Genomic DNA, 71,399 nt, shown 5'->3' on the forward strand with positions numbered 1-71,399 from the left:
ATAAAACTCAGCGTGTTTACAACACTAGCTTTTAGTCACTCTATTATGAAACTTAAAACTTTGGTACCGATTCGGTACCGACGGTACCAAATCGGTACCGATTTTGCTCATCTCTAGCCCCAAACAATCATAAAGCAGCATGTTGTTGACTAGTCAGCATATGGCGATACAACATGAAAGGAGTACTAGACTATATATAGTTTGGCATCAGCCTAAAGACTAGAGTATTCCAAGCCAACGTGACACTGACATTAATTCACATAAGAACCCGAAATCCAATTTAGCTTTCGCATATAAACATCAAAAAACGTAGTCTGGTCACATTGTTAGAATCTTTCATTTTTGTTCATCTCATATCGTGCATTACGTACCCGCTTATGTCAGTTTTCCAAAAAATTAGCTTAGTTATGAAATCTAATTTCATATGTTCTTTCAACTTTTTCTAAAGAGATCTTATGAATAGACATTAGACAAAGAGTACATCATGATGCATCTTTATTTTAACAAATATCTTAAGTTGTTCAAAACGGGTAACACAGTTCCAAATACAAACCAACCAATAGTATCACTTTAAAATAAACAATCATGATCAGTCATATGTATCAAAATATATGAATACGAAACTAGCAAACTATCCAATAGTATTACCACACATGCATGCATCATATTCTACTTAATTACCAGCGTTTACTGAAAAACAGCATACGGAAGGAACCCATGAGCTTCTAACCATAAATCAGCTTTGGTGGCGACGCCGCCTTATCATTGACAGAAGGATTGACTGCAGCTTCATCTTGTTGAACCACAGGCTCGTTTGATTGCTTTTCCAAACAGGGTCCACCAAGATTCTTTCTTTCACTCGAAACTGCAACAGATTCCTTTACAACTTCCTGAATCTGTTCATTTGGTTCAGTAAGATCTGAAAAGGTTTCAGCGGTTTCGGGTTCTTTAGAAACTTCTGAAACGTGTGGAGATACAAGGCTCTGCAAAAATTTAGGGTCAACCGTATATCCCCAACATCGATGTTCCGAAATACGGTAAGGATCTGCATCATCAAGAAAGGGAAACCAATATCTCAAAGTGTATACAACATCATATTTCATATCATCATATGGGATTTCTTCTAGTTCCCACGACTCTTTTACATGGTACATTTTCATCAACCATGTACAGCGAGAATATCCAACTATGCACAAACATTCTTTCACAATCCCCAGGTGGCTACATTTATATCTTGCATCATAAACAGGTTGGGGCATCTCTTTAAATTCCTCTTTACATAGATCATAAGAAATAATTAACATCCTTTTATTTTGATCTCCTACAATCCAGTGAAGTGCACCATTGTATAAGACACCAACCTCATTAATAAAACAATTATAGTTCTCTTCTCCAACATCTCTCCACACATTCGATTTCAAACTCAATATCCGAAAACATGTTTGATTCTCGCCTTTCCAAACCCCTACAATAACCTTGTAATCTTCTGTGAACGAATCATAACCAAAACCACAATATAACGGTTCACCGGTGGGATATGTCAGTTGTCTTACCTCTCTTGTCAAAGGATTGCCTACTATAAGATTATAGCCAGAAGAAAAGATGCAAACAAGGCCATTGGAAGAACCAACAAGATCAGGACTACCGAAAATAGAATGTTTAAACATACTAACTCTTCTATGGCCAAGATTATTGTTGTAGCGATCTTTGTTGTAACTAAGGTTCAGATGTCTATTAATGAAACCAGAACTAGTGATCAAAGAATACCATGACTTACACACGCTCTTGCAACGGATAAGCTCCTTCACGTCTAATTCGATCAGTATCTGCTCAACCACATCGTCATGAACAACGTCTGCCATTGGCGTGGTAATGGTAATGGTTGATTCAGTCGATATCACGCAAGTTCTGAACTTGTAACCCTAATTTTGCTGATTTCGTTCCGTTTATATGTTTACTTAAATAGGCCCCATTTTAATGTAGTTGAAGTTATCCATTACAATTATTAAACTTTTATTAATTGTTTTAGGCCCAATAAGGCTGATATTGATGTTCATCTGACTTTTAGTTGGTGTTTTCTTTAGTGATGTTCGTTGATTTATGTGCAATTATGTTCAATCATTTATGTTTGTGATCCGTACTTTATAAATCAAACGTTTAAGGGTTAAACAGCCTAACTTAACTGTTTTGTTTGCACTTGTTAGGGGTGTGGGGTAGTCCAAAATTCATCACTTGCAACATCTAATGGAGTTACCACTTTCCATCACTAGTGTGGGAATTTTAGTGGGGGTGGTGGTATGATGGTTTGTTTTTTTTTTTTTAATTCTATAAAAAATAAAACAAGATTGAATAAATGTTACAAAAATAAATTAATTAAAAAAACCGAAAAAAAACCTACGGCGCTGCCCAACCCTACTTGTCGCATATCTTGTGTTTGCGTTGAAGTAGGATCGATCTAAAGGGTTCGTCAAGATATTCGTGCGGTTGTAAGAAAAATGTTAAATCGGCGTTTTTTTTCATTCAAATGGTTTATATACGCCTCGTCATGTTTTAATTTTGAATTAAGAGCTAGTTTTTTTCGCTCCTTCGCCTCGGCCATTTCCGCCAACTTAGCCGACTTGTATTCGTTGAAGTCTTCGGCCACTGCTTCCTTTCTTAATCTTGACGATTCCCCATTTTTCTTGCGATGTGGCCGTGTGGGTGTGGGTGTGGGTGTGTCTTCGTCGGGATCATCTCCGGGTTGCTCGTTCAAGTTCATGTCCGGCATGTTGCTTGACAAGCCGTTGGTAGACGTTGTGTAGTTCCCGGACTCGGAAGTTTTTATTTTTTTCGAAGAAGATCCTTTCTTCCTTGGAACCTTCGGTCTGTTCATGTCGACCACGGGAATCGGTTCCCACTTTGGGTGATGTCTCGCGACCTCCCACACGTCCAAGTGGGGAAAGGATTTATGTCGGAAAATCTTGACATAATCACTCAACGCGTTCTTTATGATAGTCGTCTCGCTCGCTCCGCTTTGTGGAGCTCGGGCCTACAAAACATTTAGAAAAATATATATCTTAAAATTGTAAAAATAAAGTAATAAATTATAAAAAAAATTAAACTAATAAATTTTAAAAAATAGTTACCAATTGCATGTATCAAGCATTAAATTTTGACATTTTTCGATTCAAATCTCCCCACTTGGAAGTCATTTGATCCATGTTTCGTTCAGTTGACCCGAGAAGTTTGTCGAAATGTGCAATAACACGTCTCCTTAACATTTCTTTTTTTTTTTGGTTTCCATATTTTTTTGTTTCGAAGGCGTGTAAACAAGCCTTGGTCAAGGCGACCTCCTCCGCGGACGACCAAGGCTTCTTCACGACGGTGCCATCCTCCTCTGCGGGTTCCTTTTCATCCACATTGTCGTCTTCTTCACGAAAAGCACGTTCAAATTGATGAATAACATCGTTATCCTCTAGGGGATCGGCGAACGTTTGAGACGGTTGAGATTGAAACATTTGAAAAACATTATTTGGATAATTTTGGCTAGAAAAAGGTGGAATAAACGGTTGATTTTGATACGGTTGAAAAGGTTGCGATTGAAAAAGTTGGTTTTGGAACGGTTGAAAAAGTTGTGGTTGAAAAGGTTGTTGTTGGGATGGTTGGGTTGTGTCAGGTTCATCTTGTAACCGGAATCTCACCGGCTCGCTAAGATTTTGTCGAACCTTTGGTCGGGATTGGGTTTTCTTTGAACCCGAGCCACGTTTCCTAGAACGCTCCATTAGTGTGATGTTAGAATGTTGTTTGTAGTAGAGGATTTGAGTTATATTTGAGTTACATTTGAGTTTCATTTGAGTTGGATTTGAAGATGGATTTGAGTTATATTTATATAGGTTAAATAAATTTTTTTTAATAGCCCCAACGGTCACCCAAACGTTCAACTCCTCGGGCTCCACCACGTGATGGTCATCACGGCCGCACCCCATCACGAGTGTTGGGGACCGGCGGCACTGTTCCAATGCCCATCACGTGTGATGGGTTGGCCATCACAGACCACCCCGCCCCCTGATGATAAATAATTTTACAAGCTTAAGTCGTTATTTTCATACATGTATTTAACTATATTATGAAAGACATACAATTTTTTTAATAGAGAACTCAATCGACAAAAGTCGAACCACCACAACGAAGGTTACACCGACACGTCCCCATAGGTAAACCTCGTACATCATAGGTAAACCTCGTACATCAGTGCATTGATCACCACCGCGTCACCTAGTTCCCAAGGAAACCCACATAAGTTGTGGTAAAAACCCCGGAGTCGGGATCAAACCTGTGACCTCAAATGCCCCAATTTCTACATTTTATTCTCCATGCCGATGAACCAAAATGTCAACGGCAAATATAATTATAATTATTTATACAACATACCGTTTAGCTTTCTATATGTAACTATAAATTATATTATATGACAAAATTATAATTATTATATTTGTATATATAGATAACATGTTGTTTAGGTTCGTGTGTCTAATTCGGATCGATATGGGATTCGTTTCTCTTCACTCTCTTCGAACATTGATCACCTCCCCAACCTTTGCGGGGCCAACTAAAGGGTAGTACATTCAAAAACGATTTATCTAATAAAGAGAATTCTCTCTAACAGATTTGATCTTGCATAAAACGATTTATTAATAAAACCAACTAAAGGGTAGTACATTCAAAAGATTTAAGTTAGGAAAATCATAATGGGCGTGTGGATTTTGAATTCAAAAGAAGTCATGTATATATTAATACATAAATTAATATAAGTTTAAGAAACCAAACATTAAGCCCAAAATCCAATCCCAGACCCCTATAAATTAAAAAAAAATAGAAAAAAGAAAGAAACCTAGCATTAAGCCCAAAATCCAAATTCTTATATGTTCAATCGATGTTCGAGCACATCAAACGAAGTTTCCATTCTGCGATGCCCTAGGATAATTCGTGAAATCAATTGGGTGTGAAATTGATTAATCGAGACAGAAGCAAGTAGTCAAGCATAGACAAAGTTCGCATTTCACCATTTTATATTTTGTTTCAATTTGGTACTTGGTAGGTTAGGGTTCGGATGATTTATCTCGCAATAAGATATTAGATACACTACTAGAAAATTGTTCAAGTTCCTACATCACTTTCCGTTGGAAATTCGTAGAAAATCACTGTTTCCAACACATTTCCAACAAAAGCGGGTATGTGGGAAAAAGCCTCGTGGGAAATGTTTTTCTACGCATTTCCAACACACTTTCCAACACATTACCTACAAAAATATGTCGTTGGAAGTTTCCAACGCATTTCTAACACAAATAACAAAAACTTTGGTTTTCACTTTCCTACTCATTTCCTACACATATTGAATTATTTTCTTACACATTTCCTACGAAAGTAAATATTGTTTTTTTATTTCTTACACGCATTTCCAACACATTTAATTGTTTTTTTTATTTTTTATTTCGCATTTTCAATGCAGTTTTACATATTTCTTTTGCTGCACATTTCAAAAAGAAATTTGAAAAAAAAACAACAAAAATCTATTATGCTACAAAAACAGAACAAGTTAAATATAAATCAAAACATGTTTTACAAATCAACCACAAAAACGATTACTTAAATTAAAAGGTTCACATAGCATTAGTCTTGTCTTAAGAAGGTTTGTTTGCAAAATAATAATAACTAATTGGCAGGAGAGTGAAATTTGCTTATAAACTCTTCAAATTTTTGAATCCTTTCTTCATTTTCCATATGCTCATTTTCCATTTCTTTCACTCTTTGTTCCAAGTCTTCTCTTGCCTTTCCGTTCAATTTCCAATTGGGCTCGAATTTTTTGTACCTAAATTTTGTTAAAACATTTATAATAGTTAGTAAACAATCAGTACATAATCAGCAAACATACTTTATTAAAGTGGTAGGAATGCAAAAGGGTATTTCTAGAATTAAGAATTATGGTCAACATTTTTATTTGTCCGTCTTACTGGTCAAAAGGGTACTTCAGTTTCAGCCCTAAATTCACACCAACTAATCAATCATAATTCATAAAAATTGATCTAAAGAAAAACATGCTTTACTCAACAAAAATGTAACAAATTCTTCAAATTAAAATCCAATACTAATTATATAATAATCAGAGCATGATGACAATTATATAATAATTAGAGCTAGTTAGGTCTGAAAGTGAAAGTCAGTTTGATTACCCAACTAATATAAACATTGACTGGCCGAATGGTCAACGAATTAAGACCTAACTAGTTCCACCCATGGATCAGGTATCATTGTATCCAATGTTTTCACAACTATATATAACGATCATAGAACAAGTTGGCTTGCTGGCCCTACTAGTAAGATCAGTTTAAAAAGCCGGATGCGTGATAATTAATTTAAAAACTATATAAAATATATAACTAACTAAATATTTACAATGTCAACAAAATAGAGATCTAAGTAAAATAGTATACGAAGGTTGAAATGGACAAATGGTAACTGAATCAATAAATAAGATTTACAGTAAATCTGACTCGATCCTATCAAAAATCCCCCCGGTATATTTAAAAACAGCTATAATTTAAACAAACCGGGCTACTGTGGACATTGATTCCCGATCCAAACACATATACTAATATACCCAATAATGATGATGATAATAACAACAACAACGATACAAAAACAATACCTCTTTTTGCGACCTTCGAGCATCAAAATATGGTCCAGACTCACAAGCTCTAGCTGGTGTCTCGATCACCACGACATGGGGATCCAAAGATCCTATCTCGAATATCCAACTCCTACTTCCTCCTAGTGCCTGCACCTTTGCCCACACATCAGGATCACCCGTTGGATGCTGAGTGAGGTCAGAACCGTACAACTCAATCATACTCCTCATATACTCTGCCTACAGTTCATCAAAGCATTGCAATCGTTACTCAACTAAAATTATATACAATAACTATATGTGTATGATAAAGATAATTAATTTACATATGTTTCTTTTGATTGTTCTGAGCAAAACTCGAACCGTTCCCACTCGTTAATGTCAAGTTCTCCTGCCCATAATCTTGTTTTACATTCATTGGTAAGGTTGGTATCAAAGAACATATCCATCCAGCTGATTTTGCGACCATGTTTTTTTTCCTACACACAAATGAGTAATATAATAAGTGTTAAAAGTACAAAAATCAAAATATTCCATCCCAATTTTACTAAAATTAAGAAATATAATTTGTTTACTAAGTGGATACGACGCTCATCAAATCCCATAGATCCAGCTGTGTGTCAAGATATATGTTCCATCCTAATTGATGCACCCTGCATTTTGTGGAACAAGTTGTGTATTCAGATATGTAATATATAATTATAATGCATATAAAGTAAATTGACCATCCAGAGTTCTATATCCTTTAAATTATAAAAATATCGTCACATAAAACTTAATTACATAATTAAACTGAGCATTCGGATGGTTCAAAAGACGACGAAAAAAAGAAAGACGGGTAACTAATTAAGTGGTGGCTCTAATGATATAAGAACCTTGAGATTAAGACTACAATATTGAATCTACTGTTTTTATTCACATTCAAAATCATAGATTCATAGCCTTTTGAAAAAGCTATTGGCTAAATTCATTGAAGCATATTAACAAACACCTGGCGAGCTTACATGTTAACTAATATAAGAAACATATTCTAAAAACCAATGGATTAACAACTCATTGAGAAATACTAACAAACACTTAGCGGGCATATGTTGTTAACTCATATATGAAGTAGATCTGTTCATATGAGCTTGATTCAAAAAAGAATTAGAACCCATTACCTGAGATAGAAGCCTGTCAACTCGAAACAAACTGAAGCAGGAACTACAAAAATTAACAACAAATATATGATGTTGGAGGTTGATTTAGCGATTTATTGGAACGTGGTTAGGAAGTTCCATCCCGATGAACTGCTGGAAATCTAACCTAATAATATGTTAAAACTTTAAACATACACAAAAAAAAATAAGTTAATACTTTTGACTTGATTTTTAGTATTGTCATTGTCAAAATAAAAATATACGTTTGACAAAACCTCAACGTTGAAACCCGGGCGTTGGTTAAACCCAAACGTTACTACGATGAGTTAACACAGATACGGCCAGTACCAGCTGCGTTCGTTACCAGATAGACACTATTGGTAAAACTTGAGCATTAAACCCAAAAAATTAATTCGTCAAATTAACATATAAGAAAACAAAATATTGAAAATGATGTTTATTTGGTTGGCAAATTTTGTTTTTATTTTAAATATAAATATCGCATATGTTAATTACGTATTTTGAACTTAATATATATGTGTTTATTATCTTATCGGTGCAATTTAGTCGAGCCATTCACGAGCTACTTGAGCCTATATCAATAAAGATACTGAAAGGAGCCAAGCTGCTCACGAGCAACTTTAGCTCAGACCCATAAAAATCTTAAAACGAGCAGAGTCGCTCACTAGCTACTTGAGCTCAGATAAATAAAAAGCTCGAATCAATAAAAAAATATAAACGAGCCAAGTCATTAGTGAGTTATATGAGAACGGATTACTAAGAAGCTTTAAGAGGGTCTATCCTTTGAGTGTGAATGGCGTGAGCCTCAAATATAGCTTCTTTAGTTATTGAGCCCAAGATCAAGCCTTGTATATGATACACATTTAGACTCGTCGAGCCATACTAAGCATCTACGGCGGACTAGCGTTCAGTGACCAGTATCATTTTCAAAAAATAAAAAATCGAAGAAACATTTTGAAAAGAGGAGAAAAACTCCCCCAATTAATTAACTTTCAAACCTCAGAAATAATTAAAAAAACGACTAAGGTATCACTCGAGCCGATCTTAGGCTCATTCAAGGTTCATCTCAACATATATAAAAATAATTAAAAAAATATATGTAAATTAATTAATAAATTCTTAATTAGCTGAGTACAAGCTTAAAAACAACTCACAAGATGGACTCGAACTTTAGAAAATAGCTTAAAATGAGTTGAGCTTGAGTTCGACCTCTGGTATGTTCAAACGAGTTGAGATTGGCTCATCCCTATATAATATTGGGATAATGGGTTTTAATAATCCAAATTTTGTCTCATTGGTCGGTGTTAAGCCAAACTTTAAAGGGATATTGGTTTTTAATACTCTTAACTTTCACCCGTTGGATGATAACACTCCCAACTTTCGATTACAATGGTGATCTTTGTTCTTGGTCGATGATTTCTTTCCCCACCAAGCAGCCATGTTTAAAAACAGTTGAAAAAGAAACGAAAATAGGGATTATCGTGACCTGAATAAGAAGAGTAGCCGGAGGATGAGGAGGAAGCTGTCGATTCTTGTGTGGGAGACAGCGACGGAGGATCGGCTGAACGAGGCGTATTTGAAGCCGGCAGTGGATTGCTGGTTCTTGATCTAATGTGCGGTAGAGGCAAATATGGTGAAAGTTGAGACTGGTGGGTAACAAATCAAAAGTTAGGAGTGTTATCATTCAACGAGTGATGTGGATGGATTATGTGGTAAAAAGATATTTTTTTAATTAAAATTAATATTTCTAATCATATAAACGAACGGAACCATTTTCAACAAAAATAAATGAACTGAACTACTTTACTAACCAAAATAAACGAACCAAACTGTAACCCTGTTAGTGAAAAAACTCGTTGGTAGCCAATAGGTCGAAACTTGGGACACTTGTGGTACATTTATAAAGTGTACGACAAAATGCGAGAGAAACAACGATAAGTTGATGGTAGGGCGCGAGTTTCATCGACGGTTAACCAGAACCTGAACAAAATAGAGAGGGAATTAAGAACAAATTGCTTAGATGAACCTTAAACTTATAAATAAAAATAAATGTTTTGGAAAAAATAAACTAAATACATTCAAAGACCGGCACACGTTAAGCTTAGTTCCTCTATTTAGGGGTGCAAACTAGCCGAGCTCGGGCTTAGCTCGTTGAACTTACACGAAGCTCGAGCTCGGCTCGTTTCGAGCTTTATTTTCAAAGCACGAGCACGAGCTTGGCTCGTAAGTAGATTTTTAAACTCAAGCTCGGCTCGACCTTGGTTTGTTCACTGCACTGTCGTGCCTTCGGACGAGTTTTCACGGGCATTACCCTTAGGTGAGGGTTTTCTCCTGATCGAAAGGTGAGTGTATAATGATATAGTGAGTTTAGTCAGTAACTCATTTGGAAGATTCTTTGGCCGTTAAAAAAAGGGCTCGCGAGCTGGCTCGAGCTCAATAAGTGAAGCTCGGGCTCGGGCTCGATCGAGCTTTTTAACGAGTCGATCTCAAATAGCTGAGCATCTCGACTTGTTTACATCCGGACGTATGGTTCGGATGTTTGATCCCGCGCCTTGACTTTTTTTACCTGTTTGCACGTTGTTGGAATTCAATTGCAAGGTCCGATACGTATATGTATATTATGTGTATATTAATTAATATTAATAAATTCATAATATTGTCATCAACAACTTTTATAGAAAAAATAAATACAAAATTAATACTATTAAAATAAACGTAACCATAAACAATATAATAATAATAACTTATATATAACAAAATGTTGTAATTAACCGTTCCTTAAAATTGCTTGGATAGTTCCAACGCAATTAACAATATTTATTACTTATTATATTTTTTTGTGTTTTTTGTTACGCATTTCTCACGAAAGGTTACATAAAAGCGTACACCTAATTTTTTTGTTGGAAATGGGTTGGAATACTTGTTACACATTTCCAACACAATTTTTTTTTTGTCACTATCTTCCTTTTGTGTAGGAATTTCGTTGGAAAGTGTTGGAAATAACGTTTGTAAGAATTGCGTTGGAAAGTTTTGTAGGAAACATTACTTTTTTCTAGTAGTGATAATTATCTCGCGAATAACTTGGTGATTTATATAAAAAAAAAGTACTTGCTAAAAGTTTAAAGGTCACTAGGCTAAGTTGTGATTCTTTTAAGGTATTCATTATTCCCCTCATATCTTATATATATTTGTTTGTTTAATGAATTGATTTTATGTGTAAGAACAATAATTTGAAAAACTGAATTTAGAGATTATTGAATTGATGTTTAGTTGAATGACTAAATGTAGATCTTTTATTATTTGACACGACCCGAATCAGATCGCCGATCGAAAACTTAGAAGTAGGAAAAAAATTGGGTATCGTGACTTTCGGTCCATTCATACCAAATGTTCAAAATCCGCCATTGGTTACGGGGTTGGCTTGAACAGTTCGAGCCCAAATTGGTTTTGTGAAAAAATATATATATTATTTATTAAATACAAACTAAACAAAAATAATAGAATCTCATATTTTTGCATAATACTTTAAACTTAAATAACGCGATAAAATCGCAATATAATGAAAAAAATTTACAACTCGATCGTGATTTAATTTTTGAGGTTTAACATTTTATGGCTTACCCAAAAGGTCCGCACGGCTCGCAAGAATTCTACGTGTTAAACTTTCTTTTTGTTGTATAGCCTTTTCAAACATGTTGGTTTCCATCTTATATGTAGGTCCCAGTTTGGACCTAGTCAAATGGAATTTGCTCCTTTACAAAATTCGCGATATCTATTGTATCTTTTATTCGAGTTAGAAATGTCACGTATCATGTGTTTAAAAGTCTCTTTTGTTGATTCAATCGTTTTTAGACCGTTTTGTACGGTCAAGTTTAAGATGTGTGCAACACATCGACTATGAAAAAAATACTTTTAAAGATTGGTTTCTATTTTAATTGTAAAGCAACATGTTGTTGACCAATCAACATCTACAATTTGAAAGGAGTCAACAATAAACATCAATGAACGTCATTTTGTCATGTTCATCGGATTGTTGAATCTTTCAATTTTCGTATTCACTCGTTTGTTCATGTAATATAGTTAAATACAAGTTCATCGAATTACTGTTCTTATTCCTTTGTTAATCTCATATGGTTAAAGACAGCCATCCCTAAGCGTTTGGTTTTCATCTAACCTAACACATCATGTCTGAATAATAGTCACGTTTTCAAGATCATAGTTTGATTCTCTAGTTTTGGAAATTAATGTTTGTATTCAAATATTTGAAAAACTATTGAATTGTGACATCTTGGTTCGGTGTTTTAAAAACCGGTTCAAACCGGCCGGTTGAACCGGATTTCGCCCAACATGCCGGTATTTTGAGTCCGGTATTTTTGTCCGGTTTGCTAGAACATCGTACCGGCGGTTTTTGTCTAAAATACCGGTTTTTACCGGCAAAACGGTTTTAGGTCCGATAAATTTTTGATATTTGCGGCCCATATTTTTTCAAAACTACTTTTAACCCAACAATTAACATTCAAACGTGTAAACTTTAAGACTATTTTTTAAAGATTGAATGCTTTTACATTATTTTTTATAATATGGATTAACTTTTGGATTATTTTTTGTTATAAAATCATTTAGTTTTGGGTTATTTTTGGATTAAAGTTACATTTATAGAAAACTATAAGGTAAATTATTCAACCGGTTGAACCTCCCGATATAACCTGGTTCAACCCGTTGTACCATTTTTTAACTCAATCAGGTACAAGTAAAATACCGGTTTTTAAAACATGACTTGGTTTTGTACTTAATTCTTTTCTTATGCCAAATTTCCAACAGTTAGCTTGGTTATGATATCTATTTCATGTTTTCTTTAAACTTTTTCTAAGGATCTTCAAAAGAGTACATGAAGATATATCTTATATTAACAAATAACAACCATTCAATCAGGGCCGTCTTTGAGGCATGGCAGGGTAGTCGACGCTACAGGCCCGACACTCTGCTAGGCCCGAATTTTTTTTTTTTCAAAAGAAAATTATATGTATTTTTATAAAAAAAATATTTATAATCAATGTTTCAACACAATTACATAATCATTAGCTTGGTCTAGTGGTAAAGGGCTATGACATCTAACCAAAAGGTTGTGAGTTCTAGTCTTATAGACAATTTTAAGATTATTTTTATACAAAAGTTTTTTACACAACTCAAATCATAATCAAATAAGCTCATTTAAAATTAAATTGTTTAAATCCAACACAATGTTTCTTTTACTTAAGGGCCAAAAAAAATTTCGCCTTTAGCCCAAAACAATTTTCGCCTTCTCGGAGCCGACCCTGCATTCAATATCACTTAAAAAGAAACAATCTTGTATCAATCTTTTGTATAGAAATACATAAATATGATACTAGCAAACTATCAAATAGTGTTAGTGTGTTACTGCATATGCATCATATTCTACTTAACAGAATTTACCGAAAAACAACATACGAAAGGAACCCATGAGCTTCTACGCATCTTCGTCCCTTTCTTGCCATCCTCAATCAGCTTTGGCGGCCACGCTGCCTCATCATTAACCGAAGGGTTGACTGCAGCTTCATCATTCTGAACCACGGGCTCGCTTGATTGTTTTCCAAGTTAGGTCCATCAAGATCCTCTTTTCCAATCACAATTGCAACGAGTTCGTTAACAGCTTCTTGAATCTGTTCTATTAAGCTCTTTTCCAATTCGGGTGCTCCAAGAAACTTTCTTTCCACAACCTCCTGAATCTGTTCATTTGATTCACCAAGATCCAACTTTTCTTTTAGAACCGAAACGATTAGATCAAATTTGGATTCTATAGCTACTTCAAGAGCATGGGGAGATACAAGGCTCTTTATAAATACAGGGGCAGCCGGATATTCCCAACATCGATGTTCCAAAGTACGGTCAGGCTTTGGATCATTAACAAAGGGATATCCCAATCTCAAAATATCATATTTCATATCATCATACGGGATTTCTACCAGTTCCCACGACTCTTTTACATGGTACTTTTTCATTAACCATACTCCACAACAAAATCCAAAAACGCACAAACATTCTTTCATAATCCCTGGGTAGCTACTCCAAGTACATTTATATCTTGCGTCATTATCAGGTTGTGGGATTTCTTTAAATTCCTCTCTAGATAAAGCGAAAGAAACAATTAACGTCTTCTGATTTCGATCCACTACAATCCAGTGAAGCGCGCCGTTGTATAAGACACCAACCTCATTAATAAAACAATTATAGTTCTCATCTCCAACATCTCTCCACACATTAGATTTCAAACTCAATAACCGAAAACATGTTTGCTTGTCGTCTCTCCGAGCCCCTACAATGACCTTGTAATCATCTCTTAACGAATCATAACCAAAACCCCAACATAACGGTCTACAAATATACGGGAGATATGGCAGCTGCCGCACCTCTCTAGTCATCGGATTATGAACTATAAGATTAGACCTTAACGAGCATATGCAAACGAGGCCGTTCGAAGAACCAACAAGACGATGATGATTACCGAAAACCGAAACTCTTCTATGACCAAGTTTATTACTGTAGCGGTCTTTGTTGTAACTATGGTTGAGGTGACGGCTAACGAAACGAGTACTTGTGATTAAAGAAAGCCATGACTTGCACACTCGCTTGTAACGATTCAAATCCTTAGCATCCAATCGTATAAGTATCTGCTCAGCTACATCGTCATCAACAACATGAGCTGCCAATGAAATCAATAGATATCAGGGTTTATCAAAATCGCCGTGGATTTTGAACTGGTAAACCCTAATTAATTAGTTGATGTTTGAGGTATACGTGTGTTTAAATATCCCGCGTGTTTTTCTTCATCAGGTCGGTGTTGCTGTGGCCCACATGATGGTAATTATTCAGGCCCAGGATATGGCCCAAACCGACTGGGTTAGAAACCGGTTTCAAGTATGTATAGTCTAGCCCTATATAAATCGGTTAGAGTCGGGTTGAAAACAGTTTGGGGTTAAACAGGCAAACCGAATCAGGTTAGAAACCGGTTTCCAGTATGTATAGTCGAACTCTATATAAATCGGTTAGAGTCAGGTTGAAAACAGTTTGGGGCCAAACAGGTTTTGTAAAAAACTTGTATCGCAGAAGTGGTGTACTATTAACTTTCGTACGAATGTAACCCCTATGCCACATAATGGTTGTAGGGATTATATTTCGCGCTGAGGATTTGTGCTTGTGGGCCGGGGTGAATATTGTAGACCAGCGGCAACCCACATAGAAAAAGGATATGTAGATGCAATCAGTATAAAAAAATAATTAAATCAAACCAGCTATCATAATTATAAACAGCTCGTCTCGTCGTAACTTTCTCTTGAATTCTCAAAACTTCTGTCGCACCATCCTTACAAAAGAGTTATTATCTTAAATTTTAAATAAAGTAAAAAAACTAATTAAGCAAAATAATATAAGTTCATGATTCTATTTAATATTTTAAAACTTAGATAACACCATAAAATCGGATTAAATTGAAGAAAAATATGACTTCTAATTAGGGGTTGTTTGGTTCATTCAGATCTGAATGAGTTTGATCTGAATGAGCATATGTCCCATTCAGCAACAACAGTAAGTCTGAATAATTCAGACTTAATTTTAACAATTCATATATTTTTCTGTTTGGAACCAAACAGTCTGAAATCGGAATGAATCAAATGTAAACATCTGAATGGTTCCATTAAGATGTAAACAAACAACCCATTAGTTGTTTGAGGTTTAACTTTTTATGATGTGATCGAACAATCCACGCGGCTCGCAAGAATACTGTGATACGTGATTAAACTTTCATTTTCTTGTATAGCCTTTTTCAAACATGTTACGTGCTGAATTCCATCTTATAGGTACGCTCTAACTACCAAAACAATTTGAATTCACTTCTTTAAAAACCGATTAATCGGTTTCAAAAAGGGATGGGTCCCAAACTGGTTTCGATAAATAAGGGTGGAATTTGTATGCAACCCGAGTGAAAGGGTCGAGTCAAAAATCGATTGGGTCAAACCGGTTCCGCTATGGTTTCGGGTCGGGTCAAGAACCGGTTGGACCAAATTGGTTTTTATGCCCATCTCTAACTTGTGCTCATTTTAATACTTGGGTTGAGGAGAATTCTACAACTCATTTTTGCCTTTTCGCGAATTATTTTGATCTTTATTGGGGATTCGTGAGATACAATAGCACCTGGATAATCGGAGAGTCGTAAAAAACTTATAGTGGTGGCCACTCTCTGAATTCTCAATTGGATATATCTCATACTAGGACAAGAACCTAGTATGCTTTTGTCTAAATTACGAGAACCATAAGAAACAAGCATAATTACCAATTGATTCGGAAATCGTATTATTTGGATGGGGTTAGAAACTGCTGATGACAATTTTCAGTTGACCTTTGAGGGTTGCCATTGGAATTGCGTCCATTTTGAGAAATCAAAAAGTTAAAGTTTTACTCGACCCCAACTAGGGACTCTGCCCCTTGGACTTTGCTATCCATAACACTACTAGAAAATGTCTAATTTCCCACGTTAGAGTGCATCAAAAGTGTGTAGGAAATGGTGGGTGTGACAATTCCTAACCTGAAACCGCAACAAAATAATATAGGTTGTGGTCGGCTGACACAACTTGTTTTAAAAACGTGTCGGGTTTGGGTTGACCTGCTTTTAAAACCGTTTGGGTTAACCAACATAAAATTGGGTTGATCCATTAACCCATTTAAGTTTAAATATTGTAAAATGTCAAGTCTCGGATCGATAATCACACACGAACTAAACAAATAACTCTTGTTTATTAATCAGGAAATCTTACTCAAAAAACTGATTACAACTCTGAAACTCTAACTCGGTTTGACTCTTGCTGAATCCTAACTCGGTTACAGCTGCTCATCATCTATAATGTCTAACCATAACTCGATTTATATAGACTAACCTAATTAACTTGCTAGTCAATACATTACCAAATATAATAAAACCCAAATTGCAACCTCATAAACCCATTACATATTAATGAATCCCACGGGCCCAATAGGTACAGCCCGGTCACCTACATATTAAGTTGGAAATTACTTCCAACAAAATGTTATTTTACTTTTCCCTCTTAAAGTGTAAAACGTAACTTCCAAAATTACTTCCAATAAAAGTCTACTCTTCAACTAGCCATGAACAAATCAACAAATAAATCGATTAATATTACATCCAGAATTGTACTACTGTACTAGAAGAAGTCAACCACTTTAAGACTAAAGACAAGATAGAAAGTAGCAAAATAAAACAATAAAACTATAAGCAATCATTATTATCATTAACATGCAACTGGCTTTTGGTCTGGTATCTTCCCTCATTGACTGAAACATTAAAACACGGAAGTTAGTGAAAATCAAATATTATTTACAAGAACTTTCATATAATGATAAGAATTCCTTAAATAATCATCATTCACAAGTTACTTGAAGATAGATTCATGCCAGAGCATGAGGTAACGTCATCGAACTAAGGACACGAGAAGATAAGTAACTTATGTGATCCAAGAAAATAAGAATATGAAATAGAACCGATGTTAGCACTCCTCTTGCATTATGGGGAGATACAGGGCTCTTCACATATATAGGAGCATCGATGTATTCCCAACAGAGATGTTGGGAAACACGGCAAAACCATGATGCATCATCATCCTTGGGTCTCAAACTCAACCAGTGTACAATATCATATTTCATCTCATGGTCATGAGGGATTTCTACCCGTTCCCACGACTCTTTTACATTATACTTTTTCATCAACCACACATCGGAAGAATTTGCAACTATGCATAAACATTCTTTTATAATTCCCAAGTGGCTACCATAATTATATTTATAACTTGCATCATTAGGCTGAGGGATTTCTTTAAATTCCTCTTTGGATAAATCAAAAGAAATTATAATCTTCTTGTTTTCATCGAGATTGTTAATAATCCAATGAAGTGCACCATTGCATAAGATACCAACCTTATTATTATTAAAAAAACCACACCTCCTTTCACCAATATCTCTCCACACATTTGATTTCAAACTCAGTAACTGAAAACATGTAGTATCCGAGCCTTCCCGAGTCCCTATAATGACCTTGTAATCATCTGTGGATGAATCATAACCGAAACCCCAACACAATGGTAGACCGATATACGGGGGATATGAGAGTTGTCTTACCTCTTTAGTCAACGGATTGCCTACTATAAGCTTATAGCTAAAAGTACATATGCAAACAAGGCCATTGGAAGAACCAACAAGAATATGAGGATTCAAGAAAACAGAATTTTTGAATAAAGTAACTCTTCTATGGCCAAGTTCATTGTTGTAGCGATCTTTGTTATAACTAAGGTTCATATGGCGTTTAACGAAAAGATGACTTGTGATTAAAGAACGCCATGACTTACAGCGCTTGTAACGGTTCAGATCCTTCGAATTGTATCAGTATCTCCTCAAGTACATCGTCATGAACAGCATCTGCCATTGAAACTAACAGGAACCGAATTTGTTGTGGCCCAACTGATGTGAATTAATTGCTCAGGCCGATATCAGCTTCGTATAAGTTCACCCCAATGTATTTTGAGTTCAAGCCCAACATCACAGCCTAATCCACTTACGTTTATGGACTTTGATGAAGTTTGGCATGAACACAAAAAATATCCAGATCATAAGCTCAATAATTGTAATTCTCGTTAGCTTGAAAATTATAATACTCAATTCTTCATGATATAAGTCTATAACAACAAGCTTGGGTATATATACTAATTTAGATTTGAAAACCCAACATGACTAGAATACAAAAACCATAATCATATTCAAATACTAATTAGTAAATAAATATAAATAATAATTAATAAATAAATTCCTTGTTTATCCAAGTTATTGGCTCGACTTGATCAACAAGACACCAGCCCATCATAAGCTCGATGAGTAAAAATTAATATGTAATACAATGTGATATGGACAAAAATTATATATAAATATTATAACTATTTCCTACACTTTCAAATAACTTGAATGTTGTTTTTATTAAATAATTTGTCTAATTGGTTGATATTTGGTTTTTAAAAACTTATAAAGATCACAAGTTAAAATGGGTTATTTACACTAAGTTTTCAAATAAATTTAAGTAACCAAAAAAAAATAATAATAACAATAAATGTGTCATGCAATTAACTTTAATGATTGGATGAAGAAGAATATATGGATTTGGACTCTATACGTGAATTAAAGAAAAAAAAACCTACATCTTTTGCTTTGTATTTTAATATGATATATTTAGGTTACATTTATTTGTTTTGTGTACAACAGTAAACGAAAGATGGACTAGGTGGGCCATCTTTTAAATTAAACAAAGTGATGCACCATGAGGCCCAAGATGAAGAGTTAAAAAGAAACCCTTTGCTATGTATGAAGTGGTCGGCTGCTTTGATAGAAAAAGGAACCTTCTGTCTTGCGACAGAAGGTGACAACAACTGGTAAGGGTAGAGATGTTCAATGAAACCGGTTCCTGGAACCGAACTGGTGGACCCGAACCGGAACCGAACCGGTTCCTACCCTTTTTTTGTAGGAACCGGACTCTATCTGATTCAACCCGATGATCCGTGACCGGTTCTTGCATTTCTGAGTGGGGGTGGGTAGGAACCGGAACCGAACCGGAACCGGTTCTGGAACCGAACCATCCGGAACCGGTTCCTAACCGGTTCTAGCCTTTGGATCGAATATAGCCGTTGGAAATCGTTTTTTTGGCCGTTTTTTGACCGTTGGGGTCAAAAATAGCCGTTTTTTGGCTCCCCCAAGCATCCCACTACTAGTATAAATAGGTATTTGGTGTCATGGGTTCATCACAACACTCAAAACGCAAACCCGAACGCAAAAAAATACAAAAAAAACGCTATTACAACGTTTTGAGTTCTCTAATCTCTTGTTTTCTCTTCTTCTATATTCATATTTGTTGTTATGGATGCCTCACAATCATCGGTTGGTCAAGGTTCCAACGCCGAACCAAGTTTCGTTCGTATTGTACCTCATAATCGTAATCAAGAGATTTGGTGCAATTGGGATTTGGTTGAATTGAGTGACCATTCATTGAAGGCTCGGTGCAAGTTTTGTGGGATTTATTTAAACCCACTTTCGAATTCAAAGTTGAAGAAACACATCGAAAAACCGTATTGCAAGGCGTTGAAAAAGAACGTCGATTCGCAACAAACGCAAATGGATAGTGAAGGCGGAAAATATACATACCAAATTGATCGAGTTCAAGATCGTATGGCGAAGTTTGTGATTCAAGAAGCTTTGCCGTTTAGCCACTTCGACAACCCTCGCTTAACCGCCATGATTCGAGATACGCTTCAACCACAATACACTCACATAAGTCGTCATACTCTTAAACGTTATTGTTTAAAATTGTTGAAGAAGGCCAAAGAGGTACTAATTGCATATTTGAAAATATAAATACGGGAATAAACTTAACTAGTGATGTTTGGTCGGCTCCACATGGTCTACCCGAATCTTATCTTTGTGTCACCGCTCATTGGGTAGACCAGTCATCGTGGGAAATGATGAAACGCACCATTGCTTTCGAACTCTTTGAGTATCCACATACGGGAGATAATTTGTTTGAAATTTTAGATTATGTTATAAAAACTTATAAACTAGAAAATAAAATATTTTCAATGGCATTTGATAACGCGTCGAATAATACATCGGCGGTTGATAAATTAAAATTAAAATATACGCCGATTTGCAATGGTTTATTTTTTCACTCAAGGTGTGTTGCACATATCATTAATTTAATCGTGCAAGACGGACTTGCTTCGGATGAGGTTACATCGGTTATAAACGATTTTAGACTAATGATACATGAAGTTTTTAAGAAAGGTAAAAAAAGACAAATGGAATATAGAAAATTTTGTAAAGATACGGGAAGAAAAGCTTTGGGAGCTAATTGGGATGTACCTCATCGATGGAATTCCACTTGCATAATGTTTCAAAGTGCTTTGAAACAAAGAGAAACTTTACAAATGTTTCATTCTAGTCTTGCCGAGAATGATTTGGCAATCCCCTTTTCAAATGAGAAATGGGAAATTATCAATGACTTATCGACTTTTCTTGAAGTTTTTGAAACATCAACTACGAAACTATCGGGAACGTATTATCCGACAAGTCCCTTGGTTCTTTCGGAGTTATTTTTAATCGTTAACAATCTTAAAGAATTTGAAAATAAAAGTCCAATGTTTTCAAACATCATATTACCAATGAAGTTTAAATTAAAAAAATACTTTCTTGAATTGCCACCGGTTTTTACTTGCGCCGCCGCTTTAAACCCAATGTTAAATGTTACGGGGGTTGAATGTGTGATAGACGAAATTTTTTCAGCCTTAGATATGCATGAAGTTGACCCAAACTTTTCAGAGGCAAAAAATGATTTTAACTTGAATTTTAAATTTATGTATGACTTTTATTTAAATAAATATGGGTCAAACATACACATGCCTATGCCGGGGGGGTCTTCATCAAGTTCAAGTGCTACTAGAGTACGAAATCCCATGATTTGCAATCTTAAAGAATTTGAAAATAAAACGTAACGGCTAAAAAACAAAGGGGTAACACCCCTTCAAGCGAACTAGGAAGGTATAGTGCAAATGATTACTCTACCGGTTTATCCGAAGAGGAATATGGCACTTTTGATGTTTTGGCTTGGTGGAAGGTAAAGAGACCGAGTTTCCGATTCTTGCCACCATGGCCCGTGATTTACTAACCGTCCAAGCTTCTACGGTAGCTTCGGAATCCGCTTTTTCTCTTAGTGGCAGGGTAATATCGGTGAGAAGAACAAGACTAAATTCGGAGTCGGTGGAGATGTGCATTTGCTTAAAGGATCACTTGGACTCAATCGATCGTATTCAACACGTGACCACTCTCGAAGATGAAACACCACTTGATGTTCGAGTGCACGACGAACAAGAAGGCATTTCTACAAGTAATTCCGAGGAAGAAGTCGCAACCTTCAGTAGCTGTCTTCAGTGGCAAACATCTTCAGTAGTTGTCTTTTCTTCATCAGTTAATTGTTTATTTTTATGTTAATTGTTTTTTTTTATTTTTCATGTTATACAAATACGAATCGTAGTTTAGAATCAAAATCGCAAACGAAAAACGAAAAAAAAAAATTTGACACTGTAACCAGTTGGAACCGGTTACGGTACAGGAACCGGTTTAGGAACCGGTAAGAACCGGTTAGATAGGTTAGGGGTCCGAGGGTGGGAGAACCGGTTCGGTTCCCTAACCGGTTCGAGCCTGGAACCGGTTTAAAAGGGGGTTTTGAATATAGGAACCGGTTAAGAACCGGTTCCGGTTCCTAGTCCCAAACCGTTTTGTACATGCCTAGGTACGGGTGTTTGATTGGTGGAGGTTTTAGATGCAAGAGTGGAGTTGGAAATTAAAGGGGTTTGAGTTTTTATTTAGAGTTTGGTCAAAGCAAAGAATTCAAGAAAGCAACCAGGTCAACTTTATTATTGGATGAACCATATTATCTATTTTATCTTTGATTCATCATTTATTATGATTGACTAAACTATTAGACTTCCCGGGTTCGGATGAATACTTTTTAGACTCGTTTTACTTTTGGTTTTTGGATTAGTTATTGATTGGTTCATGTTTGGTAAAGTTTTTATTTTAATTGGTTGTGATGCATATGCGTATTTGATATTAATTTATTATCAATTTATTGTTCCATATGCGTCTTTGTGAATGTCTTTCATGTATGGATGCATATTAGGTTGCTTACTGTGTGTTTGTAACTAGTTTATGGTATATAGTTAACGTATTCCATAGGAGCGGTAATTGAGAGTTTAGAGATACCTTATATTCTGTCACTTGAGAGACCGGGAGGTAATTAAGTGTCTTCTGTTTTGGTCATTTGTGGGTTTGGGTAGTGATCGCACGGGAGTGAGTTACCCTAGATTCCCTTAGATTCTTGCAGATACGAATTATAACCGAATTCAATAAGAATACCCCTTTACGCCTTAGGGTGTTTTGTGATTAGAGAGACCGGGAGGTAATTTAGTCTTTGGGTGCCCTAGCATAGTTAGGTAAGGTGAGACTGGGAGGTGATCCGAACCATTAAACCGTTGAGTTTACATGATACTTAGGGTTCTTAGGTATTGTTGGTGAGACCGGGAGGTGATCTAGCGTACTTTAGTTATTCCCTAAGTTTCATATTTTTAGAACACGATACCAATCATAAATCCAATTCCGAGAGTTTAAGAGTTGACTAGTAGGATTCCGTACCTAGGTAGTTGTTCCCCATATTTGAGTTCCAGTCCGATTTGTCTGTGTCTAGTTTTCGTGTCAGTTTTAGTTTAAATATTATTTAATTTATAGTTAATAATTAAAAAAACACAAAAATCAATTAAATATATTATTTAAGTTATTAGTCAGAGTCTAGGTTAGGTGTCGCTAGTGTCCTGTGGGTTCGATATCCGGACTTCATTAGGCTTTACTACAGTTGATAGGTACACTTGCCTGTCTAGTGGTCTAGCATTAGGATAGTCTAGATTTATAAATTTAAAATTAGAGTGTCTAGGTTAGGTTATATTTTTATAGACCGCGTTTCGCACATCACAATGCTAAGTACAAATCTACCATTCTATATCACTTAATGACACAATCTTCATATCGGATTTTTTTTGTATAAAAAATGTACAAATACAAAACTAGCAACAATTTCACCATCCTAATTCAGTAAAATCAATTAAACTATCCAATAGTATTACTGCTCCAGCTTAGAAGAACTTGATTCGTTGTATAACAAAGGGAAACCACGAAACATCATTAACCGAAATGTCTTTCTGACCCATGGTATCGTGTTTGTTGGTTGGATCAGAGTTTGGAAACAGAGAAATAACAAAGACAGAAACTTGCAGAATGCCTTTTTGTATTATAACTTCAACGATTACAAAAGCAGAAAACAATTGAATACTTGCATAAAAAACTTAAACAGAACAACTACTTAAATAGGCTAAAAGCTAGACTTGTTCTTCCTAGAAAGGTGGCACTCCTCCTTCCTTTTCTGAACGACTCCAACGTTCACACGAACGTTTATTCATTGCTGCTTTCTCGGTCAGCACTACTCCACTTTACTTGTTCAATGCCATATCATCAATCTTAGTCAGCATTATCCAACATTCTCCCCGTTAATGCTGACTTGGTTAAGGTCCTCCACTCCGATCAAGCTCCTCATTTCTTTGAACTTTATACGTGGCAACGGCTTTGTTAAAATGTCTGCTTTCTGCAGCTCTCCCCGTACATGTTCAACATGTATTTGATCCCGATCCACACACTCTCGTATGAAGTGAAACTTCGTATCAATATGCTTGCTTCGTTTGTGAAATACGGGGTTCTTCATCAAAGCTATTGCAGACTCGTTATCAACCAAGAGTTTTACCTTCTGCGCCTCACTTCCAGTCAATTCACTAAGCAAATTTCGCAGCCACAACGCTTGGCAAGCTGCTGCTGTTGCAGCCATGAATTCAGCCTCACAGGAGCTCAACGCAACAGTCTGTTGTTTTTGTGAGGTCCAAGTGATTAAATTGTTTGAATAATAGAACGCCATACCCGTGGTGCTCCTTCTATCTTCAATATCCAGCCCGTGACTGCTATCGCTGTACCCGCACAGTTTTCCATCTCCAGCCTTTCTATACCACAAGCCAAACCCGGTTGTACCCTTGATGTAACGTAAAATCTGCTTTACTGCTACATGATGGCTCGCTTTAGGTTCTTGCATGAACTTGCTCACCACCCCAACCGAATAGCTTAGATCAGGTCGAGTATGAGTCAAGTACCGTAGACTGCCAATGATTCTCCTGAACTCAGTGGCTTCCACTGATCTGCCATTCTCATCTTTTGTCAGCTTCAATTTTGCTTCCATAGGAAATTGTGTATCATTGCACGTTGCCATTCCAGTACTTTCAAGTATCTTCTTTGCATAACCTTCCTGTTTAATGAAGATACCTTGGTCACCTTGCTGAACTTCGATTCCCAAATAGTAACTTAGAAGACCCAAGTCACTCATATCGAAAGCTTGCTTCATTTTTTTCTTGAACTCTTCAATTTCCCTTTCATTAGACCCTGTTACAATTAAATCATCAACATACACACCCACAATTAAAGTTGACCTGTTGTTTTGCAACTTGTATACTGCTTGATCTTGTGCACACTTGATGAAACCAACTTCTTTTAAGGACATATCAAGCTTTGTGTTCCAAGCTCTTGGAGCTTGTCGAAGCCCATAGAGTGCTTTGTGTAACCTGTACACCCAACCTACTTTCCCTTTAATCTCGAAGCCCAACGGTTGCGTTACATACACCTCCTCTTTAAGCTCTCCATTTAAGAAGGCTGACTTGACATCTAAGTGATGAACAAGCCAGTTTCTTTCAGCTGCAATTGATAGTATCAAACGAATGGTCTCCAACCGTGCCACCGGTGCAAACACTTCCTCAAAATCAACACCTTTTCGCTGCACATACCCCTTTGCTACCAAACGAGCTTTGTACTTAGTTACCGAACCTTTCGCATCCTTCTTTACTTTATACACCCATTTTAACCCAATAGCTTTGTTTCCTTGTGGCAGTTGGGTTAAGGACCAGGTGTTATTTCTTTCAATTGAGTCTAGTTCAACCAGCATTGCTTTTCTCCAAGACTCCTCCTTTGAAGCTTCCTTAAACGAAACAGGTTCGTCATCAGCCAGAAGAAGTTCGTTGTCCTCATACAACTTACGTACTTCTTCATCGGTCATTGCAGAAGCCTGTTGATAAACATCTTGAATTTTCTTGAAGCCCTTTGGTGGTGTATGATCAAAAAATCCATCATGGTCTTCCTCATCTTGCATGGGAAATTGAGGATTTTCTTGCAAATTTCTTGTGGGACCAGCAGATGTAGGTGAACTTTGGTCTGCTGGACATGGGGTATTTTGGTTTGAATTCCCATGCAAGTTCTCCATGTGGTTGATATCTTCATTGGGATTTGGCTGTAAAAAAATTCCTGTTGACATGGACCTTTCACTTTGTACCTCCTTCCAATCCCATCCTTTTGTTTCATAGAAGGACACATCACGTGATACAACTACCCTTTTCTCCTTTGGATTGTACATTCTGTATGCCTTACTTCCAGGCTCAACTCCCAAGTAAATCATAGGTCTGCTCCTGTCTTCCAACTTTTGGAAGTTACCTGTTAATTTCATTGCGTACCCAACACACCCAAATACTTTCAAGTATTTTAAGTTTGGTTTCTTCTTCATCCATGCTTCATATGGGGTTCTATTCTTTACAGCCTTTGTAACAATTCTGTTGAGTAAATACACAGAATGGCGCACAGCTTCTCCCCACAATGGTTCTGGCACTTTAAATGATTTTAACATAGAACGAGTCATGCCCATAACCGTTCTATTCCTACGTTCCACAACACCATTTTGTTGTGGAGTGTAGGGGGCTGTGGTTTGCCTTTTGATCCCCATTTGATTACAATAGTTTGTAAAAGCTTGGGAATTAAATTCCCCACCCCGGTCTGTTCTCAACATACTGACCCCATGTTTAGATTGTTTTTCAACTCTTTTCATAAAGATTTGAAACTTCTCTAAAGCCTCATTCTTCGTTTTTAACAAATACACCCACATGAACCGACTAAAATCATCGACTATGAGGAGGAAGTAACGGTTACCTCCCCATGTTTGGGGCGTGATCGGGCCACAAAGATCGGCATGTAGCAACTCCAATGGCTTAGAAGCTCTCCAATTGACTTCTTTTGGAAAACTTTTCCGAGTTTGTTTGGCTACCAAACATGCTTCACAAAGTTGTTCAGGGTGTGAGATACACGGTAGACCTCTTACCAGCTTTCTCTTGGCCATCGATTCTAGCACATGGAAATTGGCATGTCCCAACCTTGCATGCCATATCCAAGCTTCATCGTCCATGCTAGCTTTCAAGCACACTGGTTTTGCAATTTTTAAAGTTATTCTATATAACCTGTTTGCTGATCTTGGAATCTTCATCACCAACCGCTTGTGACTATCGAATACCCTCAGGAATTCATCATGCATCCAAGCATCATACCCGACTTCAGTTAACTGTCCGAGGCTCAAGATGTTACTTTTCAAGGCTGGTATGAAGTATACTTCAGGAATCATTAGTTGATCCCCATTCTTGCATTGAAAGAGTATTGTACCCTTCCCTTTGATCTCTACTCTTGAGTTATCACCAAACCGTACATGGCCCGTTATGCTTTCATTCAATTCTGCAAAGGAGCTTTTCATGCTTGTCATGTGATTACTTGCACCGTTGTCAAGATACCACAAATCTTCACTCTCTCCATTCCGGGTGGCATGACTCTTAGGAAACACCTTTTCCTCATGCAATAACACCATTGAAGGTATTTCTTCTTCACCAACACACAACATTAACGTCGGTCCATCCTCCGGTTCCTTTGTCAAGTGCACTTCTTGCTCTTGTTTGTTCTTGCACTCAGACGCATAATGCCCAAGTTGTTGGCATTCAAAGCATCTAATGTGACTCTTCTTGTCACATGGTTTTCGGTTTGTGTTGTTGGTATCTTTGTATGACTTTCCTGCATACCGGTCACCCCGACCTCGACTGGATCCACGACCACCTCGTGTGTTGCTTCTGCCTCCTCTTTCTCCATTAGTGTGCCCACGTCCACGCCCGGACCCTTGCTTATTGTAAGTCTTGGCACTTGATGATCCTTCTGCTTTAGTGAAAAGCAAAGCATTTTCACTTGAAGATCCACCTTGCCTCAGTTTTACTCGATCCTCATAGGCCTTTAACCGCCCAATTGCCTCCTCGAAAGGCATGCGTTCCAAATCAGAATACTGCTCCATGGTCGCAACCAGATGAATGTATTTTTCAGTTACAGTATCGAACAATTTACGTACCAGTTCCTCATTCTCCAACACGGCACCCACACTGTTGTATTTAGTGATCATACCGGATAGTTTTCCGGCATACTCGTCAATCGATTCACTGTCTTTCATGCGCATTGCTTCAAATTCACTTTTGAGTGTGTGTAATCGAGCCTTTTGAACCCGATCTACACCCACGAATCTTGTCTTCAAAGATTCCCACACTTCACGGGCCGTCTTTTTCTTGGCAACTTGCAGCAATATCTCCTCCGGAATTGCTTGGAAAAAGAAGGCTCGAGCCATCTTGCTCTTCTTTTCATCCGCAACCACCCCAGTCTGCGGTTCGATAGCCTCCCATAAGCCTTGAGCGTCCATTATGGCCTCCATCTTGATGGCCCATGTGGTGTAGTTTGAAGAGGTAAGAGAGGGACAGTAAAACGGGAACGAGTTTTCTTTTGGTTGGTTTAGATTGGTAGCTAGTGCACTCATGGTTGCTGAGTTTATGTATTTGGGCATATGATAGGATCGAAATCTTGCTCTGATACCAAAATGTTGGTTGGATCAGAGTTTGGAAACAGAGAAATAACAAAGACAGAAACTTGCAGAATGCCTTTTTGTATTATAACTTCAACGATTACAAAAGCAGAAAACAATTGAATACTTGCATAAAAAACTTAAACAGAACAACTACTTAAATAGGCTAAAAGCTAGACTTGTTCTTCCTAGAAAGGTGGCACTCCTCCTTCCTTTTCTGAACGACTCCAACGTTCACACGAACGTTTATTCATTGCTGCTTTCTCGGTCAGCACTACTCCACTTTACTTGTTCAATGCCATATCATCAATCTTAGTCAGCATTATCCAACAGTGTTGTTTGCCACTTGGTGATCTGGCTTCACCGAGCAGGTTCTTTAGAGGTGTAGAGTCTTTCCAAGTGCTCTCCAGTACGTAACATTTACCGCGGCTTCTACATATCTCTTTCTTCCTTCATATTCATTGTTGACATCCTTCAAATTGGGAACCGCCCGGCTTGTGAAGCTTCTCGATCCAAGTTTTCCTAATCAAAATGTAAATGCTAGTTTGATGTTAAAAATGTTAGTGTAAATGGGGTGTTTGGCAATGCTTTTTGCAAACATATTCAACCCAAAAAAAACTGTAGTTCGATAAGAATTATCAAGTGAAAACAAATGCTCACCGACATCTTTAAACGAAAAAAAAAACACAGTTTCTCTATCAGAATTTTGTTTGCATATCCGGTATTGTTTACGAATCCAACAGTTTGTGAAACCACATTGTCGGTATTGCCACGATATGAAAATTCCCACAACACCGTTTTGAGACAAAAAGTTATTCTTGACACGAAGAGGAGTTTTTCCGTTTGCTTTTACATCTTACCATGATGTGTCCTCCTTGTATGCAAAACTCAAAAAACGTAATGCGGACGAGGACATCTCAACAAGATGGCTCCTATGCATTTTGGTTTCATCTTACCAACACATCATGACTAAATAAAAAGTCACATGTTCGGAATCATTAACTTGATTCTCTAGTTTTGATAATTGATGTTTTTATTCAAATATTTATTTAAAAAATTGTTGAATTGTGACATATTGGTTTGTATTTATTCTTTTCTTGTGTGGTTGTTTGGTTATGCAGTCGTTACACGTGGTGCTATCGTGCATTACCTATTAATGCCAATTTTCCAACAGTTAGCTTAATATCTAATTTCATGTCCTATTTCAGTTATTTTGAAGATCTTATAAGTTATAAGCACATGAAGATATATCATATTTTAACAACAAATATCTTAACTTGGTCAAAACAGGTAAAACGCTTGTAAGTACAAACCAACCATTATCCCTAAAATCAGAGGCGGATCCAGAAATTTTTACTACGAGGGGCACAAAATAAACCGGGTAAAAAAAATAGGTCGGGTCAAAGAGAAAAGGACATACCAACCATTAAGAAGGCCTAGGGCCATAACAAAATGAACTTTCGAGTATTTAGTGTACCTTGGTTTTGTTTTTGGGCAGCTTTTGAAACCACCCCAATATATGAGTGTGTCCTTTTGAGACGAAATATTTATCGTCCATACTTTAGACGCTCCGTGTTTGATTTACCCAAGAACACCACCAAAGATGAAGCCAATCACTATAAGAAAACCCTCTTGAATCAAGTTTCAAATTTAAGATTATAAGATCCCAACCCTAATAGTCATCTCATGTTATTGAACCAGAAGACCAACTGCATTATACTGCACCTAATAATTAAAATTTTATTGAACTGACTATTGAATATTATTTTTACTAGTATTTAGTAGTTACTGCTTTAATGAAAGTTAGGTCTAATAAATAAAGTACTTTATTCTATTATAGTATAATCAATAAAAGAACCTTACAAAATAAAGATAAGCTAAGTTTACTAAAAATTTTAAATATAAATTAACAAACAAAACAAAATAAACCGTAAATTAAATTAAAGAATAGACATCTAGTAAAACACAATAAGTAAACAATAATAAATAAATAATATAGTAATATAACTTTAGCCTTTGACTTGGACTCCTATAAAGTTGTCAATACATTCTTTAGTAAATAAAAAATAATATAATAAATTGTCTTCTTCCTCAACAAACAATTTTGCAGTCCATCGGATAATAAAGGACATGCTCTGCTCTTTTCTCTATTCACTTAAATTCTTATTTAAACTCTTTTCTTCTCTCTTAGGACATACGTAATGGGGGAAATGAAGGGGCGAATTCCGGCGATTTGGGGCGCGAACACCGCCCGTGTGGGCGAATTGTGGATGGGGCGAGGACTGCTTGTCGCCTTGCTTCACTTTGATTATATTATTATTATTATATTAGTATGTGTGGGGGTGATACACACACATATATATATATATATTAGGCTACAACACCATTACACCCCAAAAACAAAAACTCACCCTTTGTTGACTGGGCGTCACATGGGGCAAAACGCCCCATTTTGTAGCCCCTCTACTACGCATAACCTTATAATAATCGACGGTGGGCACTAACTTATTCTTGACTCATAAAGTCATAATACACTAGTGCAAAACTATCAAACATGGCACTCTAGCAGGCAGACGGTGGGCATCGGCCCACCCTTCCCAAACCATAAATCCGCCAGTGCCTCAAATGAAACAATCTTGATCAATATTCTGTATAAAAAATTACAAATATAACTAGCAACAATTTCATCACCAAAATTCAACAAATTAAAGATCAATCAAACTATTCAAAAGTAATAAAAGTAATACTGCATGTTCATCATATTCTAGTTAATAACATTTACCGAAGAACAACATGCAAAACGAAGCCATGAGCTTCTACCCTTCTTCCTCCCTTTCTTACCATCCTCAAATCAGCTTTGGGTCTCATCTTGCAATATCATGCGTAGATACAAGACTCTCCACAAATACAGGGGCAGCCATATATTCCAAACAGAGACATTTCGAAGCACTATAATACCACGATGCATCATCACCCTTGGCCAATCCCAACCTCAAAGTGTGTACAATATCATAATTTATCTCATCATCATGCCGAATCTTTACCAGCTCCCACGACTCTTTTACATTGTACTTATTCATCAACCATACGTCTTCAGGAGAAGAAGAATATCCAAACATGCACAGACATTCTTTAAAAAATCCCAGGTTGTTACCTATATATCTTTCATCATTAGGTAGGTGGGTTTCTTTAAATTCCTCTTTAGTTAAATTATAAGAAATAATTGATTTCTTTGTGTTTCCATCATAGTTGTTAATCATCTAGTGAAGTGTGCCATTGCATAAGACACCGGCCTGATCATCAAACCACTTAAACTTGGCTTCTCCAACAAGTCTCCACTCATTTGATTTCAAACTCAATAACTGAAAACTTGTTTTATCCTGGGTGTTCCAGGTCCCTATCTTGTAATCATCTGTGGATGAATCATAACCAAAAACCCAACATGATGTGAAATCGAACAAAGGGTGAGACGCCAGTTGTCTTACCTCTCTAGACAACGGATTGCATAATATAAGCTTAGACGTAGACTCAATGCCAACGATGCCATTGGAAGAACCAACAAGACGAGGATCATTAAAGTAATATAAACTTTTGAACAAACTAACTCTTCTATGACCAAATTCATTGTTGCAGTGCTCTTTGTTACAACTATGGTTTATATGACGTCTAACAAAACTACGACTTGTGATTAAAGAAAGTGCATCCATTTGCGTTTTGCAACAAATTCATTGTTTGTGACGTCTAACACATAAACATTGTCTTGCATCATATCTTAATACAGGGTTCAAATAACACACTAGATAATCAACTAGTAAAAAGAAGAATAAAATACAACAAACACCTATGAATGTGCACCCATTTGCTATTTTGCAACAAATACAGCCACTTTTACATAAATCCAGTTTTCCAAGTTATCCATAGTGCGGAAAAAGGAATCTCTCCCACGACGGCTAACAAGTAAAGCACAACACACCAACCAAAATCCAATAGCAAAACCAGTGGCCCCACCAATATAAAACCATCTTTTGAGATCATCTATGATTTTACCATCGTCCTGATCACTTTCACCAATGAGGGGTGGAGCTTCAATTTCTTTATCCCCAGGACACGATTTGGACATGGGAAGTCCACATAGTCCCGCATTTCCCATCTATCGTGAAGGTGCGAAGGATTGGAGTTGAGTGTTATATGGAATTCTTCCGGACAAGTTATTAAACGACACATCTAGATAATTTAATAAAGTCATTATAGACATGCTTGATGGTATTCCTCCTGACAGATTGTTTCTAGATAGATCCAAAATTTGAAGTTTTTTCATCTGGCCAATTTTCCATGGAATCTCTCCTACTAAAGAGTTCATTGACAAGTTTAGTGTAATCAATTCATGGAGATCGGTTAGTTAGCATGGAATTTCTCCTGTTAAATTATTGCTTGAAAAATCAATGCTCTTCACAAATCCTAGAGTTTTGCTAAATTCACGCACATTTCCTTGCCAGTTGATCATCGCATGGTCAACATATTCGCTCCTGCCGGTAAAGTTAAATTCAAGATCATGTACATTTTCGTTTAGTGAGGATCCACCTTGTACCATAGCAGTGAGATTGCTGAGACATGAAGGGATGGTTCCATAGAGATCGTTCACTGACAAGTCTAAAATTTGTAGATTTACTAATTGACATAATTGCAAAGGAATGATTCCAGAGAACTTATTTGATGTTAGGCTAAGAGCATACAGTTGTGAAAGCTTTTCTCCGATCCAAAGAGGGACGCAACCAGAAAACTTGTTGGCTCCTAAATCCAAGAAGGTTAACTCGGTGCAATTCTTTAAAGATGAAGGCAAGTCTCCATTGAAGTTGTTGTTGTATAGAATCAAAACCTTGAGATTAATCAAATAGTTGATAGAAGCAGGAAGCCTTCCAGATTGTTATATCTAAGATTAAGAACTTCTAGTTTTTGGAACTGCCACAAACAGTCAGGAATTTGTCCCGTGAACAAATTGTTCGATAGATCAAGAAAGGATAAAGATCCGTCAACAATTTGGCACAAAAAGGCTATTTCTCCATAAAATTTGTTTTTGGAAAGGTCTAACCTTTCCAAAGAAGAAGAAATATTCAATACATGGCCAAAAAAGTTGTTCGAACTCAAATCTACTAATGAATATTTAGGATCAAAATTTGACAACAAATCTGTTACTTTCCCTGTGATGTTGTTTAAAGAGAGATTCAAATATGTCAATTGTGAAGGCCATGCATTCCAAAACTCATCCGCAATTGTGTCTGAAATTCTGGTATTGGCCATATTAAGACCTTTGAGATTTTTTGAGGTTTGGATCCATTGTGGGAAGTGAGGCCCTAGCTTGCAAGAGCTCAAGTCAATTATTTCTACTTTAGAAAGGTTTAGCATGTGAGCATCGATTGAGTTGTTTGAAAGATTTATTTGCCAAAGCTTTGAATACTGAATGTTTTTAGATATGGCACCTTTAAGAGAGTTAGATGAAACATCCAGATACCGAAGCTCGGGTAGGTGCCACACTATTTCTCTTATAGTGCCATCTAACTGATTATTAGATAAATCCAAATCTCATCAGACAATGATCCTGTAAATTGGCTACTTGAAGCATCCAAATTTTCTAATGCATCCGATGTGCATCCCGACAAGTTGTTCAAAAGATCAGGAAACTTGAAAGGCATTGAGTTGTTTTTAACAAATAAATTGGTCAAACTACACAGATTTCCAAGAAATCTGGGAATCCCATCCAACTTGTTTCCAGATAGATAAAGATCTATAAGTCTATTGCTAGTTAATGGGAACAACCAATTAGAAATTGACGAGTTGAGATTGTTGTTTTGGAGATATAGGCTAGTAATAGATGAAGATGAAGAAGAAGAATTGACAGAATAAGAGTATGGAGCATTACTTGCGAAAGCTCACACCCATCTAAATTTAAAGTTGATAGCTTTTGAAGACTTGAAATAGAATTTACCCAGTTATCTGCTTTAGCTAGAGAATCCATACGAAGTTCCTTCAAGTGCGAGAGATGAGACAACCAATCTAGATTTTCAATTGTACAACTATAAAGGAATCTAAGTGTAAGCTCTTGTAAGTTTGTGAGGTTTCCAAATTCTGGGGGAATGGTTCCAGTAAAATCATTCCAATCAAGGTAAAGATACCTTAACCGAGTCATGGAACCAATGAACTTAGGAATAGGTCCATTAAAAGAATTCTTGTAAAGATCAAGACCATTCAAGTAACTTAAGTTAAGTAAAGAAGGGCTAATCTTACCTTCAAGGTCTCCTCCAAATAAGAAAAGATATGTGACATGACCCGTCTGGTTGTTGCACGTGACTCCAAACCGTTTACAACAATCATTGGTTGCTTCATTTTTTGTTGTCCATGTAGAGAGATAGCCATAAGGGTCTTGATAAATGTAAGCTTTGAAATCAAGAAGAGCACGCCTCTCCTTATCGATACACTTGTAGTTACCATATTCTCCTCCTGTTGTTGCTGCTACGAGTTGGTTTCCAAGTGACGGAAAAAAGAAAATTATAAGGCGCATACCGTGTTGCATCAACGTATATGCCGGTCATGCTTTATATAAACTCAAGTTTTAGGTAGATGGTCTCAAATTGGAGGTACAGTTGGCGCGAGTTGTTCCTACATGATGATTAACGGTTAAGATCATTTTTAATATCAAACAACTCGAAATTGGCTCTAAATTCCACGGGTTGGTCATATGAAAAGACAACCTAAGGGTCCAAAGAAAGCAATGGGCTCATTATAAGTCAAATTCACATTTACTTTTTTCTTCTTTTAATTGTAATTAAATTTTGAGGGTCTTTGTCAGAACAAGTTCAAGTTATGACTTGGTCAATTTCTATGTATTAGAGGACTTTTCCTACGCATTAGCTAGATCCTCCCAGTAACTTCGATAATATAAGCAACCCACGAGTCAAAAATGTACATACATTTTTACTTAATATGGTTATCAAGTAAAACTTCAGGTTGAAACATTTAAACCCGATCAAGAATTTTGTACACTTAAACTAAACGTAATGGGCGACAATATAGGGCCAATTGGGGTGATTTGAAGGAGGAACACCGCCCCGGGCGATTTTCAGGCGATAAGGGGCGGGGGCAAGTTGTTCTCGTCGCCTGGAAGAAGGGAAAGGAATAATATAATATTTAATATGTGTGTTATATACATATATATATATATATATGTATTATATTTCAATTTGTAGCCCTACACCATTACACCCCAAAAACAAATTCTCATCCATGCTGACTGGCGTCACATGGCGCAAAACGCCCCATTTTGTAGCCTCATTTTATACACTCCACTACACATAGCCTTAAAGGCTTGCCAATAAATGCGGTCGGGCACTGAATTTTAAAAATCTATCGTTTCCAACCATTTTATTTAAATTAATAGTTATAAAAACACACATTTTTGGATCAACAGGAACAACTTGTCAACTTTATTTTCAACAATATGGTTCAAACCATTGACCACATTATGGTCAATTGATGTCTAACTCAAGAGTAGCAGTTCTGCTTTCAGCTTTACAGTTTACTCCACTCGTTAGAACAAACTGTATGTCAAAGAATCATTCCTTTGTTCATCCCATATGGTTAAAGACGCTCCTATGCATTTTGGTTTCATCTAACCAACACATCATGTCTAAATAAAAAGTCACGTGTTCGTAATTATTAACGTGATTCTCTAGTTTTGATAGTTGATGTTTCTATTCCAATATTTAAAAAAAAATTTGAATTGTGACATATTGGTTTGTATTTATTCTTTTCTTGTGTGGTTGTTCGGTTATGCAGTCGTTAGACATGGTGCTATCGTGCATTACCTATTAATGCCAATTTTCCAACAGTTAGCTTAGTTATGATATCTAATTTCATGTCCTATTTGAATTATTTTTGAAGATCTTATAAGTTATAAGCACATGATGATATATCATATTTTAACAACATATATCTTAAGTTGGTCAAAACAGGTAAAACGAAAATTCAACAAATTAAAGTAGCAACAATTTCATCACCAAAATTCAAAAAATTAAAGATCAATCAAACTATCCAAAAGTAATACTGCATGTTCATCATATTCTAGTTAATAACATTTACCGAAGAACAGCATGCAAAACGAAGCCATGAGCTTCTACCCTTCTTCCTCCCTTTCGTACCATCCTCAAATCAGCTTTGGGTCTCATCTTGCAATATCATGCGGAGATACAAGACTCTCTACAAATACAGGGGCAGCCATATATTCCAAACAGAGACGTTTCGAAGCACTATAATGCCACGATGCATCATCACCCTTGGGCAATCCTCCAAAAGTGTGTACAATATCATATATTGTCTCATCATCATGCCGAATCTTTACCAGCTCCCACGACTCTTTTACATTGTAATTTTTCATCAACCATACAGAAAAAGAATAATTTCCAAACATGCTCAGACATTCTTTAAAAACTCCGAGCTTGCAATGTATGTATCTTTCATCATTAGGTAGGTGAATTTCTTTAAATTCCTCTTTAGATAAATCATAAGAAATAATTTATGTCTTCGTGTTTCCATCATCGTCGCTAATCATCCAGTGAAGTGCGCCATTGCATAAGATACCGGCTGGACCATCAAACCACTTAAACTTGGCTTCTCCAACAAGTCTCCACTCATTTGATTTCAAACTCAATAAATTAAAATATCTTTTATCATGGCCGTTCCAGGTCCCTATAATAACCTTGTAATCATCTACGGATGAATCATAACCAAAACCCCAACATGATGTTAAATCGAAAATAGGGAAAATAGGGTGAGACGGCAGTTGCCTTACTTCTCTAGTCACCGGATTGCATAACATAAGCTTAGACTTAGACGCGATGCAAACGAGGCCATTGGAAGAACCAACAAGACGAGAATAATGAAAGAAATCTATATAACATTCGAACAAACAAACTCTTCTATTGGCAAATTCATTGTTGTAGTGATCTTTGTTACAACTATGGTTCAAATGACGTCTAACGAAACGAGGACTTGTGATTAAAGAAAACCATGACTTACACATGCACTTGTAACGCTTCAGATCCTTGACATCCAACCGTATCAGTATCTCCTCAACTATATCGTCATGAACATCAATCTCTGCCATTGAATGATTCAATTTGAATTCTTAACAGGAATCGTAACCCTAGTTTGCTCGCTGATTTTTAAATGTCCCGCGTGCTTTTGGGGTTCAAGCCCAACACCACAGCCTAATCCAGTTACGTTTATGGGCTTTGGTCCAGGAGGTTTGAACCCCTGTGCTTAGAGGTGCACAAAAAACCCAAACCCGGAACCGGATCCGAAATAAAAACCTGGAGCTGGTTTTTAATACCCGGGTTTTTAATGCCCGACCCTACCCATAGGGTACGGATAGGGTATGCATTTCGGTACTAAAACCCGAACCGAACCCGATTTGTACCCGGCAATACCCGAAAACCCGAACCGGTTCCCTACCCGGAACCGGGTTTTTCCAATACCCGAAACCGGGTATTTCAAATACCCGATGTATACCCGAAAAATACCTTAAAAATATCCCCTAAAAAGTGCAACCTTTTAAAAAAACCAATTTATATCCGAAAAATGCCCAGAAAAAACCCACAAATAGGGTTTTTTAAATACCCGAAAATAGGGTATTCAAATACCCGGTTTTAAAATACCCGGTTCTATACCCGACCAGAACCCGATGCATAAGGTATGGTTTTTAGAGGCAACACCCGGACCCGAACCCAACCCGGTTATTACCAATAACCGATTTTCCAATACACGGTCATACCCGAACCCGGGTATTTGAAAAACCCGATTTGTGCACCTCTATTACCGTGTATAAATCATGTCCGGGTGCGGGTTTTGGTACTTAAATGCATACCCTATCTGTACCCTACAGTAGGGTCAGGTATTAAAAACCCGGGTATTTTTTTCGGGTCCAGTTCCGGGTTCGGGTTTTTTGTGCACCTCTACGTGTCACCACAATCGCCGCCATAGGCACGCATAAAATTTTCCATGGGGTAACTTGCACCCATAAAATTTTATTTTTTCTGTATATACGAAATTTAATCCCGAGAGCACCTCATAAGGTTTTGACACCGCATCCATGAAGTTTAAGTGAAAAGGGAATATTGAAGAGGGAAGCATCTAGAGTGATTGGAGTGAATTAGATGAATTTAAATGAAGGCTTGAGTTCGACTTAAGCTGGTTTAAGCTCGATGTGATTGGAACTTTTAGTGAATTGTTTCAAGCTGGTTTAAGCCCTTGTATATATCCTTCTTAGTTCATGGGCCATACACACACGCTCTTAGCTAGCTGTTTTGTCAATTTTTAACATATGTTGATTGGGAGTTGATTAAGAGTTAGATTTTGGCATTCACACATGAACAAACTGAATACATACAATGTTATATTTATAAGTGTCATTTTTATACTTTTTAACTAATTAAAAAGGCTGTGAGAAATGGACTAAAACGTCTCACACTGTCACACATGAAGAATGTGCAACCTCACAAGGGTATATATACAAGTTTTGCTTTATAATTTTGAAGGTGTTGATGATTCGGTTAAGAGGCTCCTATTCAAAGCTTGGTCCGGAGGTTGGATCAGAAAGCTTGTTCGTTGTTCTAAGACTGTTTGTTGTGGTCACACGCCACTGGCGTGAAGAGGCCACATCAGATGCTTTAGCGCCCAACACCACACCATGTGATTAAAAAGGGGCGCCATAGGGTGGACGCCACCACTCTTTCCCCTTTCTCGTTAACATATTAGCGCCCCAAGCGTCTGTTGAAGGGTGGGGTCCACCCATGTGTATAAACCAACCATTCTGTATCACTTAAAAAGAAACAATCTTGATCAATCTTTTGTATAAAAATATACAAATACGAGACTATCAACAATTTCATCACCCAAATTAAACAAATCAAATGATCCAATAGTGTTACTGCATGTGCATCATATTCTACTTAACAGCATTTACCGAAGAACAACATACGAAACGAGCCCATGAGCTTGTACCCTTCTTCCTCCCTTTCTTACCATCCTCAATCAGCTTTGGTGTCGAGTGCGGCTCATCATTGACTGCATCTTCATCTTTCTGAACAGGGGGTTCATTTGAATGATTTTCCAAGTGGGGTTCACCAAGATCCTCTTTTTCAGTCATAACCTTGTCGGATTCCTTCAACGGCATCAAACTAGGGCATTTGGTCCAGAAGCTGATGAACATACCAAAAAGTAAGTGAATTATGATAATAAATAATAAGTCAAGGCAAACCTCTAATATTATATAATCAAAGAAAAAAAATTACCTTGGCACTCCTCTAACATTATTATGGGGAGACACAAGACTCTCCACAAATAAAGGTGCAGCAGTATACATCACATAGTGATATTTCAAAGCAGAATAAAAGCCTAATGCATCATTCTTGGGCGATCCGAATCTCAACAAGTGTAAAATATCATATTTCTTATCATCATACGGGATTTCAACTGGTTCCCACGACTCTTTTACATTGTACTTTTTCATCAACCATGTATAGCGAGAAGATCCAACTATGCACAAACATTCTTTCATAATCCCCACGTGTCTAACCCAAGTACATTTATATCTTGCATCATAATCAGGTTGGGGTATCTCTTTAAATTCCTCTTTACATAGATCATAAGAAATTATTAACATCTTTTTATTTTGATCTTCTACAAGCCAGTGAAGTGCACCATTGTATAAGATGCCAACACGTCCCATAAACGAATTATACTTCTCTTCTCCAACATCTCTCCACACATTTGATTTCAAACTCAATATCCGAAAACGTATTTGTAACACGCCTTTCCGAACCCCTACAATGACCTTGTAATCATCTGTGGATGAATCATAACCAAAACCCCAACATAATGGTACACCGATGGTGGGATATGTCAGTTGCCTTACCTCTCTAGTCAACGGGTTGCCTACTATGAGCTTCAAATTAACATCATAGAAGATGCAAACGAGGCCATTAGAAGAACCAACAAGAACATAACGATCAACTAAACCAGGATGATGGAACACAGTAATTCTTCTATGGCCAAGTTCATTGTTGTGGCGATCTTTGTCATAACTAAGATTCAGATGACGACTAACAAAACGTGGACTTGTGATTAAAGAAAGCCATGACTTACACACGCACTTGTAACGCTTCAGATCCTTAACATCCAATCGTATCAGTATCTCCTCAAGCACATCGTCATCAACAACCTCTGACATTGAAACTAATTAACTAGCAGAATAACAACTATATGGACCGAATAAAAATTCAAAGGTTATATTCTTCCAAAAACAATTTTGAACCAGTAACCCTAAATTCGCTCCTTATATAGGTTTGGAGCAAGTTATCATTGGGAATGGAATGAATCTACGTTGGGCTTGTGAAGCCCAGTTTCAAGTTTTATTTCATTTTAAAATTTACTTGTTTCTATTTCATTGGACCATAAACCAAACGAAACTTACAACGAAAACGAAAACATACGTCAATCTTTCCAAGACAAACTCCTTAACAGAGACCTATTTATTTTTAATCCAAAGATAGCTTAAAGACTTTAATTATGTATTCCATTTATTTTTCGGTTAAATTCACAGGATGGTTGTTAAAGATTGTTTCACTTTTCTTCTTACAAATACTCCAGCAAGCCGTGATAATAATCCCTTGAAAAGCCTAACTTGAGCAAGATTTCACACCCAAATAGCAAAACTTAGGGTCGGCCGGTCGTTTATTTAAACCAAAGCTAGGGCTTTGGGCCTCATATGCTGAGGCCCCCACTTAAAATAACTTTTAATCTATAATATATATAAACGAAAACATAAAAATCTTATGTGTCGCGATGTGGTCGCTCCCCTTTTTTTTGGAGTCACCAGATTTGCTTGATTTTTAAATGGAGACTTCTCATGCATTTGACCCGAATTCATGGGTATGGGTCTTACCAAACCCAAATATTTCTTAAACGAGTTATAACATCTCATTAAATCAAAAATTATTCTAACCAAATTATTGATGTAAAAATCCTATAAAATAGGATATACTAAAAACTAATATATTATTTACTTTAAAAAAGATATATATATATTATTTAAATTAAAAAAATCAATTTTATAGTAAAAAAATAAACGGGTGTTGGGTCTCATCAAACCATAAGTATATTATTAACTTTCATATATATTATTTATAATTAAAAAATCAATTTTATAGTAAAAGAAATAAACGGGTCTTGGGTCTCATCAAAACCATATATCTTTTAAACCTGTTTATAATATTTCATTTATTTATGAAACAATTTATCATCAAACCATAAATATATTATTAACTTTCATACAATAAAAAAATATAAATTCAAAAATAAATAAATATTAGAACAAATAATATAAGTTAACCCCCGTAGGGATAAAAACTAGTATATTATAATTGTTGATTGTATTAGTAAATAACCTTTTTGTAGCTTAGTGCTTGGGACTCCACTAAAGTTTCGAGGGTCCAATAGGCAATGACAAAAATTTATAATATAAATCAAATTGAAAGCTACGGCTAACAGTTTTAATGACTATGGTTTGGTTGCTTTAAAAAATTTGTTTTAGAAGTTTGTACTTTAGATTTATGATAAAGTTGAGTCCGAACTTATTCTTTTGATGTTGCTAATTGCTAAGAATATGATATATGATAATTGCTCAAATCCTAACCAAACATGTTACCCAACCGACCCATGTAAGGGAATCTAAGAAAGGCCCCAATTTTAGAGTTCGCTTTGGGTCTACAAAAAATTGGGTCGGCCCTTGGGTGAGATTTTGCACCAAATGCTAATAAATTGCCAAACCAATGTGGGGCAGTAGCAGTAGATGAGTAGGTGATCGCTAGTTTCTTCTTCTTCTTCACAAGACCTAGACATCATCAAACCCACACCAACGTTTCTCTTCGATAACCCCACAAGCATCGAGAACCTATCCTTTTCCACCTTTCAAACAAAAATGTTGGTTTTAAGCGAAACCCGAGGTAGTAATTAATACAATATCACACAAGAGTACATACTTATTTTAAATAACGTATGAACAATAATGTCACAGTTTTCTTTGGATTATGGTTTAAGAGTACCTAAAGATATATCTTATTTTAACTACTATCGTAAGTTAGTCAAAACGATCCTCAAATCCTCAATCAGCTTTGGTGGTGAGTGGCGACGACGCCTCATCATTGACCCGGCTTCATCTTTTTGAACCATGGGCTTGTGTGATTGCATTCCCAAGTGGAGTCCACCAAGATCCTCTTTTTAGTCAAAACCGTGTCGGGTTCCTTCACAACTTCTTTAATTAGTTCTTTTGAGGTTTCCTCTAATTCTGGTGTACCGAGGTCTTTTCGGTCAAAATAGAATCGGACTTTCCTACAACTTCATGAGTGTGTTCGATCGATTGTTTTTCCAACTGGGGTCCACCAAGATCCTCTTTTTCGATTGAAACTTCAACAGCCTCTTGAATTTGTTCTGTTGAGCTCTTTACCAGTTCTGGTGCTTCAACATCTTTTCTTTCAGTTAAAACTGCAACAGAATCCACCTTTTCATTTAAAACTGAAAACGGTTTGATCAATTTCAGATTCATTAGCAACTTCTTGAACATGACTATGATCAGATTCAGACTTTTCAATCTTGACTTCTTCAACAGCTTCAGATTCTTTCACAACTTCAGGAACATGTTCGGTTTCAGATTTGATCTTCTGCTTAATTTCAAATGATTTTAAGAATTTCATAGAAATCATAATTCACAAGTGGAAAACATTTAGAAACCATAAATCACAAATTTCTCAAAATAATCATTCACAGGATACTAAAAGATAGATTCGTACCACAACATGCGGTATTGGTTTCACTGGCATCAAACCAGGGCATTTGGTCCTGAAAGACATACAAAAAAGATAAGTGAATTCTAATAAAAAAATTATAAAAAATAAGGCAAAGAAATAAAATACTTTGGCACTCCTCTTGCATTATCATGGGGAGATACAAGGCTCTGCACATACACAGGGGCATCCATATGCTCCCAACGGAGATGTTCAGAAGCACGATAAAACCATGATGCATCCTCATCCTTGGATAATCCCAATCTCAACCAGTGTACAATGTCATATTTCTTCTCACGATCATGAGAGTATTTACCCGTTCCCATGACTCGTTTACATTGTACTTTTTCATCAACCATACGCCGTCATCATTCGGACATCCAAATAAGCACAAACATTCTTTCAAAATTCCCAGTTTGCAATTTATATAGCTTGCACCTTCCGGTATGAGGAATTCTTTAAATTCCTCTTTAGATAAATCATAACAAATAATTAATTTCTTCTTGTTCTTATTATCCATCATAATCCAGTAAAGTGCACCATTGCATAAGATACCAGCCGGCTGGCTATTTAAAAAACTACACTTCTTATCTCCAATACATCTCCACTCATTTGATTTCAAACTCAATATCCAAAAACATGTTTGTTTCATGCCTTTCCGCACCCCTACAATGACATTGTAATCATCTTTTGATAAATCATAGCCAAAACCCCAACATGATAGAGCGCCAATGGTACGGGAGTATTCCAGTTGTCTTACCTCTCTAGTCAACGGATTGCCTACTACTAGCTTATACCTAAAAGCATTGAAGATGAGGATGCAAACGAGGCCATTGGAAGAACCAACAAGCTTAAGATGATAATGTTTAGCGGAAATAGGAATCCTTAATAAAGTAACTTTTCTATGGGCAAGTTGATTGTTGTAGTGATCTTTGTTATAACTAAGGTTCAGATGACGGCTAACGAAACCAGGACTTGTGATTAAAGAGAACCATGACTAACACACTATTTTGTAACTATTCAGGTCCTTTGCCTCCAATCGTATCCGTATCTCCTCAAGTACAGCATCATGAACAACAGCCTCTGCCATTGAAACTAGCTAACAGAAAACAACGGACTAAATAAACATTGGTGTGGTGGTCGTTGGCGTGGTAAGGGTTAATATATATATATATATATATATATATATATATAAACGAAGACATAAAAATCCTAAGTGTCGCGATGTGGCTGCTCCCCCTTTTTTTGGAGTCACCAGATTTGCTTGATTTTTAAATGGAGGCTTCTCATGCATTTGACCCGAATTCATGGGTATGGGTCTTACCAAACCCAGATATTCCTTAAACGGGTTATAACATCTCATTAAATTAAAAATTATTCTCACCAAATTATTTATGTAAAAATCCTATAAAATAGGATATAATAAAAAGTAATATCTTATTTATTTTAAAAAAGATATATATATATATATATATATATATATTATTTAAATTAAAAAACCAATTTGATAGTAAAAGAAATAAACGGGTCTTGGGTCTCATACAACCATAAGTATATTATTAACTTTTATAAATACTATTTATAATTAAAAAAACAATTTCATAGTAAAAAATATAAACGGGTTTTGGGTCTCATCAAAACCATATAGCTTTTAAACTGGGCTATAACATCTCATTTATTTGTGAAACAAATTATCATCAAACCAAAAGTATATTATTAACTTTCATACAATAAAAATATATAAATTAAAAAAATAAATAAATATTATAACAAACAATATAAAACAACCCCCGTAATACGGGGGATAAAAATCATACGTGTCGCGATGTGATCGCTCCCCCTTCTTTTGGAGTCACCAGATTTGCTTGACTTTTAAATGGAGGCTTCTCATGCATTTGACCCAAATTAATGGGTATGGGTCTTACCAAACCCAGATATTCGTTAAACGGGTTATAACATCTCATTAAATTAAAAATTATTCTCACCAAATTATTTATGTAAAAATCCTATAAAATAGGATATAATAAAAAATAATATCTTATTTATTTTAAAAAAGATATATATATATAAATATATTATTTAAATTAAAAACCAATTTGATAGTAAAATAAATAAACGGGTCTTGGGTCTCATACAACCATAAGTATATTATTAACTTTTATAAATACTATTTATAATTAAAAAACCAATTTCATAGTAAAAAAAATAAACGGGTCTTGTGTCTCATCAAAACCATATAGCTTTTAAACCGGGTTATAACATCTCATTTATTTGTGAAACAAATTATCATCAAACCATAAGTATATTATTAACTTTCATACAATAAAAAAAATATAAATTAAAAAAATAAATAAATATTAGAACAAACAATATAAAACAACCCCCGTAATACGGGGGATAAAATTATACGTGTCGCGCTGTGGTCGCTCCCCCTTCTTTTGGAGTCACCAGATGGCACCTTTTTGACCACACTATTCACTTCCGCAATTTCAAATGGCGGAAGTTAACAGTGACTTTATGACACCTTTTTTATGCATGATTTCTTGACCACATATTTAAACTAACACACTATTTTAATATAATATTTACTCATGTCATTTCAAATGGCGTAAGTGAATAGTAAAATTATAAATAAAAATATATTATTGCTTTATATATAAAAATATTATACATAATTAAGACTTAAAAAAATATATTTTAAATAGGAGTTTTAATTTGTTTAGTAACCATACCTATAATTTTTTTTTGAAAATGACAAATATGATAAATCGGCGTTTTAGTGCGTCTTCAGGCGAGTGTTTACGACCATACCTATAATTTGTTTAGTAGGACCTATTCTTTATTAATTTGTTTGTTTAATAAATATGTAAATAAATAAAGGTAAAAAATATGTTTAGTAGGTAATTTATTTTTTCATTTTTTCTATTAATTTTGTTTATTTTATGTAATTAATATGTAATAAATATTTTATAATAAACATCATTAGAAACACATAATGTTTACAAAGATAACATTAATTAACTTAAGTGGCAACATATTTGTCATTTTCAAATTATACTCGTAAACACTTGCCTAAAGACGCATTAAAACGCCGATTTGTCATATTTGCCATTTTCAAAAAAAAAAATTATAGGTATGGTTACTAAACAAATTAAAACGCCTATTTAAAATATACTTTTTTGAGTCTTAATTACGTATGATATTTTTATATATAAAGTAATAATATATTTTTATTTATACATTTTACTGTTCACTTACGACATTTGAAATGGCATAAGTGAATATTATATTAAAATAGTGTGTTAGTTTAAATATGTGGTCAAGAAAGCATGCATAAAAAAGTGTCATAAAGTCACTGTTAACTTCCGCCATTTGAAATTGCGGAAGTGAATAGTGTGGTCAAAAAGGTGCCAGAAAGGTCATGTCATGTCAGGTCATTACTTGTTGGTACTGTTCACATCCGTCATTTCAAATGACGGAAGTGAATAGTTTTTTGGTTAGCAGCTCCTCGTCAGATGTGTCAGGATAATACTGTTCACTTACGCCATTTCAAATGGCGGAAGTGAGAAAAATGTATAGGGGCAGCCTATAGGGGTAAAAATTGTGTTCCGCCATTTCAAATGGCGGAACATGTGGTTTTTATTTCACTTCCGCCATTTGAAATGGCGGACACAAAATTAACGTCCATGTCACCAGACAGATTATGCTATCATGGTCGGCTCCGCCATTTGAAATGACGGAACACCCTGAAACCCAAAACAAATTTATCTCTCCTATAAATCATTACACCCCTTTAATATTTCTTATAATTTAAAATTTTTTCATTGGCAATGGAATGAATCTATGTTGGGCTTGCTTCTTCTGGGCTTTGGATTGGTGAAGCCCAGTTTCAAGTTTTACTTCATTTTTATCATGTTTCTGTTTTTGTTTCTTTTTACTTTTAACCATAGGGTTAAAAGTGACGGAATGTTAATGATGTATCATGTGATAGCGTTCATAACCAAAAGACAAGGGTACATGCGTCCAATGGCGAAGTTTCATCAGGGCCAGGGGTGGCCCTGACCCCCTGTTTTTCTGCACAGCAATGTAAATGTATCCGTTTTTTCGTCCGAATTTTTTTATACGCAGTGTAAATTTACCGTTTTTGGCCGAAAATTTAAGTTTGGCCCCCCTCGTTTATGATTATTTTTTATACAATTTGAGTTCGGCCCCCGACGTTCACATCCAAGCTTTGCCACTACATGCATTGGCCAGTGTCTTGATAACTGAGTGTTATGTGCCTTGCAAAATTACTATCGAGCCGAAAGACAATGGTACATGCATCAATTTTCTTGTAACTTAAAAGGAAATTGGAATCTATGATAGGATTTTGAACATGTAAAAATTTAAGTGACGAAACAATCATAAAAAATAGGGATCAATCACCGCGACTCCCACCTACATGTCACCACAATCACCGGGGCACCACCCCGACCTTCGACGCAATAGTCTCGTTACTAAACTGCTGTTAAGAGCGTTTAATATAATTTAATTTCTTTCATTTAGTTGAGTTGATATGACATTTTTCAAAAGACTAAAGCTAAGGTTTCTACACTAAAAATCGAAGAGACTCGCATCAAGCAAACAAACATATATGTTACGATATCTACATCAAACAGCGAGTTAACAACGAGCAAACAAAAGAGTACGTACTTGATTTACATTACATATTAACACCAAATTCAGGTTTTCATTGAACTTCAATTTTAAAGATCTTATGAACAGACATTTGACAAAAGAGTATATATCTTAGTTTAACAAATATCTTAAGTTTGGTGCCAGATTTACAAGTACAAACAAACCATTCTATAATATATATCACTTAAAAGATATTCTGTATAGCAAAAATATACAAAATATAAAACTAGCAACAATTTCATCACCCAAATTCAACAAATCAAAGATCAATCAAACTATCCAATAGTGTAACTGCGTGAGCATTATTATACTCTACTTAACAGCATTTACCGAAGAACAGCATACGAACGGAACCCATGAGCTTCTACTCTTCTTCTTCACTTTCTTACCATCCTCAATCAGCTTTGGTGGCGACGACGCCTCATCATTGACCAGAGGGTTCACTACAATTTCTTCTTTTTGAACCACGGGCTCAGGCTGTTTGCCACTTGGCGATCTGGCTTCACCGAGCAGGTTCTTTAGAGGTGTAGACTGTTTCCCAGTGCTCAAGTTTGTAACGTCTTCATTTTTCTTTTGTCCTTCAGATTCATCTTGCACTTCAGAAGTTTTGCTTTCCGGTTCCACTAGTGTGGCATTTGACTTTTCAGTTGACTTTAAAGTTTCGAGCACGTCAGATGTTGCTGCATATGACTTCCCAGAGTTGACTTTTGACTTGTCAATTGATTGTAAAGTTTCAGCATCAGTTGAAGCAGTGGAGAGCACTGTATAACATTATTAAAAAAAAAAGTGATTTTTCTGGATTGTCATGAAAAATCCATCAACTTTCCTTGAAATTGTACACAAGTCATTCACTTGAAATTTGAATGATTAAATCTGTTAAACTTTTAAAGGTCGATATTGCATTATTAAACGCCTAAACTTTCTTTTTCGTTAAGTTTAAATGCCTCGGGACTTGATCATGCAAAACTAAATTGCAAAGACTAGTCATTGCATTTATATAATTGGATTATTTATAAAATATATATATGTATATTTTCTAAATCAATATTTAAATTAATTATGGATGAAAAAATAGTAAGAGCCTTTTTGACCCTTTTACCCATGAAAACAAGAAAAGATTCGAGAAATGTACCTGAGACCGATCCCCAAGTTCCCTCTAAGCTATTGTGACTGCTTGAATCAACTGTTACATCAGCTCCAGAATCTTGATTATTCAACAATTTGCCATTACCTTCTACAATAGGTTCGGGAACAACACAAGACGCATCCTTGATATTGGTAACAAAATCAGCAGATGAATCTTTGAGTGTAATTGTTTCAGTGCTCACATCAGCAACAACGATATGATCGTTACTGACTTCTTGTTCTAAAACTTCATCTTTTGAACATTTTTCCAACTCGTGTGCACCAAGATCCTCCTTTTCATTCAAAACTGAATCAGGCTTTTCGACAACAGATTCGGGTGCACCAAGATCCTGCTTTTCAGTCACAATTGAATCAGGCTTTTCAACAACTTCATGGGTGTGTTCTATTGATTGTTTTTCCAAGTGGGGTCCACCAAGATTCTCTTTTTCAGTCAAAACCGTGTCTGCTTCCTCCACTACTTTAATATGTTCTTTTGAGCTTTCCTCCAATTCAGGTATACAAAGATCTTTTTCAGTCACAATAGACTCGGGCTTTTCAACAACATCATGGATGTGTTCAATCAATTGTTTTTCCAACTGGGGTCCGCCAAGATCCTCTTTTTCAATCAAAACTGCAGTGGGCTCACTAACAGCTTCTTGAATCTGTTCTATTGAGCTCTTTTCCAATTCGGGTGCTTCAAGATCCTTACTTTCAGTCAGAACAGCAACAGATTCCTTCACAACTTCCTGAATCTGTTCATTCGGTTCACCAATATCCACCTTTTCAGTAAGAACTGAAACAGTTTCACCACTTTCGGATTCTTTAGCAGCTTCTACAACATGATTATGATCAGATTCAGACTTTTCAATCTTAATCTCTTCAACAACTTCAGACTCTTTCACAACTTCTGAAACATGTTCACAATCAGATTTTATCTCCTGCTTAGTTTCATCACTAATTCCTTCAACAATTGCAGATGCTTCAGGGGTCGTTTTGGCAGCCTCCGAGTCTTTAGCTTCTTCGGTAATAGTTTCAGAGGTTTGACTTTCTTGGCCCTTTTCCTCCCCTGCTTCTTGTAACTTGGAAACATGAGTTGGCTCGGGATCGGGTGCCACAACTCCATCTTTGACCACATCACTTGTTTCGGTCAACCCAGGGTTTGACTCAGACGAGTCACCAACAGGTTTTATCTCAGTTTCTTCAGTCTTCTCAGAAACTTCAGTAATAGTATCGACTTTGTTAATCTCTATTGGAGCATTTACCACCTCCTTAGCATCTGTAGATTACAAATAAAACTAGCATTAGAGAATCCAAATGTAAAATGGTAAATTTTGTAGTTTGATGTGGCAATGCTTTTTGAGATCATAAAATTAATTGTAACAAAACAGACCATGGAAGACAACTATTAATTGTTTGACAATTTTGGATTCGTGTTATTGAAGAATTTATTAGATGAACAAAACAATTACATAATGAGCATCAGTTTTGTTGTAAAATCTGAACTTCTTGACCTCTAAATATGCAACTAAAACCGCTTTTTTTGACCTCTATATAATTATACAAACATAATCAATATTACTGCATCCAAGGTCCCAAAAACCATAACTCGATCATATGCAACTTGAAACCGCAATAAATAGCTAAACACTCCAAAAATCAGGACTATTAGCATTCTAAAAACAAATACTTCTTGAATCAATTTATACACGTGGGCACGTTCAATACACATAACAGATTGAGTATTTATGACTTTACCTAACTGTTCCCAGTGGTGGTATTATACTATTATATCATATCTATTTAATAACATCAATTACAAACATTCAATTTAATACTATACTTCAACAATAATTAACAAGTAAAAAACAAACTCTCACCAGCATTTTCAGCATCTTTGAATGAGAAAAACAAATCTTTTTCAAGGGTTTTCTTTGCAGATCCAGTGTCTACAAATTCAGTAGCTGCATCAGCAAACTCATCTTCAGATCTAGAGATACTTCCCTTGATCTCACCAGTTTTGGGGCCTTAAAAAAAACAAATTTCAAAACTTAACAAAACCCCAACAACAGATTTAGTGTTAAAAAAAACAATCTTGGGACCTTAAAGAAAGCAAATTTCACAAAATTAACAAAACCCCAACAACATATTAGGTCTTAAAAAATAATTAAAAAAATAAAAAAAATCTTGGGACCTTAAAGAAAGCAAATTTCACAAAATTAACAAAACCCCCCAACAACAAATTAGGTCTTAAAAAGTAAAAATAAAAATAAAACAAAAACAATCTTGGGACCTTAAAGAAAGAAAATTTCTCAAATTAAATAAAAACAGTAACAGATTAAGTATAAAAAAACAATCTTGGGACCTTAAAGATAACAAATTTCACAAAATTAACAAAGCCCAATAACAAATTAAGTATAAAAAAACAAACTTGGGACCTTCAAGAAAGAAAATTTCACAAAATTAACAAAAACCCAATAAATTTTACATATAAAACAAAAAAAAACCTTCACTTGGAGTGTGTTCTGTATCATCATCAGAGTGATGTTCATCATCATCTGAAACCACATGTGAACCAATCAAAACAGTGTAACCTTCAATGGTTCCACAGATCTTCTTGTGGGCTCTTCTGTGTTTAGCACTTGGGTGTGGGTTTGGGAAAGGCCACCCACATCTGTGACACAAGTGAACCCCATGACCATCATGTCCTGCAAACCAACATAAACAAAAAGGTCAACTTTCTAAGTCAATAACCACAGTTGATGTGTTTGAATCAACAATGATGATTAGTAGTATATTATAAAGATCAAGAAACCTGAGTGGGTTGTGTGTGGTGTGTGATCTTGAGTATCCATGGGTGTTTGAAGATCAAGAAAGATGATTTGATGAAGAAAATGTGAGAAGAATGAAGAGGTGCTGAATTTTATACCCTAATAATACTCTACTGTTCTTGTTTTAATCATGGAATGATACATCTACATAGAAATAATATTATTAATATATCCATCTAAAATAGAAATTAAAATTTTTTATATAATTAGTTTTTACTATGTACTGCTAGTTATATTTATGTTTATACTATTTTTGTTGTGTCTTGTAAAACTATATGTATTTTATGGTAATAATTAAATGATACATTGAGAATATGTTTTGAATATATAACCGAGTTGGTGACATACTCGGTTTTAGAAAATATATATACTAGGTATTCTCGTTTAAATTTCACGAGTGACAAAAAAGAACTACGCAGTTTGTGAACAAGGTATAATTGAACATCGGACCACTATACTACAAGAAAATGTTTCATGAGCTTAATTTTCATTCACATGATACATTTGACAATCATGAGTCTTGCACAAGGTGGTGTCTTATGATACGTTGTTCTTTTGGTAATCAAAAACGTGTTACGTGTGTTGGTGAGTTTTAAGTATTCATCTAATTTATTATAAGTGAATATTCGTTTATGAACTAAACTTTTAACACTATATATGAGATATATTATACACTTCATGTAACTTAAACTATTTATGTATGAAACAGTGAAAGGAAATGAAAGAGTTATTAGTATTTTATCCGATAAATTTATATAGAAATATGTTGTTTTTTTTGTTCTAATATGTATATGCATGAAAGTTGATGTATTTATTATCATTGACTTTTGTAAATTATGTGTGTACTCGATGAAGTATTTTCTAAAATGTTAAAATAATTTTATTTTATTTTAATTTTTTTTTCATTTGTCAATATGCCCGATTAAATGTTACAAACATTATAATATCTTCCTTTCACATTTAAGATGACTTTTTGAGAGGATTGAGCTGGATGGTGGGGTTTATTAACATTAATGATTGCTTGAGTGGTGGGTGACTTGGTGGTGTTGGATGGTTGGTTTTGTTGATCAATGATTGGTGGTGGTGGTTTTGGTCATCAATGGTGATCTTATAAAACCATGCTATAAATTATTAGTTTTAACTAATTATGATAGCTGTGGGATTACTTGTCTTTTATTGCTAGAAATATAAACTATCAAACAACCATTTTTTTATTGATTAGTTGTCCTGTGGGTTGTAAGAGAACATAAAAAAAACATAGTTATGACCATTTTTTATTGATTAGGTGTCTTGTGGGTTGTAAAAGAATATAAATGGCATGGTTATATAAAGTGGTTTGAGTTATTGATAACAATAAAAATTGATTGTTCTATAATAAATAAGTGTCAATAATTCACAGTCAAATGGTAAAAACAAATTATCTAAAGACTTCATTTAAAAATAAAAATTTATTAGATTCAAGTCTCAAATGTGATAAAATAGAGACTCCATAGTTGGACAAATGAATATTAAAAAAAATAATAAATAAATATGATAACTTTTTTTATAATCTAATAAGAAAAATGGCAAATAAAAATTATTTTTTATAATTATATTCTGCACATATTATCTGGCATTTGGTTTTCTTGCGTTTGCACATATTATCTGGAATTTGGTTTTCTTGCGTTTGACAAACAAAAATATCAAACATGTCAATGTTGGATAACTTATAATTGACCCAATAGATTCATAGACAAGGTCAGATGAAACAACGTTTTTGATTGTTTCGTTGCTTAGTTTGTAAAACACTATACACAAAACAACTTAAAAATTATAACGTTAAAATAACAATGTAGTTAACTTGAAAAGTCATCGTAATTTATTTATTTTATCAAACGTTTAGCTCATTCAACTTGTCTATAAATATATATACTCATATTGAATTCGTCCAATAATTATGGTACAATAGTAATGGTTATACAACATGAATCATGATCAATAAAAGACAACCAAATGCACAACATATATTGTCTTCTTTGTCCATGTGACATGACTCTTCATGGTCGTCCTTATGTCTTCAAACAAGGGTTGTAACCCGATGCGTCCAATGAAAGCACGGTTGACCGTTACCAGACTCGTTTGTATCAGGATTATGACCCCCAAGGTCCCCATGAGTGCACATGGTCTATTATGGGCTTATGGCACATACCAAACAATCATTGGTGCTAGAGATCACTAAACTTACGTACAAAATATACACATCTTTGCTATTTGTATACCATCACCAACAAACATATGATAGTATGTTTTGTAATTTTGATCGTATTGGTAATCGTGTATAGTGAATTCGGACAAATGTATAGTTTATGTATTCTAACATGTATGAGTTTGGCTTTGATTGTTTGTAAGTTTGCATCATCAAACATTTAAACTATATGTGTTATGATTTTACTTTTAATTATTTCGAATAACACGTTTTGATGATACAAATGGTAAAACACAAAAGTAATATAAAATTCTGTCTTAGCACAATGCACGAATAATCTAAATATGCTCGATAGCCAATATGTCCTCTCTACATAAAATGGCTATGCTACCATGTGTGTGTATATTTTTGTACACGTTACGGTTTGTTTTGTTGTTTTTAAGTATAAAAACCAAAGACGATACACATGATGTGTATGATTAGAACAATAACTAAATGGCACACGTGATGTGTATGATTAGGAGAATAACTGTATTGTGCACGTAACATGTAACATATTTAGATAAAAAGACACAACTAGGAGAGTTATATGGGTTGTATCTAACTTTTTGTTGACGAATCAAATCCGACATTGGTCTTGGAATTTTTAGATGAACAAAACCACAACTCGCGTGATCATAGGTATACGCATTCCACGATCCATATAATTTAAGATTTGACCCTGTTTTCATTTCATTATCTTACGTGTTACTACTTTAGAAATATAAATTTACACAGATATTACGTTAAAGCTATATATTAAACATGACACGCTTCTTTTCTTCTGTTCAAGCAATTTTTCTTTAACACCGAGAACTATATATTAATCTAAACCTTTAGAAAATTCTTATAATATTAATATTTATAATGATTTTGTATAAACAATTGTGATGTTTCATGGAAGATGAGAGGCAAGCATGGCCGAATTTCATGATGATGACAATAATTAAGGGAAGTAGGTATGACTTTTTAATGCATTTTTTTATAACTGGAAACTATAGATCTTACGTTGTTACGGTTTAAGATAATTAAACATTTGATTGATGTCTACGGTGTCATTTAGTAAAACATTTGATTATTTTGTATTTGATTATTTGACATTGACTTTGGAGATGGTGGCTGCGGTTGTGGTGGGCGGTTGTATAAATTAATATCAATGATGATTGCATAGTCGGTGGTGTTAATTGGTGGAGTTGATGATGTTTGGTCTTTGATGGTGGTAAGGTGATGGGTTGTAGACACTAGTTAGTCTAGGTGTTTTAGATGGTGGTACATATCGGAAGAGACAAAATATTATATTAACATGCTATAAACTATAAAGTGATCGTGACACAAAACAAGATCAATCTAGTTACAAGGGGTTTATTTGGATAGCATAGTTTGTATTCTCCTAATAAAGTATCTTAATCGTGTTTAATCATTTTTAGATAGTAGTATTTCAATGGACATTCCAAAGCTAAATCGGATAAACAAAAACGAATATGTACTTACCAATATTTTCGTTATGTAGGTGGTTTTATTTGAAAATGTGCAATGCTTCAACAAAGAACGCCCTAACAGCTTGAATAGATAGATAACTAATTCGGTTATCGCCTACAGTATTTTACTAATGTTGATGAGTGACTTCTGGCAATAGTAACTACTAACTTAGTTACTACTTGCTATTGATAGCGTGCAGTTGTTGCTCGCTGATCGATTAGTGTTAATCAGACTTGTCTTGATGTCCGATTACTTGTCGTTCATCATGTTGTAAGACAAGTTGGTCGGTTCCACCAGGACCAACCTTTAGGGTGTGTTTAGTAGGGGATAATGGAATGAGGATGGAATTGAATGGTTGAGGAAATTGAACGAATAGATGAATGAAATAAATTATTACCATTCATTTGTCTTGTTTGTTAACTTATGATAATTGAATGAATTATTACTTTACGTTGTTTTGTAGGAAAAAATAATTGCAAAAATGGAATACAAACAACAAAAATGCATACCTCAAAATAAAGAAAATTTACAAAATAAAAGGTGGCAATGATGATGGTGGTAGTGGTGGTCAGTCATCGATGGTGGTGCGGCGGTGGCGGCGGCAATGAGATGGAAGTGGTGGCGGGGACAATGGTAGTCAGGAGGTAGTGGTGGTGGCGGCGACGGTTGTAGTCAGGTGGTGGGGTGTGGTGACAGTGGTCAGGATATGGTAGGGCAATGGCGAATGTGGCGGTGGTGGCCAGGTTGTGGTGGTGGTTGTCATGTGATGTTATCTAAAGTGTAAGTTGAAATGCGAATGAAATGAAAAAAAATCAATATAGCCCCTTAATGATGGAAGATTCCAAATTTGTCCACTCAAAATCGTTTTTTCAGATTTGTCCATATTTTAACGCATCGCCAACGATGTGTTGTGTAGTCCGACCGACGAGTTAGCTAACACATAGTCAACAAGGTGTTATATCACAAAACACATAGTCAGTGATGTGTTAGACCTCAAAACACATAGTAAAAAATGTGTTAGGCATCCAAACACATGGTTAAATATGTGCTAGCCTCTTCTTTATTTTTTTAATATTATAATTAGGGCTGTAAACGAACTGAATGAACACGAACAAGGTCTTGTTCGTGTTCGTTCGTTAAGGAAATAATGTGTTCACGAACGATTCACGAACACCTACCGAACAAGATTTTATGTTCGTGTTCGTTCATTAAGGAAATGAATGTGTTCGCGAACGGTTCACGAACACAAGCGAACACAAATAAAATCAACATAGCCTAGAGATTAAGACCGACGTATTCATCAATGTGAATAATGAAAGCCTGTAAACGAATCGAACAAACACAAACAAGGGCATATTCGTGTTCGTTCTTTTAACTTTAAACGCATACGAACACTTAATCGAACAAATATTTATGTTCCTTTTCGTTTATTTAAAAAAAGAACATTTGTGTTCGTTTATATTCATTTGTTTATAATCGAATCTAAGGGAACATAATTGAACAAAGATAAACGAACATAAATGAATATACATGAACAAATGTAAGTGAACACAACAAACATAAATGAAAACACTTCAATGAACACAAATTATAAAAATATAAAACATTTAATTAGATGACTCAGAATAATTGTCACAGCCCCCGGCCCCTATACCCCGGAAGGGGAGCCGTGAACATTGATTGGTGGTATCGGTGTTTATTAAATTATTTTGCTGCGGAAAATTTCATCAGAACCGTAGTTAGGAAAAATGATCAGAGTTATAAAAACATCATGATTATTGTTATGATAAACCAGAAATTTAATCATTTTTTATACAAACATAAGTTTTATAGGGTTAAACCCTGATTTACAAAACACGTTTCTTTATTCTGGTGACAAACCACTTATTTAAGCTGGAAGCCCGCAGGCATCATTCCTTTGTCTCTAATAAGTCACCTGAAACATGTTTAAAATATTTGATCAGCAAGAAATACTGATGAGTACATTCATTTATAAAGGACACATTTTACAGTTACAGCATTAAGATGTTATTACATCTGCCTGCTTACAAATTACCGAAAGGTACTTGTCACTCGACCGTATCTATGACTGTGGTCATATTACTTACTGGCTAACACTTGTCCAATAAGTAACGTGTAATAGCCTAGTAGGCAAGCCTTGTATACAAAACCCCACAATACCAGTAGTAACCATCCCGTAAGTCTACAAAGACTTAATCACTGTAATGTATTTTAAAAATACTTTATAAATACATTTGAAAATATTTAGACAATCTATCATGGGTTTTGTAGGTTTTGAAATCACCATGACAGTGTCGGAAAAATAGTTGTCTCACGCAAACGTGAGTGGTATAAAAATTTGAATGTCTCACCTTGCAAGTTTACACTTAAATAACACATCCTGGTATTAAGCACCTAGGATAAACACAATGTAGTATTCCTATATTAGTATAAAACCAATAATCATAACGATAAATCACGAGAGTAGAAACTTTACACGATGGCACAATCTCATACCTTAACAGGCAGAGCTTCGGATTCGTGTATATTTCTTTCGATCGGATATCGTTACAACACTCGGGTATTATACCGTTATCTTAATATTATGTATGTGTATGAAAATTCAGAGAGAATATGAAAGTTTTGAGCGAGGAATGAATGTCATGTTGCCTTCCTATTTATAGCAGATTTTGGACCCCATCGCTGTACGCGATGGCCATAAATAGAAAGCCGTCGCGTATTGCGAAGAATCTCGTAGCTATGTCGAGTCAGCCCTAGGCCTGCTACGTGGCCTCTGCGTAACCTCCACGTCGCGGTACGCGATGGGTAGCTATATCAGCCTATCGCTTATCGCTACGCCGCCATATATCTGGATAAGGTTACACGTCATCGCGGTACGCGATGAGGCTAACCCAAACCTGTCGCGTATCGCGATGGGAGACAAAAATACTAAGGCGGCCCTTAAGCGGCGATGCGAGCGTGCGAAGTGCAATGTGCGCCATCAAAGCGCCACATTGCGCCCATCGCACTTCGCCCGAGCCCGTGCCCGTGCGCGTTCGGGTGCGAAGCACCCTCCGCTAGGACCACTAGGTGTGATATCTCTTATAAGAACATTAACATAGAAATTTCCTTTATTGTAAAGAGCTCACTAGTTTTATAATCTAGCGACTTGGGACAAGATACTTACACTCCTATTTATACTAAGGTGAAAGCCTCTCCTTTTCTTTCCTTCACCAATGTGGGATGGAGTTTTCCTTCTTTCATTTCCTTTCTTTTTCCTTTTATTTATTTTGTGGTTTGTTATAATAATACACATACGAACATAAATAAACAAACATAAATAAACGAACATAAACGAGCGTTCATGAACATAAAAGAACGAACGGAACATGTGTTCATGTTCGTTCGTTTAACCATACGAACACAATTTTTTTGTTCGTGTTCGTTCATTTAATAAATAAACGAACATAAACGAACTTCCTGCCGAACGGTTCACGAGCAGTTCACCGAACGTTCGGTTCGTTTACAAGTCTACTTATAATATCATAACTAAGTTTACTATTTCGTTTTCTTTAGTAACTTTTAATATATAAAGTTTAATTTAATTTCAAATATATCTTCAAGACATGTTTTTTATCTACATGTTGACATAATTTTTTAAAACCATGTCGGGTCAAATTTAATTGAACATTTCGATATTAATTTAACACGGCTCTGTTTGAGTAAAATTTATGTTAGTTGTAGATAAATAAACACGTTTCAATAGTATGTTAAGAATTATATAAAACTTTATACATTAAAGGTTTTAAAAAGAAAACAAAATATAAGTAGAATTAGTTATGATATTATAATGTTAAAAAAAACAAAGAAGACTCTAACACATCTTTGACCATGTGTTTGTATGCCTGACACATATTTAACTATGTGTTTGGAGGTCTAACATATCGTTGACCATGTGTTTGGAGACCTAACGCATCATTGACTATGTGTTAGCTAACTCGTCAGCGGGACTACCTAATACATCATCAACGATGCGTTAAAAGAGGAACAAATCTGGAAAAATGATTTTAAATTGACAGATTTAGAATCTCACTATTAAGAGACTATTTTAGGATTTTTTTTTTAAAAAAAAGGGTGTGATAGAAATAATGGAATGGTTTTTATTGAATAGGATTCTTTGTATAATGATTAATTCTACACCAAACAATATTTTGTCATTATCTCATAATGATTCATTCAATTCTTCATTTTATTAATGCATACCAAACGTTACTTTATATCTATAAATGTGTGGAGCTCCATTGAGTAGAGGTGGGCAAATAAACCGGTTAACCGAACCGACCCGAAAAGCGAACTGAAACCGAACCGGTTTAAAACCTATTATATAGAAACCGGTTTGGAACCGATTGAAACAATATGTTCGGAACTGGTTTGTAATTTTCTCCACCGAAATCGGTTCCAAACCGGTTAACCGAACCGTAACCGACCAAAACCGAGAGAAACCGGTTAAAACCCGAACCGAATCCGACCGTAACATGGTAAGAAACCGGTTTCAACCCGAACCGAAACTGATTATAAACCGGCTTTGACATTTGTTGACCAAACCGAACTGGTTTCAACTCAAACCGGTTTTGAGTTTTAAACCGGTTTGTGCACCTCTACCATTGAGGTCCGTTGGTGCCAAAAATTATACTAGTCTTGAACTATCGTGCATTTTACACCTACTCAATGTTTAAAAACCGGTTTAAATCGTATCGGGCTGAGCTAATTTATGATATAACCGGTTGAACCAGGATGAATTGTTTAAAAAATTAAACTAATTATATTCATGACTGGCTTACTGTACATGGATTGTATGCAACCGCCCAAATGAAAGACATGCAACCCATATTCAAATATTGACCCAAAACATAAAAACTTATGCGAAAATATGGTCCCAGCCTTCTCGACATAGGTATGTACACAAAAGATTGACTTGTTTAATCTCAAACGACATTCATAATTAATCTAACATAGAGATGAAAATCATGCATAATTAACGCTCTATCAAGAACATGTTAATGCGTTTATTAAACAAAAAAACCAATTGCTTTTTACTACTAATTTACTAAAAGTGTTAAAATTAAAGACGCTAAACCAGGTCAGTTCATCAGGTTTCTCGGGTTAACCCGAGAGTAATCAAAAGGAAAAAAAAAACACATAATCAAATTTGCTAACATATGTTCCCTCATTATTTTTTTTAACATTTACATTTTCTAATTTTCAAACTTTAATACGGAGTAATTTGTAAAAAAATATGTAAAAATTCAAAGCACCCAAGGCGCCTAAACGAAATATACTCTTTAGGATAAGAGGGTAAATCGGTCACACTGCAAAAACATTTCAGCGGGAGTATATTACTACATTTCCCGCCATCTAATAATAATGAGACCCTTTTTTTCCCGCCAGGTTATCAAGACCACTACATAACATTTTATACTCATCAATCATCATCATCATCATCATCATCATCAATTTCAATTGAGAACAAAACCCTAACCCAGAAGTAAAACACCCAAGAAAAACAAGATTCAAATCAATGGACCCGGTTATCAGATCCAGGAAACGCAAGAACTGGCCGTCAGAATCCGACCCGTTTGGCGGCATATTCACCCGGAGCAAAACCCAGATCTATTTCCACCGACACCGATCTGGGTACTCCAGATCTGATTCCAATCGAAGCCGTGGTAATAATAATAATAATATTAAGCTGATGAAATGTACTAAAGCTGAATCAGTAGCGAAACAAAAGGAACCGGAAGCTGTATCATCAGTCAAGGATCTTCGCGCCAGGAGGGTGTTTTCCCCTGCGACTGCTGACGTGGAAGCTGACGTGGATGCTTGTAAGCAGAATGACGGAAACTCAGTTGGTGATTTGGAGGCTTCTAGATCGGAAAAGAGTGTGGATGAGGTCATCAATCGTGGGTTGGAAGCTGATGTTGCTGCGGCGGATGCTGGTGGTGATGTTAAGATGACGTCAGCAGTTGTGGAAGCTGAAGAGAACAAGACTTCCGTTGCGGATGAAGTTGTTGAGAATAAGAGTCAATCTTCGGTAAGAAATAGTTAATTATTAGTTTAATTTCATTAAATTTGCAGGGTTTTTTTATTAAATGTTTGGTAATTGTTTTGTTATGATCTTATTGATGCTAGTTAGTTGGTAGCTGTAATATTGAGTATGTCCTTAATTACATATATATGCGTTGTTGTAGAACTTGGTATGCGCTTGTCGGGCGGTAGGGTAGGGGCTAACCATATGTAGTTTTCGAAATATACAATATATAAAGTTTTTAACTTTGACTGAGTTTGACCAAATGATGATTGATCGGGTAGGGACTAATGATTAGTCAGGGGTCAATCAGAAACCATACATAAATGCTATAACTAAAATTGACTTTTTTCTAACTGATTTTGGGAATACTGATTAATTTGTACGATTTGGGGAAATCCGATCGGCCGATTGCGGATTTGGGATTAATCATGGATTAATTGGCTCGTAGGCGGGATTTTGACAACTGTTTTAGCTAATTTATTATCATGATCAATTTGAGTATATTTTGAATCTTGCTAAAAGTTGTACTTTATGGAAATGAATGATAGGTAACAAGTTTGCGTGGTGGTCGAAAGAAGGTGTTTGTAAGTCCAACTTCTTTTAATTATAGAAGGTTGCTTCCTTATCTAATGGATTCAGAGAATGATGGTAAATACATAACTCGGTTGCGTTTTATTATCTGTTAGATTACTGGATTTTTTTTTAACTTTGTTAGTTATAATAGCAGATTCTTCGAGTTTTGAGATAGTTGAGGCAGCATTGCCCAAGAGTTTGAAATCAAGTAATCCGGTTCCTAATGTGGTTGCTCTTAAAGATGAGGAAACTGGTCCGGTATCCAATTCTAGCAAATTTCTGGATGGTTTATTGAATAATTCAAACAGTGTGAATGCTGGTTTAGTTAGTACTGTTGAGACTTCTGATGCGGTGCAGAAAAGCCAAGATGTTGTAAATGACGCGTTAGAGAGTGAGCAGACAACACCACCTGATTCAAATATATATAGTAAATCCAAGACTGATAATGTTTCGGGTGCGCTAGTAAAGCCCGCGTCTAAACTGGTAATGTTCAGTCTTTATAATATTTATAATTGGTAACTTTAACCTTCAATATTCATGTTTTTTTATAAAAATGATGGCTTTTTTTATTTTTCTTTTATTTTTATATTTGGGGTTTTGGTTAATTTTTAGGGACTTAAATCGTGCTCAAGATTGAAAGCGCTTCAAACTCCAACTTCTTTTAGTCATAGAAGATTGCTTCCATTTTTGATGAGTGTTGCTGAAGATTATTCAGGTAATAATTTTTTATCAGATAAAAAAAGCGATATTCCATGCTTTTTTTTCTAACTTTCTGTTTATGCATTTTAATAGGCCCTTTGAAAGAAGATCAATCTTTAAAACCCGAGAAAGCTATCGAGCAAAACGAACAACCACCGACACAATCTTTAGTTTCAACTACTGCGGACGAGGCATCAAATTCTCCGACATCTACATTGGTTCCAGTTGACACATCACTTGATAAAACAAATTCGGTTGCTTTAGTTTCAAATGACAATATTTTGGATGCAAATGTGCCAAATAAGGACACCGGTGAATCAAGTTTACAGTTGGAAGAAGCTGTTAGATCTGACAGTTGTATAAAGATGGAACAATCACCACCCAAACTTAAACTGACATGTGTTGAAGAACCACCTTTAGAAGCTACACCGCTTTGTATTGTGCAAAGTCAAAGTGCTGACCTTCAGATAAAAGTCAAAGAAAGTCCACAACAATATCCGATGCCTATTCCTGAAACTCAAGTGGAAAGTATAAAAAGTGGAATCTTGAAGAGAACTCCAAGAGGATGCAGAGGAATCTGCAACTGTCTGAACTGCACATCTTTTCGTTTACACGCTGAAAGATCGTTTGAGTTTTCAAAGAATCAGATGCATGATGCTGAGGAGGTTGCATTGGAGCTCATAAACGACTTGACATATCTTCGAAACATTCTAGAAGCTTCCAGCGCTTCCAGTTCTCTTGACACTGTTAAAGCAAAACAGGTACTTTGTTTTTCATTTCTGTTATCTATCGTTTTCCTAAAAATTTTACCACTTTAACCTTGATGCGTACTTCAGGTGAAAGAAGCGTGTGCAAAGGCTTTATATAAGGAACAAGAAGCGAGAGCACGTTTGGCACAAATGAATGAGGATTTAACCATTCACTGCAGAAGCATGGTATAATTGTTAACTCAAGAAAAAAGATTGAATTCAAAAGATGAGATTTGCGGAAAGATTAACTAATAATACATTGTTTTTTATGATGTGGCAGAATCTGTTACGACCTAAGGTGACATTTGCCAACAAGATTGAAGAGAAAGTAATTTCAAAAGATGGGATTTGTGGAAAGAAGAGTTTCTAGTTATTGTGTTGATTGATGGTTTGGTCAAATGTGTTGAATGTGTAGATCTTGTGAGATGAGAGTTATACTCATGAGACTTGTGTTTTATATTTTTGAGATGGGATATACAAAAGGTGATGAATCGTATCCAAGTTAGTGTTTGATTTATAGTCGCTACAAATATGCCTTCTGTTTTAAGATATATGCAATGGTCTGCTCTATACATAAATATAAGAAAGTGTACCATATTATATTGTACAACATAATTTAAGATAAATTTAACCTTTTTTAACAAAATAAATGTGATATTCCATTGTACATATATTTTTTCTTATGGTTATTCTTGCACTATATGTTTTACTTAATGTTGTTTATGTGTTGAACTTGCGTGTTCAAATCAATTAAGCAAAGTTGAGCTCATATTCATCTCTAGATCTATTAGCTTGTGGCGCTAGATGACTCCTAAAAATCATGTGCATCATGACTTGCAGCATATTCAGTTCATCATCAATATATAAAAACTAAAATAGTAAAATGAAACTGTATTTCAGATACAAGTACATAACCAAAGTTTTATTACAAATAGCTTTATTATTCTCATTGTTGTGACCAAACTTATGGTTTAAACCCATATATCTGAGGTGCAGTCACCACCTGGATATCTCATTTCATGAGCCAAGCAAGGTCCATCTGGTTCAGCCCCAAAGCCGACATAGAAGTTCGGGTTTATAGAAAGTCCACCTTCTTCATTGTTCACATCAATTTGTAGCATGTGAGATCCTTTTTCTACAAGTTCTGGATAAAACTGCTTGTCCCATTTGCTGAATAACGAGTTTGTAACGTACAAACGTTTCCCATCTAAGCTCAGTTGGATCATCTGTGGCCCCCCTATCAACGGGTGTCCCTAGATGAAACAATCATGAAACCGATTAATGATGTTTAGATAAACTAATTGTGTTTCTAGTTATATAAAAAAAACTAGTTATTTTAAAACTGATCATTTTTGAAATTTACTACTCATGAAAACGCGTACCTTGACTTGTGGAACTTCAACTTGATAAGTTGTACCATCTTCGTTCTCAGCAACTACCGGGCTTCCTTTCTGAAACAGCCCACCGACCCAAACCTGGCCCACCAAATCCGGGCTTGTAGGGTCCACAATATTATACTGTCTAATATCCCCGTGTAACCAGTTCACAAAGTAAAGAAACCGATCATCAAGAGAAATGAGGAAGTCCGTTATAAGCCCGGGCATTTCGGGTAGAATCCAGTTTTGGACCTTAACTGGCTTAACTACCATTGCCACCTGTGTTATCAAATTTATTCAATTTATTAGTTATCAGATGTTTATGATCTGAATGAATTAAAAGATAAAATTTGTACCTCATGGCTCCATGATCCATCAGAGTTCTTGAAAAACCGAACCATGTTGCTGCTTAATGCACATCCAACAAACCCTGTATCTTTAGTTGGGTCATGCAAAAACCTTATCTGTCAAAAAACCATGACTTGTTCGTAAGTTTGACCGTGTTGACTTTTTTGTCGTGGTGTTGAGAGAAATAATATTTTTGATCAGAAAAAAAAAATTAAAAAGTCAAAAAGGCAAAAAAAAACAAAAATCACAATCTTGAATTTTCATTTAAGCTGATTTGTAAAGGTTACCAGATCAAAAATGATGATTTGTCGGTAAATTTGACCATGTTGACTTTTTGACTTGGGCTGAGATAACCATATTTTTTTTTGTTAAAACCCAATAAATATTAAACATTTTTTATAGAATTCACAATCTTATCTTTCTTTATTTATAAATGATACCATGTCAAACACGATGATTTGTCGGTAACTTTGACCATGTTGACTTTTTCTACATGATGTTAAAACACTGGTTACGATCGTTACGTGCTTTCAAGGGTGAAACTTACCTTAAATCACTCTGTTTGAAATTTGAAGGAACAAAGTTGTTTACTCAAACTTGAAATAAGAAAATAGTCATATTAGAAGGTTGTTCAAAATGATTAGTTTAACTTTAAACATGCATGCAAACACTCCCTTATGCATTCATTTGGAAGCACTAACCTCTAATGGTAGGAGCCCATTAGGGCCTAAATCAATAGTTTGTTTCAGTTCTCCATCGGGCCAGTTGTACACGTGCAAATGGCGGCCATATAAACCGTTTGAAACATCCTGGAGGTTGAATCCCTGTGTAAAAGCTGACGGCGCACCCCATGATGTACTAATCATGGTTTTGTGTCGAGGTTGGTACCAATAATCATATCCAAACAGTGGACTATGCCCCGGTTTCTCCCACCTAAAATATAGCAATATCAGAATTAATTAGTTTCCCTGTAAGAACTTCGCGGGTTTAAATGGGTTTCATTTGGGTGGTTTTGGGAGAACCCGCAAACACATTTAGCTAATCGGGTCATGTTTGGGTCGGCCTGATGGGTCGTGTGCTGACTAGTTTACTTATACTTATTTTTTTTTCAAACAGATCGAGTTTTATAGTTAAAACATAATTATTTTACATGCATTAATATTTGTGATTTTAAACTTGTAACTTCAGAGTACTAATATGAAAAATGATTAAAATTTGACAAAAAAAATTCAGGTTAAGCGGGTCGTTTTCCTGTCAGTCCATGAAAACTGGTGTCGATTATTTTGGGCTTGGCTTGATTATTTCAGTTACTGGTCGGTTATTTCGGTTTCATGCACCTCTACCAGAACTAGTAAAATAGTGTACCTGTTTTGACCGATAACCAAACCGCCTAACCACCTCATTTCACCACTTTTAAACATACAAAAATAAATCATATTATATGTAACTAGCTAATTACCTTCCTTTCACATTAAAATTCGAGTCAAGAAGAAGAAACCCGTTCCCTTCCGCCTTCCCTTCTTTGTCCCCAAGGCACGAGACCATTATGTCACCCGAAGCAAGACAATGAGCTGTGTGGGGATAAGCAAGCCCAGTTTTACTAGCAATGTCAGCAGGCTCAACCGCCTTATGGAAGGCGGGGGCCCGCGGATCCTTTTGTGTATCAACAACGTATATTCGACCCGACCTGAAAAACACGAAACAGAAACAAAAGTTTATGAGACTGAGCTAAAACTAGCTTGTTGACCATCAAAAGTGAACTGTTTTCTCGCTGGTGGCTAAGGATACGTACACGAGAGCCGGGAGAACAAGGAACCGACGCGAGGTGGTTGAATCATTGTAACAAGAACTGCAAGCATTCCAACCAGAATGATGTAACTCATCACCTTTGTTTGGCATAGGCAGCCTGTGGATGACTTGTGAATATGTTTTCGAGGCGGGGTCCACGTCAACTGTTCCTAGGAAATCTGGTTTGTCCTTCCCTGTTCCTTAAATATACCAAAAACAAAGAAATGTGTTCTTAATTTGTAAAAGAAACTACTAACTTGTATAAGATTGTAACATATTATGATCAACATTTTAATTAAATCTATATTCTACATAAAAAGAATACCAAAGAATCTGATGTGGCGCCATCTGGTTAGTCACCCAACTTGTTTAATCTCTAACGTTATTTACTCGATCGGCAAGTTAATCCAATATACTAAAATACACGTTGATAACACTATAATTACCAACAGATACTATTCAATGGCACGCGTCATATTTCAGGATTTATAAGCAATTTTCAGTTTATTAAATGATTTAAAGATGCTTGCTGCTAATTTTCAGTTTATTAATCAATCACATACTTGCTGCTAGGGCTGTAAACGAACCGAACGTACGTGAACCGTTCTGCGGGAAGTTCGTTTATGTTCGTTCGTTTAATAAATGAACGAACATGTACAAAATTGTGTTTGGTAAGCTTAACAAATGAACACAAACAGAGGTCGTGTCTGTTCAACTGTGTTCGTGAACGTTCGGTAATGTGTTAGTTCGTTCGTTAATGTTCGTTTGCGTTCGTTTACGTCCGTCCGGTTACGTTCGTTCACATATATATGTTCGTTTATGAGAATTTTACTATTACGATTTTTTTTACTATTACTATTTTGATATAATTATGTTAACGATTACTATGTTCAGATTTTTTGGATATTATGTGGTGTACTTACGGATTTTTGGGTGATTTTGTGTTGATTTAGTGATTATTATTCTCAAATTAATATATGTTTGTTGGCTTGTGTTTGTTTATGCTCATTTGTGTCCATGGTGTCCTTTAGTGTTTGGGTTCGTTTATAAAATTAATGAACAAACACGAATAATAATCATTACAACTATAAAATAACTAAACGTAACAAATCTAATCATAACTCTTGGTTTTTTTTTTTTTTTTTTTTTTTTCACATCATAACATTATATTTCATAGAAACATCCAAACTCATGGTTAAAACTTAAAAGCAATTGTGATAATTCTTAACTAATATACGATTTAAATAATATATCTAATCTAATCCAGTATGATATTACATTATGTTATATACTTCAACTAAGCAGTTGAATTGCAGAGTGTGCTGACTTTCTTATAAGTTTAACTACCTTTGTTCCTTCATGTATGTACTTTAGTTTTCGTTGGGTGTACTTCAGTTGTACTTTTGGTTTACTTGGGGTACATCAGTACTATTGTCCTCAATATGTGGTTCTTGAGATAAATTCAACTGAATTAAACTTCACATCTTAATTGTTACGTTTCTGCCTTATCTTTTGGTTTGTCAATTAACGACTTATTATCAACTAGCTCTGGCTCTGATATATCATATATGGTTAGTTACCTTTTCAATATTCTTCTTTTTAAAAACAAGTTGTGAAGTTTGAGACAACCTCAATATTTGTATCTTTAATTAACAACTGTACAATCCACTAAACTGTGTGGATTCATCAACCTATCTAACATTCTAACTTACAGCATCCACCAATTGAAATTATTAATTTTATGCTTTTAGTTTTAATTATAACATTCGGTTCATTTACAGGCCTAATAATGAACACGGATGCAGTACACGGGACAAACAAAATCATAGCAAACAAGGCAAGTACTTCACTTTTGATATTATTTGTAGAATAAAATACAACAAAAAGTTGAGTTTTTCTTTACCTCATCTTTGTTCTTTGAGTCCCTGTAGTTTGGGGCAATGTTTTAAAAACCGGTATTTTACTTGTGTCGGATTGGGCTTAAAAATGGTACAACCGGTTGAACCGGGTTATACCAGAAGGTTCAACCGGTTGAATAATTTACCTTATAATTTCCTATATATGTAACTTCAATCCAAAAATAACCCAAAAGCAAATGATTCCATAACAAAAAAAATCCAAAATTTAATTCATAATAAAAAAAAGTAATGCAAAGCACTCAGTTTTAAAAAAATAGTCCGTTTGAATATTTAATTGTTGGGTTAAAAGTAATTTTGAAAAACTATGGGCCGCAAATATCAAAATTTTCTCGGACTTAAAACCGGTATATTAGACAAAAACCGCCGGTACGATGTTCTAGCAAACCGGCCAAAAACACTGGACTCAAAATACCAGCCTGCTGTGCGAAATCCGGTTTAACTGGTTCAACCGGCCGATATGAACCGGTTTTTAAAACGCTTCGTTAGGAACAACATATCTATCCCATAGGATAGTGATTCCATGGGCAAAGCTTAGTGAATTTTTTTGCCCGAAAATTTGTATGCGCATATAGTGTAAATTTACCCATACTTCTAGCATACCATTTTAGCACATTTTCAACCAGGTGATTTAAAATTTAAATTGTTGACTTTTCTTTGACTAATATTATGGCCAAAAGGGTTCAAATGATTGAATCAAAAGGGGCCCAGGATTCAAAAAATTGGTTTATTAAAGAATTTTGAACAAGATAATATTATAAGTTATTAACAAATCAGTCTCTTGAGTTACATTTATTAAAGGGTTTTATTGATTGTTTACTATATTATATTAAAATACTAAATTCTGAATCTCGTTAATAATTAATAAATAAATAACATACTTGATACTCCTAAATACTTCTATACCCGAAACAAAATGGTAACATGAAATCAACTTAATCAGATCGGAGAAGATGAAGATGTATACCTGTGTAGACACAAGTTACGTAGATCAGAGACTCTTTAGGGCCAGCCATGGCCTCAATCGGCGTAGCGTAGCCTGGTCCTGTGTTACAGCAACCGTGGTTACCGTTGATCGGAGCATGCTCGACTGCTGTAGCCATCGCGATTGTCTTTAATTATTAATTAATCAATTGCACACGTACAGTAGATGATGAAGACGATATATATACAGAAAGAGGTGACGTGGCAGACGCATATTCGTCATTCCACGTGGGTTAAAGGATAACTTTGTTTCACTTCCAACTCATACTTTATGTGAATTTCATTATCTACCCTCCACAATCCAAATTCAATATTACTAATTTACATATTAGTAAGTGTTATACAAATTATACGAGTGAGGAAGCGGGTCTTATCCGTATTCGTACCTGACCAGAACTCGATTAATGGTATTCTCAGGATCCGTGAGCTGACCCTGTTGAAAATAACCGTTTAGGTCAGTTCAGGTCTTATAAGTTTTAAAGATCTCATGGGTCTTCCCCAATTTATGTTTACCCCCAATAACATAAGAACAAATTCATTAGATTATGAAATTAAGGTTGTGCTTGAGCACAATTTAACAACTCTAGTTAGTATAATGTATTTTTGAGTATGTTAAACAACTGACTTTGTGTACTAATAAAAACAAAGCCTTTAGATCAACACGTAATGAACCATCGATGTGTATTGAAATTAGAAGTATAAACTTTGACCTATGACTCTCCTCGTCTTTATGTATGAACCATGGATCTCCCCTCCTGATCACGAAGCATGTTAAAACTTGAAGCACAAGGTGCACTGGTTTGGTACTAACTAATTAGTTTATGTAATTATGTTTTTACAGTTATAATTTGTCATGGTGACTGTGTTTGATCCAATAACACTGCAAGCTGGATTGGTGAGGTTATTGGTTTGTGATCCAGTTTTTGAAAACGTGGATGATCGAAGGTAGCAGATTGGTGAGTTTCCCATTTTGTGTTTTATCAATGAACTAAATTGTAAAAGTTGTGTGTCTCGTTTAATCTTCTAACATAGGTACTTTTTTTCTTAAGTGTAACATTTGTTTCTTACTTATAATTTAAAAAATAATTTATGTTGTAACATATTTTAGGTTATTCTATATGTTGTAAACAAAATAGATATATTGAAAAAAAAGTCGAATCAAAATATATATCCAATGTGGAATATTTTAAAATGAAGAGGTTAAAGTTGGATTAAACTAAAAGTAGAGGGGCAAAATACTTAAATGGTAGGAATGTCTATGCATGAGGCCGTATTAGTGGGTAAAATACAACGTTATAGAACCAAAGTCCATAATGAGCTTGACTTGAAGATATTAAATGGACGGATAAGATGCTTGACACGTGTT

At 35.4% G+C, this 71,399-nt stretch overlaps 8 protein-coding genes and 3 pseudogenes across 11 annotated transcripts; 1 reads left to right on the forward strand and 10 right to left on the reverse strand.

Annotated features, from left to right (window-relative positions):
* Positions 1 to 683: 683 nt before the first annotated feature.
* LOC143620177 (F-box protein At3g07870-like) lies at positions 684 to 2,054 on the reverse strand. Its single transcript, XM_077091916.1, has one exon. It carries the CDS (start codon positions 1,860 to 1,862, stop codon positions 726 to 728), a length of 1,137 nt encoding a protein of 378 aa, XP_076948031.1. The 5' UTR covers positions 1,863 to 2,054; the 3' UTR covers positions 684 to 725.
* Positions 2,055 to 5,706: 3,652 nt separating this feature from the next.
* On the reverse strand, positions 5,707 to 7,395 carry LOC143620178 (uncharacterized). The gene is made up of 4 exons (XM_077091917.1): positions 7,240 to 7,395; positions 6,991 to 7,143; positions 6,686 to 6,904; positions 5,707 to 5,848 (listed from the first exon to the last, which is right to left on the reverse strand). The coding sequence occupies exons 1-4, from the start codon at positions 7,267 to 7,269 to the stop codon at positions 5,765 to 5,767; spliced, it is 486 nt and encodes a 161-aa protein (XP_076948032.1). The 5' UTR covers positions 7,270 to 7,395; the 3' UTR covers positions 5,707 to 5,764.
* A 5,951-nt stretch (positions 7,396 to 13,346) lies between these two features.
* LOC143620254 (F-box/kelch-repeat protein At3g23880-like) lies at positions 13,347 to 16,268 on the reverse strand. The gene is made up of 2 exons (XM_077091973.1): positions 16,238 to 16,268; positions 13,347 to 14,545 (listed from the first exon to the last, which is right to left on the reverse strand). Exons 1-2 carry the CDS (start codon positions 16,266 to 16,268, stop codon positions 13,347 to 13,349), a joined length of 1,230 nt encoding a protein of 409 aa, XP_076948088.1.
* An 816-nt stretch (positions 16,269 to 17,084) lies between these two features.
* Positions 17,085 to 18,331, reverse strand: LOC143620179 (F-box/kelch-repeat protein At3g06240-like; annotated as a pseudogene).
* Positions 18,332 to 31,548: 13,217 nt separating this feature from the next.
* On the reverse strand, positions 31,549 to 31,995 carry LOC143620255 (F-box/kelch-repeat protein At3g06240-like). Its single transcript, XM_077091974.1, has one exon. It carries the CDS (start codon positions 31,993 to 31,995, stop codon positions 31,549 to 31,551), a length of 447 nt encoding a protein of 148 aa, XP_076948089.1.
* A 155-nt stretch (positions 31,996 to 32,150) lies between these two features.
* LOC143620256 (receptor-like protein EIX2) lies at positions 32,151 to 34,856 on the reverse strand (annotated as a pseudogene).
* A 1,647-nt stretch (positions 34,857 to 36,503) lies between these two features.
* Positions 36,504 to 37,544, reverse strand: LOC143620257 (F-box protein CPR1-like; annotated as a pseudogene).
* Positions 37,545 to 39,124: 1,580 nt separating this feature from the next.
* On the reverse strand, positions 39,125 to 40,917 carry LOC143620180 (F-box/kelch-repeat protein At3g23880-like). Its single transcript, XM_077091918.1, has one exon. The coding sequence runs from the start codon at positions 40,566 to 40,568 to the stop codon at positions 39,627 to 39,629; it is 942 nt and encodes a 313-aa protein (XP_076948033.1). The 5' UTR covers positions 40,569 to 40,917; the 3' UTR covers positions 39,125 to 39,626.
* Positions 40,918 to 48,070: 7,153 nt separating this feature from the next.
* Positions 48,071 to 51,886, reverse strand: LOC143620355 (uncharacterized). 3 transcript variants are annotated; one of them, XM_077092060.1, is made up of 5 exons: positions 51,794 to 51,886; positions 51,492 to 51,686; positions 50,859 to 51,005; positions 48,989 to 50,227; positions 48,071 to 48,617 (listed from the first exon to the last, which is right to left on the reverse strand). In XM_077092060.1, the coding sequence occupies exons 1-5, from the start codon at positions 51,831 to 51,833 to the stop codon at positions 48,169 to 48,171; spliced, it is 2,070 nt and encodes a 689-aa protein (XP_076948175.1). In that variant the 5' UTR covers positions 51,834 to 51,886; the 3' UTR covers positions 48,071 to 48,168. The 3 variants fall into 3 exon arrangements, with proteins under 3 accessions (XP_076948175.1, XP_076948176.1, XP_076948174.1); XM_077092061.1 differs by having other exon boundaries at positions 48,071 to 48,536; positions 48,989 to 50,257; XM_077092059.1 differs by having other exon boundaries at positions 48,989 to 50,257.
* A 9,139-nt stretch (positions 51,887 to 61,025) lies between these two features.
* Positions 61,026 to 64,187, forward strand: LOC143620181 (uncharacterized). Its single transcript, XM_077091919.1, has 7 exons — positions 61,026 to 61,603; positions 62,149 to 62,248; positions 62,328 to 62,656; positions 62,786 to 62,888; positions 62,966 to 63,633; positions 63,709 to 63,807; positions 63,902 to 64,187. The coding sequence occupies exons 1-7, from the start codon at positions 61,091 to 61,093 to the stop codon at positions 63,989 to 63,991; spliced, it is 1,902 nt and encodes a 633-aa protein (XP_076948034.1). The 5' UTR covers positions 61,026 to 61,090; the 3' UTR covers positions 63,992 to 64,187.
* A 350-nt stretch (positions 64,188 to 64,537) lies between these two features.
* On the reverse strand, positions 64,538 to 70,164 carry LOC143620356 (selenium-binding protein 1-like). 2 transcript variants are annotated; one of them, XM_077092063.1, is made up of 7 exons: positions 70,017 to 70,164; positions 67,138 to 67,327; positions 66,805 to 67,032; positions 66,047 to 66,278; positions 65,354 to 65,461; positions 65,004 to 65,276; positions 64,538 to 64,874 (listed from the first exon to the last, which is right to left on the reverse strand). In XM_077092063.1, the coding sequence occupies exons 1-7, from the start codon at positions 70,150 to 70,152 to the stop codon at positions 64,593 to 64,595; spliced, it is 1,449 nt and encodes a 482-aa protein (XP_076948178.1). In that variant the 5' UTR covers positions 70,153 to 70,164; the 3' UTR covers positions 64,538 to 64,592. The 2 variants fall into 2 exon arrangements, with proteins under 2 accessions (XP_076948178.1, XP_076948177.1); XM_077092062.1 differs by having other exon boundaries at positions 67,138 to 67,333.
* Positions 70,165 to 71,399: the final 1,235 nt, after the last annotated feature.

This window comes from Bidens hawaiensis, unplaced genomic scaffold, assembly GCF_021521415.1.
Source record: "Bidens hawaiensis isolate Kalapana, Puna unplaced genomic scaffold, B.hawaiensis_p1.1 tig00002553_1, whole genome shotgun sequence".
Classification (NCBI taxonomy): Eukaryota; Viridiplantae; Streptophyta; class Magnoliopsida; order Asterales; family Asteraceae; genus Bidens; species Bidens hawaiensis.

Excerpts from the sequence above, each read along its gene's own strand:
- LOC143620177 (XM_077091916.1), bottom strand. The coding sequence starts at position 1,862 with ATGGCAGACGTTGTTCATGACGATGTGGTTGAGCAGATACTGATCGAA.
- LOC143620178 (XM_077091917.1), bottom strand. The coding sequence starts at position 7,269 with ATGGGATTTGATGAGCGTCGTATCCACTTA. Across the intron at positions 7,144-7,239 it reads ATGAGCGTCGTATCCACTTA|GAAAAAAAACATGGTCGCAA; the intron begins GTAAACAAATTA and ends ATTTGTGTGTAG. Across the intron at positions 5,849-6,685 it reads CTCGAAGGTCGCAAAAAGAG|GTACAAAAAATTCGAGCCCA; the intron begins GTATTGTTTTTG and ends AACAAAATTTAG.
- LOC143620254 (XM_077091973.1), bottom strand. The coding sequence starts at position 16,268 with ATGGACGCAATTCCAATGGCAACCCTCAAAG. Across the intron at positions 14,546-16,237 it reads TCCAATGGCAACCCTCAAAG|CTCATGTTGTTGATGACGAT; the intron begins GTCAACTGAAAA and ends TTTCATTGGCAG.
- LOC143620255 (XM_077091974.1), bottom strand. The coding sequence starts at position 31,995 with ATGGATGCACTTTCTTTAATCACAAGTCGTAGTTTTGTTAGACGTCAT.
- LOC143620180 (XM_077091918.1), bottom strand. The coding sequence starts at position 40,568 with ATGTCAGAGGTTGTTGATGACGATGTGCTTGAGGAGATACTGATACGA.
- LOC143620355 (XM_077092059.1), bottom strand. The coding sequence starts at position 51,833 with ATGGATACTCAAGATCACACACCACACACAACCCACTCAG. Across the intron at positions 51,006-51,491 it reads TGATACAGAACACACTCCAA|GCCCCAAAACTGGTGAGATC; the intron begins GTGAAGGTTTTT and ends GTTTTTTTTAAG. Across the intron at positions 50,258-50,858 it reads CAAAGATGCTGAAAATGCTG|ATGCTAAGGAGGTGGTAAAT; the intron begins GTGAGAGTTTGT and ends TGTAATCTACAG.
- LOC143620181 (XM_077091919.1), top strand. The coding sequence starts at position 61,091 with ATGGACCCGGTTATCAGATCCAGGAAACGCAAGAACTGGCCGTCAGAA. Across the intron at positions 61,604-62,148 it reads AGAATAAGAGTCAATCTTCG|GTAACAAGTTTGCGTGGTGG; the intron begins GTAAGAAATAGT and ends AATGAATGATAG. Across the intron at positions 62,657-62,785 it reads TAAAGCCCGCGTCTAAACTG|GGACTTAAATCGTGCTCAAG; the intron begins GTAATGTTCAGT and ends GTTAATTTTTAG.
- LOC143620356 (XM_077092062.1), bottom strand. The coding sequence starts at position 70,152 with ATGGCTACAGCAGTCGAGCATGCTCCGATCAACGGTAACCACGGTTGC. Across the intron at positions 67,033-67,137 it reads CTTGTTCTCCCGGCTCTCGT|GTCGGGTCGAATATACGTTG; the intron begins GTACGTATCCTT and ends CGTGTTTTTCAG. Across the intron at positions 65,277-65,353 it reads ATGGATCATGGAGCCATGAG|GTGGCAATGGTAGTTAAGCC; the intron begins GTACAAATTTTA and ends TTGATAACACAG.